The sequence below is a fragment of the Myxine glutinosa genome, chromosome 7, assembly GCF_964187855.1.
Source record: "Myxine glutinosa chromosome 7, kmMyxGlut1.1, whole genome shotgun sequence".
In the NCBI taxonomy this organism is placed as follows: Eukaryota; Metazoa; Chordata; class Myxini; order Myxiniformes; family Myxinidae; genus Myxine; species Myxine glutinosa.
Window position 1 is genome coordinate 36,109,144 of NC_136267.1, and position 72,089 is coordinate 36,181,232.

Here is a 72,089-nt window from a genome sequence, read left to right on the forward strand (position 1 = left end):
GCCAATTGATTATGAAAATATTTTGTGATAATCTTTTATTGATTTAAATTATACAAGTAATCAATCAATTAGTGTACACCTCTCCCTCCCAATGCAGCCTCAATGAGCTGCACTGCGGTATTGCCGGGCGCCGGAGGCGTCCCGGCAATGCCGCGCTGCAGCATATTTAATTATTTGGCATGGCGCGGTGTACTTTGAATGTATGTGTACTTGTTTCTTTCTTGTTTTCTTTCTTGCTTGTTTGTCCGGACGATATCTCAGCCATCCTTTAAGCTAGGAAGCTGAAATTTTGGCACAATAGTGAGCAGGTCCTTTGTCAAAAACGTTATTTTTTGTTTTTTGATTAATCAATTAATTGATGAGTTATTTAATTATTAGCGATTAATTAAGTACTTATTTAATTAATTAAATTTCATTTCTCTTCTGACCATTAACTCAGGCACCTTTTGAGTTAGGAAGCTGATATTTGGACATGCCAATGACCAGGTGATTTGGCTGCAAATGCTATTTTTGATTTATTAATTAATCAATTAATCAATTAATCGATTAATTATTTAATTATTTGATTAATGACAAATTTTTTTTTTTTTAAAGTTACAGATTCTGATGAAATGGTGGTGGTTTATGTGTTCTCTGACCGAATTGATTAATAATTTAATTTTTTAATGATTATTATTTTATTTTTTTCATTATTAATCATTTATTTATCTTCTTTCTCATTTGGCCAATATCTCAGGCACCTTTTGAGCTCAGAAGCTAATATTTGGACATGAGTGACCAGGTTATGTGGCTATCAAGGATATTTTTGATTTATTAATTAATCAATTAATCAATGTATCGATTAATTATTTAATTATTCGATTAATTACGAAAAAAAAAATTTTTCCCCCAGTTACAGATTCTGATGAAATGGTGGTGGTTTTTGTGTTCTGTGACCGAATTGATTGATAATTTAATTTTTTAATGATTATTATTTATTTATCTTCATTATTAATCATTCAATTATTTTCTTTCTCATTTGGCCAATATCTCAGGCACCTTTTGAGCTGGGAAGCTAATATTTGGACATGACAGTGACCAAGTGATGTGGCTATCAAGGATATTTTTTTTTTGATTAATTGATTAATCATTTCATCGATTCATTATTTATTGATTAATCGATGAATTACTTATTGATTAATCAATTAATTATTTAGTTTTTTATTAATGACTTATTTGATTAAATTTCTGAAAGATACATCTTCGGATGAAGCACAAGTGGTTTTGTTATGGTATTAGCCAATTGATTAAGAAAATATTTTGTGATAATCTTTTATTGATTTTAATTATACAATTAATCAATCAATTCGATGTACATCTCTCCCTCCCAATGCAGCCTCTATGAGCTCCACTGCGGTATTGCCGGGTGCCGGAGGCGCCCCGGCAATGCCGCGCTGTAGGATATTTAATTATTTGGCATGGGGGCGGTGTACTTTGAATGTATGTGTACTTGTATACTTCTTTTCCCTCAGTTTGCTTTGAATTCTGGTCCAGACATCTGCCAAACACACGTTTTCTACAGATGTTGTCGAGGAAACTACATTGTCATATACTTCTGCTGCTATGGTCAAGTCGGTTGTGTCAGAATGTTGTTCGACATCATCACCTGTCATCACTTCATCAGGGTCCTCTGCTTTCATTTTGGATGGCACTGGTGCATTGTATGCGCTGGACAAAAGGATGGTGTTCAGTGCAGCATCTACTAGCATGTGACCATGGACTGCTCTGGACACAGCCTTGCAAGTCAACATGTGGCTCACAGTGTTACTAGCGTACACAACCTCAAGGACTTCTTCCAATCCGGAACCTGCCATCAGATGCCCGATGCTACCCAGGAAACTCATTTCCATGTGAAACCCTCCCAGTTTGAGGACCATTCGCCGGAGATGACTGTCAACTGGTTGAGATCGAACAATTGATAATGCTTTCCAATACAAGGGTTGATCGAATGTGAGGACAGGAGTAACACCATGTCACCTGGCCTGAGCTGACACAAACTTTAGTGTGGAATAGATACAATTTGGATCACTAGGATTGAGATCAATCATTGGAAGGAATATCACAGAAGACTGTCCTGGATATTGGCCATGATGGAACATTTGCATCATACCAGACCATGCTGGTCTTGGAGAGCGAAGAAGTAGGGAGGTTTTCCATAGAATGTCAAGTTGAGATGTCAGATCATCCGCTGCCGTTGTGTACAAGTGGCAGATAGGTGAGTGGTGGCATCATTGCAGGGATACGGAAGTACTCGATGTTTATACTGCAGCAATGTCCGAAGCTGTAACAGACACTTTGGGGAGAGGTCTTGAGGTCTTTATTTGTGGTGCAACAGTAGCTATGATGCGCATGCCATGAAATGTCCCGGTGCCATCTAATGTTGCTACGTTATGGTCAACATTGTCCGCAATATACTGGATGCATTGTTCTTGAGTAAAGGGTATATCTGTGCCTTGTACAACTGCCGCACTTTGTTCAAAAATTTTCACCTCGGCATAGGAGCATGAGAATCAATGTTCATGAAGTGTGTCTATCAGGAACCGTGACGGAAAATGATGGTGCATCTGTACCCCAAGACCAAGTTGAAGTGGTGCAAGTATGGATCTTGGGCGAATTGCCTGCATGATTGACTGCCCAATCGATGCAACTTTAGACATATTTCCCATGTTGGGATTGCTTGGGCCTTTTAGTATGTTGTTCTGGGGACCTTGTAGAAATGCATTGTGGCAAAAAAAATTCTGTTGCAATTTGTTCCAAGTTGAGTGAAAAAATGGGCTACATTGCCTGGACTATGGAGCGGAAAAGCCACTTTGAAGGTGCCATGCTTCGTCTCGTGGTGCCGTTTAATGTTATATTCCTTGCAAGCAGCGACAACTTCGTTGTAGATAAGACCCAACGGCTTAGCGTTGACGAAACTAGGTAGGATGAACGCATAGCTCTCTTTCCATTCTTCTTTGAATGTCCTGTTTTCACTGTCAACTTTCCTCTTTAGACTTTTGGATAACGACATTTTGTCAGGAAAAATTCAAGGAAGTCAATAAATCAATAAACAAACAGAAAACCACAGCAGTAAATGTAAATCCGTAATCCAAAACTCAGAGCCGGGGCACAGTCAAAGTTCTATCGCCAGCAAACGGGGCCCAAATCAGTAGGCAATAGAATAATCCAGAGACAGGCAGAGTTCGGAAATCCAGGCGGCAAGCAAACGTAATCCAGAAACAAACAGGGTTAAACACGGGCACAGGTAATGTAGCAGAGCAAGCAGAAACGTAGTCGAAAAACAGGTACGGGTTATCAACAGGAGAATCAATACGGGAAAAAACACTGGAACGGCTCGGTGGAAACACAGGCACGATCTGGCAAGGAACAGACAGAATGAGGGCGCATAAATAGCTGAGACCAAACAATTAACAAATGAGAGACAGACGTGTGATTGGACATGGAATGCACGGGGGAGATTGAAAAGAATGTGGGAGTCGCCAACCTGCAATGACAGGAGAAACAGAGTTAGGTGGAGCCAAGACGCACATGGTGAGAGAAACATAAACAAACACACGTGGTCACACCACACTCACACCTCACCAGACAGAACAACGAACACATATAAAAGCGATCAGACAGAAGTCCTGACACATTTTTCTTTTGCGAGCTACCAGGTTAAATGTTTAGCTAACTTCACACTCAATGTCGGCTGCAGACAACATAATAGCGTACCCTCAGCACGCAAACAATCAACCAAGGCTGCAGGCTCCACCATCAGCAGTGTGTACAATTCTGGAGCCTAGGCCTCCCTCCACCATCACCAGCACAAGCCGATTTGAACATAATCAGTCAAAGTCGTAAATTATCTTTTATTTATAAATACAAATCTCTTTTAATCGTAAATAAATCCCTTTTATTCCTAAATTTTATTTTAAAAGTGATTCGATTTTGTTCAGCAATGTTTCCAAATTGTTTGCGTCGTTGCCATGGTTTCCATCGTTGCCATGGTTTCCGTTGTCCTTGTGCTCCACTTTTCATTCCATCGCGACCAGCATGGCGTTCACACGTGCAATTTTCGTGCTGGTCTTCATCATCTCGATTCACATCCTGTTTGATTCATTTTACCACGAAGAATCTACATTGTTCCAAAGGGTGAGTGAACGGCGAGTTTGTGTGATTCCCATGACGTTATCATCTTACTGTAAGCACAGCTACACCGATCAAACTCGGACAACAACAATCTTAGATACTTACAATCCCACGAACCTTGAACGAATCCTTGAACTTACAATCCCACAAGATATGCGGAAAGGACGACCCAAAACCAAAATAAACATCATTAAACATCATTCGTATGTAAACATCATTAAAAGTAAATAATGACCTCGGCCAAAGTCAAACGACATTTAATCTCTTCATGTGAGAATTCCACGTAGCTATTTGGACGGTGTATAAGTCAACAGATCGCTGTCTCCATCGATCTTGCCAAGGCCGGAACAGCTATCGGCTCAAAATCCTTTTAACTGTTGATTTGGAGGTTTTTACAATGAAGGAAACATTAACAATGTTGTTAAAAGTTTATTTTGTGATTAATTGGAGTTATGTTGTTTGGAATGAAAAAAGACATTGGGCCTATCGAGTTCAAGTTAAAGACGACATGCCGTGATGGTTTCCACTTTCTAAACGTGAACTTCGCGGATCGCCATATGCAGATTCGCCACGGTCCCCGGATCGATGTTTCGAAACGTGAACGTACCCGTTTGCTGGCTAACGGGTACGTTTTTCATGGAAGTCCTTCACGAACTTGCTGTCCGTGTCTGACGTGCGACTGAAGGTGCTACTTACTAGGCCAGTGCCGTATATTAACAGGCACTGTACTAGGCCATCAGACGTCATGGGTTTTCTTCTTCTTTCGTGCAACAACCCTTGGAATTACGTGCTACCTTCACAATGAGTCCTAAATAACATTATTATTCAGAACATCAATGTTCCCAACGTAAAAACCTGCACAGAAATTAAAAAAGTGAAATTTAAAAACCGAAAAATACTCATGATAAAAAGTTCGTTGACCTCGGTAGTGTAATAAAAATCAGCCAATCAGTGAGGCCATAACGCCGCAACCCTCGTGGTATTGACCAATCACGTGGTCTGTTATTGAACGGTGTACCGGGAGAAAGCAACATGGCTGCACCCAGGCCTATTCCCTCGGATTCGAAGCCTGTTGAGTTTTCTTCAAAACTTTGCGTTATGCATGTCGTTCCATCAACTAAAAGTAGATTTATATCATGTACAAGTAATTCTTGGATGAAGTTTGTGAGCTTTGCAGCTGAATGGAGAAAGTTTGACTGCAAGGAAGGCAATGTAGTCGAAGACATTTCGAATAAACTAGGTCTCGACTTCGTCAATGTCCAATCTTGTATACTGTATAGACACTGTACCGAGTAGTAGTAATGTGGGCTATCATTACGAGTGCTACAGAAGATTTTGCGATGTCAGCAAAGTCAAAAGCAAAGAGAAGTCATGCTCAAACAAAACCAAAGAAGAAGGTGAGTGACATGAACAATCATAACGACATAAGGTCTTTAAATATTTATCAAAACTAGCTGATGTCTAACGGTCAGTGTTAGTCATTTTTAATTTATTTAGTAATAGTTTAGTATTATTTATCTGTAACGTTTGGTTGACAATGACATGAAAGATCCCTTTTTTTACGGAGATGGGCGAATATCCATCCCACAAATTTTGTGTACCCTTGCCAACTCATGCTCTGATATCTTCCCCGTACAATGTACATGATTGAAAGATATTTTACCCATAGAAAGGAAATACATCTCACCTCAATGTACATGCATGCTCAGGGGCTCATATCCTGACAAGCTTTGCTTCTTCATGGGGCCCCTCCGCGACAGCGGTGCGCCATTTGACTGGATCTGCTAAGTTGATCGGGATACTAAATGGATTGGGGCATGGTATTTCACACTCCACACTTATGGAACACAATACTGCCCTAGCACAACGTCAAATCGACTTGGGTGAAGACGCTCTTCCACAGGGAATTCAGCCTCACACTTTGACCACATTCGTGTGGGATAACATTGACTTTGGAGAGGAAACACTATCTGGGAAGGGTACGACCCACAGCACAAATGGCATCATGATTCAGACGAGAGCGGCTCAACCTTCAGTGGATCTTCTTGCAAGCAGTCATCCAATGAAACGAACAAGGGAAAAACACCATCCACGACCCACTAATATCCAAACGTTTATGGGCCATGGAAAGAAGAAGGGACCCAATTCCATCGGCATTGCAGTAGATATGACGAGAAATATCCATGAAAAGGCAGAGCATAAAGCCAGAAAGATGGACTTGGCATACAATATGCTTAGATATAAGCATACCGGCGTTCCTGGTTGGACAGGATTTAACACAGTGTTATGGAAGGTGTATCCACGAATGACCACTGTATCATACTTGCCGGTATTAAATGCAAGTCCAACAGATATGGACACAGTTCAGACAATCTTAACTCGAAGTGTCAAGTATGCTGATGCATTAGCACAGGAAGTCATTGTCGTCGTATTTGACCAGGCAATTTATGCTAAGGCCCAACAGATCTGCTGGAGAACTCAGGAATTCAAGGAAAGACTGGTTGTACGCCTCGGTATGTTTCATACCAAGATGGCATACCTAGCCTGCATTGGTAAAAGATATCGAGATGCTGGGTTTACTGACATTGATTGAATCTGGTGTAATTGCCCACGGATCCCTGAATGGAGTTTTAACTGGGCATCACGACAACAGAAGTATGCGAGCTCATAAAATTATGCATGATGCCTTGCGCTACCTGCAGTGGGAAGCATACATGGCTAGTCTGGAAGATGGAAAAGGTACAGTAATTGATGTTATGGAGAATTTACATACCGGATTCAACCAGGAAAATCTTACTGAAGAGTTAAAGAGCCAAGCATTCCTAGATGTAACATCATCGTTTGCTGAATTCTTACAGAAGAGGAGCAAAGAAAGTGCCACCTTCAAGTTTTGGTCAATGTATGTTGACATGATTGAGAATGTCATGCTTCTAACCAGGGCTACAAGAACAGGCAATTGGGAACTGCATCTGTCAGAGAATTCTACCTTGGTTATTTGCATATGACAGACCAAATTACTTCCGCTACCTGTCGGCTTACTACCTTGAAATGTGTGACCTACCCGAAAAAATATGCCCCCAAATCATGAAAAACTGTAAGATCAAATAAAAGGTAACCATGGCAATACTTGACCCCATCCCCAAATAATATTTAAGAAAAGTCACCAAGTTTGGTGGTGATCGAATGCAGCATTAAAACGTTGCGGGCAAAAACATGGTGAAGGCATGTTTTATGTATGCTTAGATGCAGTGCCCCCGCCCCCCCCCCTCCACATCACAAAATAATAATGAGTTCCAATTGCAAGAAACTTTGACCCAAGTGGAGGCCTTTCGGCTCATCAAAAGCAGCGCTATTATTACCAACCTATGGTTGTTTGTCCGTGCTCTGTCCTTTTTAAATGCTCAGTGTCAAGTGAGGAAGTAGCACGTCCCATTTTTAAAGATGTCTCGACCGAGGTTCCAACAACCAACCTCGCAGACTGAGCATACCCTAAACCATCACACCGCCGACGTACGTTTGTTAAGGGATACACGTCTGGTTTCCATAGATACCAGGAGTAGCAACATGGCGCATCCCCGAAATTGCTGGTCACTTGGGTCATGGGCGCCATTTTGTGTTCATCAAAAGCTCGTGAAATGATCACAGGATACCTTTCCAGTGACAATATTTTTCAAATGACAGGATGCAATTGGATGCACCAATCGATCAGAGAATGGTTTGAAAATGTGAAGATATTTCTCAATGTGAAGGAACGTGGGCCTTCACAAAATGTGGAGGTTTCAATGTGAAGGAACCTGGGCCTTCACAAAATGTGAAGATTTTTCTCAATGTGAAGGTTTCAATGTGAAGGAACGTGGGCCTTCACAAAATGTGGAGGTTTCAATGTGAAGGAACGTGGGCCTTCACAAAATGTGGAGGTTTCAATGTGAAGGAACCTGGGCCTTCACAAAATGTGAAGATTTTTCTCAATGTGAAGGTTTCAATGTGAAGGAACGTGGGCCTTCACAAAATGTGGAGGTTTCAATGTGAAGGAACCTGGGCCTTCACAAAATGTGGAGGTTTCAATGTGAAGGAACGTGGGCCTTCACAAAATGTGAAGGTTTCAATGTGAAGGAACGTGGGCCTTCACAAAATGTGGAGGTTTCAATGTGAAGGAACGTGGGCCTTCACAAAAATGTGAAGGTTCCAATGTGAAGGAACCTGGGCCTTCACAAAATGTGGAGGTTTCAATGTGAAGGAACGTGGGCCTTCACAAAATGTGAAGGTTTCAATGTGAAGGAACGTGGGCCTTCACAAAATGTGGAGGTTTCAATGTGAAGGAACCTGGGCCTTCACAAAATGTGAAGATTTTTCTCAATGTGAAGGTTTCAATGTGAAGGAACCTGGGCCTTCACAAAATGTGAAGGTTTCAATGTGAAGGAACCTGGGCCTACACAAAAATGTGAAGGAACCTGGGCCTACACAAAAATGTGAAGGAACCTGGGCCTTCAAAAAATGTGAAGGTTTCAATGTGAAGGAACCTGGGCCTTCACAAAAATGTGAAGGTTTCAATGTGAAGGAACCTGGGCCTTCACAAAAATGTGAAGGTTTCAATGTGAAGGAACCTGGGCCTTCACAAAATGTGAAGGTTTCAATGTGAAGGAACCTGGGCCTTCACAAAAATGTGGAGGTTTCAATGTGAAGGAACCTGGGCCTTCACAAAAATGTGAAGGTTTCAATGTGAAGGAACCTGGGCCTTCACAAAAATGTGGAGGTTTCAATGTGAAGGAACCTGGGCCTTCACAAAAATGTGGAGGTTTCAATGTGAAGGAACCTGGGCCTTCACAAGAATGTGAAGGTTTCAATGTGAAGGAACCTGGGCCTTCACAAAAATGTGGAGGTTTCAATGTGAAGGAACCTGGGCCTTCACAAAAATGTGGAGGTTTCAATGTGAAGGAACCTGGGCCTTCACAAGAATGTGAAGGCCCAGGCTCCTCCTAAGATTTTGAACCTCCACTTGGTTCAAAATAATTCGAGATCCATTTGCCTTCGGCCTCACCTGGAAGTAAACCCGTATATTGTCTGGAGAAACGGTGAAGAGAGTACATTGGGTATATTAACGAACTGTGGGAAAAGGTAAACCATGTAAGATGAGAGATTAAATATAAAAGAATGAAGGATTACATGACATGCACGTTCTCAGTGATACTGTACTTGTTAAATAAATGAAGAATTGGAAAATTAAATAACTCCTTCATTCATCACTATTCTCCTTTTCAAGAAATGCATCTCTCTTTTATTCCTTCTTTGTTCTTCAGAAATTTCTTCTTTCCTGTTCCGTTTGATTGCAAAGAAAAACTTACCTTCTCAATTGGCACTGGCATGATGGCCTAGACCGAGAGGTACACACACTAGTCCCTCAGAGCTATCCAGCCTGGGTTTGAATCCCCACCCAGCTATAATCTGTCATCCTGGTGTTTCACAGGCAGGGCGAGGCATCAATGATTGTGCCGTCACGAGGATGGACGTTAAGCCGGGTGTCCCATCTGCTATCATATGACAGCATGTTAAATATCCCACAGCGTCCTTCACCGAGAGAGGCGAGTTATCACCGGCATCTTGGGCAAATTATAAATTTCTGCCCTGATTAATTGCTGGGAAGGCAAGCAAACTCGGAAAAACAAAAAATGTGGAAATTCAAAAAGGATAACCAAGCAGTTTTCCTTACAGTTGTTTTAATACATTTTTTTGAAAAGTTTGAATGAGCGATTCATTGCTTAGCAAGTGGAGTATGAAAACATTTGAAAGGTTGTGGGACCATTGTTTACCTAAATGCTGCTGTACCTGAAGGCCTGATCATGATTAATTATCCGAGCGGGCATCCCGGCCCTTTGGAAAGGATAACCCTTCTCAGTTTGCCGGAGCTCGGGCCATAGAATGTGCACCAGAGGTAGGTTAAAGTACGTGCTTGTCTGCTGGCCATAGGGGGTCCATAAGGGTCCAAAAGGTATGTTCCAATTGTTGTTTGGGTCGAAAGGGTTCAAGGTCTCAATGAGTCGATGGGGTCCAAAATATCTGGAGGGGTTCAAAGGTCGAAATGTTCAAGGTGTCTGGATTGTCAAAAGGGTCTGAAAGGATCTCAAGGTTTAAAAGGTCCTTTCCAATAGTACTGTCAAGTCTGAGGCCGATGAAAAGCAGCCTTGGACGGGTAGCCGAACAGTTAAGTCCGAGGCAGCAGTTCAAAACTTGGTGGTACTTTTTTTTTGGCGTGTTTCTTGGGAATAAGACCAGGGTGCTTACCTGAGACGGCCGGCACAGGGTTTGTTAGTCGAACCCACAAACACAGAAATGAGACGAGGAAAATCAACAATACGACAATGAAAAATGCCACAATAAGAAATTTAATGAAATAAAGGCAAGATAATAAAATGAATGTTGAGGTAAAATTATATCCTCATATCTAATTTGAGATCTCTATCAGTCACAAATACAACACACGGGCGAAAGATAAACTTAAAAAATGTTCCCTTTTTATAGTGCCGGCACTTAGCTTTGCGTCCCAAAAATGCGCCTGGGAGCTTGATGGTCGTGGCAGTCCATGCAGCCACCCGTGCAGGAAAACGCTCCAGCAATGGTGCCCAAACGGCGCGTTGAAAACGCCCAGGCACGAAGCAAGCAGCAAGCAAGCAGCCTCCTCGCTTCCATCGCCAAGCTCGATGCGGCTCTCTCCTCACGAGAAAAGCACCAGTTCGAACAACACCTCCTCCCTCAACATGGCAAAGGCTCCACCAAGCTCCAAAATGTTACCCCCACGTTGCACGAGAGAGAGAGAGAGAGAGAGAGAGAGAGAGAGAGAGAGAGAGAGAGAGAGAGAGAGAGAGAGAGAGAGAGACAAAGACAAAGAGACAGACAAAGAGACAGACAAAGAGACAGACAAAGAGACAGACAAAGAGACAGACAAAGAGACAGACAGAGATGCAGATTCTTCCTCTTCGGTATCCAAACTGCTCTCTCTATCTCACATAGAGGAAAAACTAGCTCCTTCCCGGACGGAGCGCATGAACCAACCGAGCGCACGAGAGTCTGCCAAGTTCTCCCTCTTCTCCCCACGATCGCACACGGGCCAGGAACAGCCAAGCCAGGGACAAAAGGCATCAAGCCAGCACCAGAGAGAGAGAAAACGGATTCTTCCTCTTTACTCCTCCTCGAACCTTCTCCAGCTCTGACGTCACACTCTGTCCAATCATGCACTTCAGGGGCAGGGCTTCATGGTCTTCTCGACCGCCGGTTTTCAGTGAAATAACTAATTGTCAATTATTGCTGTTCTTGTGTTTCTCACGCAGAATCCAGTCATTCAGGAACCACAAGGATTTTTTGGGTCTCAATGGGCAAGTATATCCAACACCCTTCCGACCTCTTTCCTCAAGGTATTTTCGCACGCTTCATTCCAGCAACATTAACAAGCATTTTACCACCATTTCTCTTTTTTCCAGTGGGTTGTTTCACTCCTGATGAACACGTGCTTTGGTCTTCTGAGATGTAACTGCACACGAGGACATAACTACGCATATGCCGCCCCATTAAAGCATACACCCAAACATGTCCACATTATACACATAAGGCCGACACACCTTCATGCAAACCAGGCACCTCTTCCTCCTGTCCCTTTAATCAGCCCACCACAAGCGTACATCCTCAACTCTTGAAGGACAAACCACGCACAGTAATTGTAGCTCGGGGTACAGAGGTGCCTGAACATCCGAGGGGGGCTCAGCTCCACAACAATTAAAAAATGACCCACATTCATGTTTGGTTGAGTTGTTGGGCTTTGTGTGCTTTCATGGCGAAGTAATTAGGGTCAAAGCTTGTCCAGAAGCTGGCATATGTTAACATATTGGACACTTTGGCTGGGGAGCGATGTTATAACAATGCAGGTTATCGGCAAAACAGACGTGTATAAATTGTCGAATACAGCAAAGTAAGTAAAGAAAATAATAAGTCGAATAGGTAAAGAAATTCCCGCTTTTGACCGATTTATGTTTTTTATTTTTGTTTTGCTTTTGCGATGGTCTGGAGTACTGAAAAGTAATCCCTGCTTCGACAATCTGCTGATCAGACCAGGTAGGCTCTCATATGTAGCCGAAGCAACTTTTCGGAGAAGATTCTCCAACATTAGTTTTGTATGTTGCGGATAAGACTGACAGTTTTTGTGCCATCCCTACATATAGAGTACCAGCGCACTCTCTGGTACACAAAATGTTTCCAAAACAGATCAACAAAAAATCAAATGGACATGTACAAAACGCGACGAAAAGACAAATTCCCCCCTCCAAAAAAAAAAATCCTCTATGAATCAGGAACCGCCGGGAACCTACAACGTACCTCCCTTTTCCCCCATTGAAACAATGCCACGAAATACATTCACGGTATTTTTATCGACCTTCGTGGATTATCGTCAACATTCGCGGGATTTGCTTCACCATCCATGGATATTGCCGTGCCATTCGCGGTTTCGTCCTCTCTATTCGCGGATTTTCGCGACTCGGGAACCTATCCTCCCTTTTCCATTGAAACAATGCCCTGCTGTTCGCCGTTTTTCAATTGGCGGGATTTTCCAGGAACGTATCTCCCGCGAATAGCGGGGCCCCACGGTATATGATATGGTGATGAACATGTTTTCAGTCAATGTCTGATGGGCTCGCTCAAATTTATCATATTCTTATGTTTGCTATAATTGGATTTGTGACAATATACGAGTATAATTCTGCAATCAACACAATCTTATCTTTAATCAATTCCTCATACCTGGAAACCTATTTAGATACAGAAACCATATTTCTATGTCCTTTACTTCAATAGTTTCAAGAGATATTCATCGGGTGTATCGTATGGCAGCCATATTGGATTTAAACTCATGAGGGATGCTCCAATAGCAAAAGTATTGCCTAATTAAATTCCCCATACCTGAAAACCAATATTACGACACACAAATCATCATCCCAATTCTACATGGTTGGTAGTTATAAAAACATCTCCTGCATCAGTGGGTTTGTGGGCGGCTTTGTTGGATTTATGCAAATAAGGAGTGCCCCATTTGGCAAGATTTTTGTTCCAATCAATTCCCGCACCCAAAAACATGCATTTAGACACCACATTCATCCTTCGATGTCCATTCGTTTAGAAGTTTATCAGGCATTCCCCATATCGGGTAATCAGTTTTGTAGCCTAATTACATTAAACGTAGATGTAGTTACATTAAACGTAGATGTAGTTGCATTGAATGAATGAATGAATGATCGTTTTTTTGTTTAAAAGGCCATTTTTCCCCGCTAGAGTGGGGGTTAGCCTTGCGGGCCCCATAACAATCATGGTTCCCTGTTTTGAGGCAATGTTTTTATGGCCGGATGCCCTTCCTGACGCCAACCCTTGGTCGCCTCTTACGATGCGCCGGGATACAGTGCACCTATTCTAAACCGGGGTACACACCGGGATCATTCATCCCAGCAAGCTGGTACTCAATTTGCCGACCTCGGAAGGATGACAGGCTGAGTCAACCCCCCTGGCGTTAATTCAGCGATCGACTGGGATTCGAACCCAGGATCCTAGGATCCCAAGCCGGCACCCTAACCGCTAAGCCAACACCAGGCTCCACCAGGCACCAGGCCAGTTACATTAAACGCCTAATTAAGGTACTTTAATTAAATGTCTAATAAAATAACAAAACGCATTTGTAAATTGGACAGCGTCCAATTCCATATTTTACATATCCTCCAGTACCCAAATCAACAGAGAAATTGAAATTATCAGCAAAGTCGAGCCAGAAATATTTTGGGTGCCGGCTTCGTATCCTGGGTTCGAATCCCAGTTGATCGCTTAATTAACTTCAGGGGCCCATCATCGACACCAGGGGCCAAGCTGGACTCAGCCTGTCATCCCCAAGGTCGGCAAATTGAGTCCCAGTCCCAGTTCCAGTTCACTGGTAATTCCCTGTGTGTGTTGCAAGAGGCAACTAACAGGGTTGGCGGCAGGAAGGGCATCCGACCATGAAACATTGCTTCAAAAAGGGGACCACAGTGCCCAAAAAAGGCCAACCCCCACCCTGCAGGGAAAAATGGCCTCTGAAGGCAGTTCCAAACCTCTCTATTATGTGGACTCATGACAAGACATATCCCCCTCCCTCCTTTAATTATCCCTCCACCCTGCCCCAACTTTTATGGTCGAAAAACAAAAAATTGTGCATCTTCACAAAGGTTTTTTATGATGCATTTCATGAAAAGATTGATTGAGTGATTATTTGCTCAGCAAGTGGAATATGATAAGACTAAAGACCCACCTGTTCAACGCTGCATTCAACATTCAACCCACAGCATTTAACCCCTGACTATCTCTTCTCCTTCTCCCTCCTTTTGCTTTAAATATTTCCCTATTGATTCTTGTCTTGTCTTTTTGATTCTTGTCTTATATATATGCCGTATATCGCTGCTGTTTGTTTTCTTGATTCTTGTCTTTTTGCAATTGTTGTTTTCATGTATTGTTATGCATTATGTTTTCCACTCTGTCAAAGCGCCTTTGGGCTTCTGGAAAAGCGCTATACAAAATAAATGAATTATTATTATTATTATTATTCAAAACGTTTTGGAACCATTGTCTACCTGAATGTCGTACGGCTTGAACATAATTAATTATCCTTGGGAGCACCCACGCCTTTCGGGAGGGATGACCCTTCTCAGTTTGTCAGAGCTCAGGCCGGAGTATGTGCACCAGAGTAAGGCTAAAGTTCGTGCTTGTCTACTGTCCTTAGGCGGCCACTTATGGCCAATAATAGAGTTGTTGGTGTTGTTGTTATCAGCCAAGGCCGAAAAAAACCCCTTGGAAGGGGAGGTGGAGGGGGGTGGAAGTCGTTACCACCTCCATCTTGTGACCCTTAGTCTTCCTCTCAAGTTTGGTTGAGATTGGAAAAATAACGACCCAATGTATTTCCGTGTTTAGTGTAATATTATTCAATAATTCCGTGGGTTTGGTGTGTAATCATTTTGAATGGTGTTTGTGTGTTTGATATACAACAACAACAACAGGCATTTTAAGGTCATTTTCCCTGCAAGAGCGGGGGTTAGCCTTGCGGTCTCCATGACAATGTTCTCCATTTTGCCCTATTTTCTGCATCTCCCCTTGTTAACCCCTTGCCCGCATTTCTTCTTCGACCATCTTTAGCCAAGTCTTTCTCGGTCTTCCCCGTCCTCTACTTCCTTCTACATTCATTCCCATCACTCTTTTCAACCAGTCACTTTCATCCTTCCTCAACACATGATGAAACCATCTCAACCTGTTTCTCTTCACAGCATCCATCACAGGCTCTATTCCCATCATCTTTCGCAATTCATCATTTGTCTTCCTCTCTCTCAACGATACTCCACACATCCACCAAACCATTCGCATTTCCACCCTTTCCAGCCTTCGTTGCTGCTCTACGTTCATTACCCATGTCTGACTCCCATAAATCATAACACTTCTCACACATGCAGCATACACCTTTCCCTTCAGCTTCAATGACACTCCCCTCCTCGTCAGCACGCCGCTCAGTTCCCGAAACTTCTTCCATGCACACCTCACTCGAGCAACCGTTGCCGAGTCTGATCCACCTTCTCCATTCAGCATGTCTCCAAGGTAACAAAATGTTTTCACACGTTCCAGCTTCACGCCATCTCCAAGATCCAACTCAACATTTCCTCCATCTGCAGCTCTCTCTGTGCACACCTTACACTTGAATGTAGCTGCCACACTGGTTAATGACCCTCTCAAACCACTACATTTTTGATGAACCCACTCAGCGCACATTGTACATTGAATGGAATTCACTCCGACACCCTTCCTGCACACAGCACACGGCCACTTCCCAGTTCTTTCCACCTCACCACATGCTTTACCACTTGCCATCACCTTCGTTTTTCCGATATTCACCTTCAGACCTTTTGTCTCCATACATTCCTTCCACTTGTTCATCTTCTCCTTCAGTCCATCCATACTTTCTGCAATCAACACCAGATCATCTGCATACAACAACTCCCACGGTAGACCCTCCTTTACGTTCTGAGCCAGCACCTCCATCACAGCTACAAATAGTAGTGGACTTAGTACCGACCCTTGATGCACTCCCACCTTCACCTCAAACTCACCACTGTTCCCGTCCTTTGTCCTTACAGCTGTGCGCGCTCTTTTGTACATTGCCATCACGACTCTGATCAACCATTCCTCCACTCCTAACTTCCTCATTGCCCATGTCACTACTTCACGTGGAACCCTATCGAATGCTTTCTCCAGATCTACAAACCCAAGAAACAACTTCTTCCTCTTCTCCATATACTTCTCCTGCAACTGCCTCACAATAAAAAGCGCATCTGTCGTTCCTCTTCCTGGCATAAATCCAAACTGCATTTCGTCAATCTTCACTTTCTTCCTTATCCTCCTCTCCAACACCCTTTCCAATACCTTCATTCCATGCTCCAATAACTTTATCGCTCGATACGAGCCACAGTCCAGAGGGTCACCTTTCCCCTTGTATAGAGGGACGAGGGTACTCAGTTCCCAATTCACAGGAATGCGGCCTTCTTTCACCACCAGATTGCAGATCTCTGTCATTCTCTTCACACCCCAATTTCCCACTGCCTTCAACATATCTCCTCTCCAGGAGCTTAGCTCCACAACAATTAAAAAATAACCCACATTCATGTTTGGTTGAGTTGATGGGCTTTGTGTGCTTTCATGGCGAAGTAATTAGGGTCAAAGCTTGTCCAGAAGCTGGCATATGTTAACATATTGGACACTTTGTCTGGGGAGCAATGTTATGTTTGATATGAAGTAATTTAAACAGGTGATGTGTTTCTTTCTCTCCTGCAGAAATTCTGGGAGTCCAGCTGTTATCTGCTTCGAGAAATCTCGAACAGACTTCCGGCCCCACTCCGTTTTATGAAGGTATACAACAACAACAACAACATGCATTTTAAGGCAATTTTCCCTGCTAGAGCGGGGGTTAGCCTTGCGGTCCCCATGACAATCTTCTCCATTTTGCCCTATTTTCTGCATCTCTCCTTGTTAACCCCCTTGCCCGCATTTCTTCTTCCACCATCTTTAGCCAAGTCTTTCTCGGTCTTCCCCGTCCTCTACTTCCTTCTACATTAACTTCCATCACTCTTCTCAACCAGTCACTTTCATCCTTCCTCAATACATGACCAAACCATCTCAACCTGTCCCTCTTCACAGCATCAATCACAGGCAATATTCCCATCATCTTTCGCAATTCATCATTTGTCCTCCTCTCTCTCAACGATACTCCGCACATCCATCGAACCATTCGCATTTCCACCCTTTCCAGCCTTCGTTGCTGCTCTACGTTCATTACCCATGTCTCGCTCCCATAAATCATAACACTTCTCACACATGCAGCATACACCTTTCCCTTCAGCTTCAGCGACACTCTCCTCCTCATCAGCACGCCAGTCAGTTCCCGAAACTTCTTCCATGCACATCTCACTCGAGCAACCGTTGCCGAGTCTGATCCACCTTCTCCATTCAGCATGTCTCCGAGGTAGCAAAATGTTTTCACACCTTCCAGCTTCACGCCATCTCCAAGATCCAACTCAACATTTCCTCCATCTGCACCTCCCTCTGCGCACACCTTACATTTGAATGTAGCTGCCATTTATGAAGGTATGGAAACATTAATTCCTCCACAAACAAACCTTACTGAGAATGAAGAAACATCTGTTCTTGTTGGACTGTTTTACGTTATCCTCTGCACCTGTGGTGTTTGTTGTTGGGATCCCAGATTCAAATCCTTGACATGACATTGTCACCAAATATTTCCTTTTCCTTGCGTTGGAGTCTCGTAAAATGCCACTCGTGAAAAGAGAAGACAATCCCACTAAAGGTGCCACTAATCTGGCACACAATTCTCTCCATGGACCACCTCACCCTCTGTCATCTGTCATTTCAGTGAAATAACTAATTGTCAATTATTGCTGTTCTTGTGTCTCATGCAGAATCCAGTCCTTCAGGAACCACAAGGATTTTTCGGGTCTCTATGGGCATGTATATCCAACACCCTTTCGACCTCATTCCTCAAGGTATTTTCGCACGCTTCATTCCAGCAACAATAACAAGCATTTTACCACCATTTCTCTTTTTTCCAGTGGGTTGTTTCACTCCTGAGGAACACGTGCTTTAGTCTTCTGAGATGTAACTGCACACGAGGACATAACTACGCACATGCCGCCCCATTAAAGCATACACCCAAACATGTCCACATTATACACATATGGCCGACACAACTTCATGCAAACCAGGCACCTCTTCCTCCTGCCCCTCAAATCAGCCCACCACAAGCGCACATCCTCAACTCTTGAAGGACAAACCACGCACAGTCGTTGTAGCTCGGGGTACAGAGGTGCCTAAACATCCGAGGGGGGCTTAGCTCCACAACAATTAAAAAAGAACCCACATTCATGTTTGTTTGAGTTGTTGGGCTTTGCGTGCTTTCATGGTGAAGTAATTAAGGTCAAAGCTTGTCCAGAAGCTGGCATATGTTAACATATTGGACACCTTCTCTGGGGAGCAATGTTATAACAATGCAGGTTATCGGCAAAACAGGCGTCTATAAATTGCCGAATACAGGAAAGTCCAGGATGAAAGAAATTCCCAGTTTCGACCGATTTCTGTTTTTTTATTTTTGTTTTGCTTTTGCGATGGTCTGGAGTACTGAAAAGTAATCCCTGCCTCGACAATCTGCTGATCGGACCAGGTAGGCTCTCATATGTAGCCGAAGCAACTTTTCGGAGAAGATTCTCCATCTTTAGTTTTGTATGTGGCGGATAAGACCAACAGTTTTTGTGCCATCCCTACATATAGAGTACTAGTGCACTCTCTGGTACACAAAATGTTTCCAAAACAGATCAACAAAAAATCAAATGGACATGTACAAAATGCGACGAAAAGACAAATTTCCCCCTCCAAAAAAAAAAATCCTGTATGAATCAGGAACCGCCGGGAACCTATAACGTACCCTCCTTTTCCCCCGTTGAAACAATGCCGCGGAATACATTCACGGTATTTTTATCGACCTCCGTGGATTATCGTCAACATTCGCGGGATTTGCCTCACCATCCGTGGATATTGCCTCGCCATTCGCGGTTTCGTCCTCTCTATTCGCGGATTTTTGCGACTCGGTAACCTATCCCCCCTTTTCCATTGAAACAATGCCCTGCTGTTCGCCGTTTTTCAATTGGCGGGATTTTCCAGGAACGTATCCCCCGCGAATAGCGGGGTCCCACGGTATATGATATGGTGATGAACATGTTTTCAGTCAATGTCTGATGGTCTCGCTCAAATTTATCATATTCTTATGTTGGCTATAATTGGATTTGTGACAATATCTGAGTATAATTTTGCAATCAACACAATCTTATCTTTAAACAATTCCTCATACCTGGAAACCTATTTAGATACAGAAACCATATTTCTATGTCCTTTACTTCAATAGTTACAAGAGATATTCATCGGGTGTATCGTATGGCAGCCATATTGGATTTAAACTCATGAGGGATGCTCCAATAGCAAAAAGTATTGCCTAATTAAATTCCCCATACCTGAAACATATGTTGTGTGCAAGAGACGAGATGGAAGGAAAGTGGTGTGAGAATGGTGAAGGGTAGGCAGGGACAGAAATACAAGTTTGTGTGGCAAGGGTGCCCGGAAGGCTTGAATGGTGTTGGTGTTCTGTTTTCTGAGGAGTTTGTAGACAGTGTGGTGAGTGTGACTAGAGTGAGTAATAGGTTGATGATGGTGAAAATGATGATTGGAAAGCTCTTGGTGAACGTCATCTCGGGATATGCTCCGCAGGTTGGTCGAAGCGATGAAGAGAAGGACAAGTTCTGGTGTGCGATAGAGAAGCTGATGGAAAACGTGAAAGATGATGAAGTTGTTGTGGTGGGAGGAGACCTGAATGGACATGTGGGAAGGAGTATGGATGGTTTTGAGGGAGTTCATGGGGGTTACGGATATGGTGTGAGAAATGGAGAAGGTGAAAGGATTTTGGAGTGTGCTGATGGAGCTGATTTGTTGATTTGTAATACTCAGTTCCAGAAAGAGGACAATAAGCTTGTTACATACACGTCAGGTGGGTCGACGACAACCGTTGACTACCTGATGGTGCGTCGGCGAGATAGGGAGCACCTCCGGGACACAAAGGTGATCCCGGGGGAGGAGGCTGTTTCACAGCACCACTTGGTTGTCTGCGATATAAGGGTGAAAGGTGCGAGGAGAGCTCGGCGGGTGAAGTACCAACCGAGAATGAAGGTGTGGAGGTTGAAAGACGTGACAGTAAGGGAGGCATTGAAAGAGAGGCTGAGTAGGGTAGAGGATGATGTGGTTGAGCTTGAAAGTGGTTGGATGTCAATGAAAGCTAGTCTGTTGGGAGCCGTTGGTGAGGTATGTGGATGGACAAAAGGACCACCGAGGCACTCGGAAACATGGTGTTGGGATGTTGAGGTTGGAAAGAGGATTGACGAGAAGAGGAAGAAGTTCAAAGAGTGGCAGAAGGCGAAGGGTACGGGAGCAGAAACAGCAGAGCATGAAAGTTATAAGGCAGCCAGGAAGGCTGCAAAGAAAGAGGTAGCAAAGGCGCAGGAGGCATGTAGGAAAATGTTCGGAGAACGCTTGGATTCGGAAGAGGGTCAGAAAGCATTATTCAGGATTGCAAAGCACATGGCGAAAGAGAGGTGTGATGTGATGGGGGTGAGTTGCTTGAAGGATGAAGTGGGACAAATCGTTGTCAACCCAGATGGAATTAAAGGAAGATGGAAAAGATATATGGAAATGCTGTTGAATACAGAGAATGAATGGGATGGCAACATTGAGAGTAACCCAGTTTTAGGACCGGCAGAGAAGATAACTGAGAAGGAAGTTGAGGAAGCGATAAAACCAATGAAGAGTGGAAAAGCGGGAGGGCCGACGGGAGTTGTGGGAGATATGTTGAAGGCAGCAGGAAGTTGGGGTGTGAAGAGAATGACAGAGATCTGTTATCTGGTGGTGAAAGAAGGCCGCATTCCAGTGGATTGGGAACTGAGTACCCTCGTCCCTCTACACAAGGGGAAAGGTGACCCTCTGGACTGTGGCTCGTACCGAGCGATAAAGTTATTGGAGCATGGAATGAAGGTATTGGAAAGGGTGTTGGAGAGGAGGATAAGGAAGAAAGTGAAGATCGACGAAATGCAGTTTGGATTTATGCCAGGAAGAGGAACGACAGATGCGCTTTTCATTGTGAGGCAGTTGCAGGAGAAGTACATGGATAAGAGGAAGAAGTTGTTTTTTGGGTTTGTTGATCTGGAGAAAGCATTCGATAGGGTTCCACGCAAAGTATTGACATGGGCATTGAGGAAGTTAGGAGTGGAGGAATGGTTGATCAGAGTAGTGATGGCAATGTACAAAAGAGCACGCACAGCTGTAAGGACGAAGGACGGGAACAGTGGTGAGTTTGAGGTGAAGGTGGGAGTGCATCAGGGGTCGGTACTAAGTCCACTACTATTTGTAGCTGTAATGGAGGTGCTGGCTCAGACCGTAAAGGCGGGTTTACCGTGGGAGTTGTATGCAGATGATCTGGTGTTGATTGCGGAAAGTATGGATGGACTGAAGGAAAAGATGAACAAGTGGAAGGAATGTATGGAGACAAAAGGTCTGAAGGTGAATATCGGAAAGACAAAGGTGATGGCAAGTGGTAAAGCATGTGGTGAGGTGGAAAGAACTGGGAAGTGGCTGTTGGATCTTGGAGACGGCGTGAAGCTGGGAGGTGTGAAAACATTTTGCTGCCTCGGAGACATGCTGAATGGAGAAGGTGGATCAGACTCGGCAACGGTTGCTCGAGTAAGATGTGCATGGAAGAAGTTTCGGGAACTGAGTGGCGTGCTGATGAGGAGGAGAGTGTCGCTGAAGCTGAAGGGAAAGGTGTATGCTGCATGTGTGAGAAGTGTTATGATTTATGGGAGTGAGACATGGGTAATGAACGTAGAGCAGCAACGAAGGCTGGAAAGGGTGGAAATGTGAATGGTTCGATGGATGTGCGGAGTATCGTTGAGAGAAAGGAAGACAAATGATGAATTGCGAAAGATGATGGGAATATTGCCTGTGATTTATGCTGTGAAGAGGAACAGGTTGAGATGGTTTGGTCATGTGTTGAGGAAGGATGAAAGTGACTGGTTGAGAAGAGTGATGGAATTTAATGTAGAAGGAAGTAGAGGACGGGGAAGACCGATAAAGACTTGGCTAAAGATGGTGGAAGAAGAAATGCGGGCAAGGGGGTTAACAAGGAGAGATGCAGAAAATAGGGCAAAATGGAGAAGATTGTCATGGGGACCGCAAGGCTAACCCCCGCTCTAGCAGGGAACATGGCCTTAAAATGCATGTTGTTGAAAACCAATATTAGGACACACAAATCATCATTCCATTTCAACAAGGTTGGAAGTTATAAAAACATCCTGTATCAGGGGGTTTGTGGGCAGCTATGTTTGATTTATGCAAATAAGGAGTGCCCCAATTGGCAAGATTTTTGTTCCAATCAATTCCCGCACCCAAAAACCTGCATTTAGACACCACATTCATCCTTCGATGTCCATTCGTTTAGAAGTTCATCAGGCATTCCCCATATCGGGTAATCAGTTTTGTAGCCTAATTACATTAAACGTAGATGTAGTTGCATTAAACGCCTAATTAAGGTACTTTAATTAAATGTCTAATAAAATAACAAAACTCATTTGAAAATTGGACAGCGTCCAATTCCATATTTTACATATCCTCAAGTACCCAAATCAACAGAGAAATTAAAATTATCAGCAAAGTCGAGCCAGAAATATTTTGGGTGCCGGCTTCGTATCCTGGGTTCGAATCCCGGTTGATCGCTGAATTAACTCCAGGAGCCCGTCATCGACACCAGGGGCCATGCTGGACTCAGCCTGTCACCCCCAAGGTCGGCAAATTGAGTCGCAGTTCCAGTTCACTGGTAATTCCCTGTGTGTGTTGCAAGAGGCAACTAACAGGGTTGGCGGCAGGAAGGGCATCCGACCATGAAACATTGCTTCAAAAAGGGGACCACAGTGCCCAAAAAAGGCCAACCCCCACCCTGCAGGGAAAAATGGCCTCTGAAGGCGGTTCCAAACCTCTCTATTATGTGGACTCATGACAAGACATATCCCCCTCCCTCCTAGAATTATCCCTCCACCCTGGCCCCAACTTTTTTGGTCGAAAAACAAAAAATTGTGCATCTTCATAAAGGTTTTTTATGATGCATTTTATGAAAAGATTGATTGAGTGATTATTTGCTCAGCAAGTGGAATATGAAAAGATTCAAAACGTTTTGGAACCATTGTCTACCTGAATGTCGTACGGCTTGAACATAATTAATTATCCTTGGGAGCACCCACGCCTTTCGGGAGGGATGACCCTTCTCAGTTTGTCAGAGCTCAGGCCGTAGTATGTGCACCAGAGTAAGGCTGAAGTTCGTGCTTGTCTGCTGTCCTGATGCGGCCACTGATGGCCAGTAATAGAGTTGATGGTGTTGTTGTTATCAGCCAAGGCCGAAAAAAAACCCTTGGAAGGGGAGGTGGAGGGGGGTGGAAGTCGTTACCACCTCCATCTTGTGACCCTTAGTCTTCCTCTCAAGTTTGGTTGAGATTGGAAAAATAACGACCTAATGTATTTCCGTGTTTGGTGTAAAATTATTCAATAATTCCGTGGGTTTGGTGTGTAATCATTTTGAATGGTGTTTGTGTGTTTGATATGAATGTAATTTAAACATCTGATGTGTTTCTTTCTCTCCTGCAGAAATTCTGGGAGTCCAGCTGTTATCTGCTTCGAGAAATCTCGAACAGACTTCCGGCCCCACTCCGTTTTATGAAGGTCTGGAAACATTCATTCCTCCACAAACAAACCTTACTGAGAATGAAGAAACATCTGTTCTTGTTGGACTGTTTTACGTTATCCTCTGCACCTGTGGTGTTTGTTGTTGGGATCCCAGATTCAAATCCTTGACATGACATTGTCACCAAATATTTCCTTTTCCTTGCGTTGGAGTCTCGTAAAATGCCACTCGTGAAAAGCGAAGACAATCCCACTGAAGGCGCCACTAATCTGGCACACAATTCTCTCCATGGACCACCTCATCCTCTGTCATCTGTCATTTCAGTGGAATAACTAATTGTCAATTATTGCTGTTCTTGTGTCTCACGCAGAATCCAGTCCTACAGGAACCACAAGGATTTTTCGGGTCTCTATGGGCAAGTATATCCAACACCCTTCCGACCTCTTTCCTCAAGGTATTTTCGCACGCTTCATTCCAGCAACAATAACAAGCATTTTACCATCATTTCTCTTTTTTCCAGTGGGTTGTTTCACTCCTGAGGAACACGTGCTTTAGTCTTCTGAGATGTAACTGCACACGAGGACATAACTACGCACATGCCGCCCCATTAAAGCATACACCCAAACATGTCCACATTACACACATAAGGCCGACACACCTTCATGCAAACCAGGCACCTCTTCCTCCTGCCCCTCAAATCAGCCCACCACAAGTGCACATCCTCAACTCTTGAAGGACAAACCACGCACAGTAGTTGTAGCTCGGGGTGCAGAGGTGCCTGAACATCCGAGGGGGGCTTAGCTCCACAACAATTAAAAAATAACCCACATTCATGTTTGGTTGAGTTGTTGGGCTTTGTGTGCTTTCATGGCGAAGTAATTAAGGTCAAAGCTTGTCCAGAAGCTGGCATATGTTAACATATTGGACACATTGTCTGGGGAGCAATGTTATAACAATGCAGGTTATCGGCAAAACAGGCGTCTATAAATTGCCGAATACAGGAAAGTCCAGGATGAAAGAAATTCCCAGTTTCGACCGATTTCTGTTTTTTTATTTTTGTTTTGCTTTTGCGATGGTCTGGAGTACTGAAAAGTAATCCCTGCCTCGACAATCTGCTGATCGGACCAGGTAGGCTCTCATATGTAGCCGAAGCAACTTTTCGGAGAAGATTCTCCAACTTTAGTTTTGTATGTGGCGGATAAGACCAACAGTTTTTGTGCCATCCCTACGTATAGAGTACTAGTGCACTCTCTGGTACACAAAATGTTTCCAAAACAGATCAACAAAAAAATCAAATGGACATGTACAAAATGGAACGAAAAGACAAATTTCCCCCTCCAAAAAAAAAAATCCTGTATGAATCAGGAACCGCCGGGAACCTATAACGTACCCTCCTTTTCCCCCATTGAAACAATGCCGCGGAATACAATCACGGTATTTTTATCGACCTTCGTGGATTATCGTCAACATTCACGGGATTTGCCTCACCATCCGTGGATATTGCCTCGCCATTCGCGGTTTCGTCCACTCTATTCGCGGACTTTCGCGACTCGGTAACCTATCCCCCCTTTTCCATTGAAACAATGCCCTGCTGTTCGCCGTTTTTCAATTGGCGGGATTTTCCAGGAACGTATCCCCCGTGAATAGCGGGGTCCCACGGTATATGATATGGTGATGAACATGTTTTCAGTCAATGTCTGATGGTCTCGCTCAAATTTATCATATGCTTATGTTGGCTATAATTGGATTTGTGACAATATACGAGTATAATTTTGCAATCAACACAATCTTATCTTTAAACAATTCCTCATACCTGGAAACCTATTTAGATACAGAAACCATATTTCTATGTCCTTCACTTCAATAGTTACAAGAGATATTCATCGGGTGTATCGTATGGCAGCCATATTGGATTTAAACTCATGAGGGGTGCTCCAATAGCAAAAAGTATTGCCTAATTAAATTCCCCATACCTGAAGACCAATATTAGGACACACAAATCATCATTCCATTTCAACAAGGTTGGAGGTTATAAAAACATCTCCTGTATCAGGGGGTTTGTGGGCAGCTATGTTGGATTTATGCAAATAAGGAGTGCCCCAATTGGCAAGATTTTTGTTCCAATCAATTCCCGCACCCAAAAACCTGCATTTAGACACCACATTCGTCCTTCGATGTCCATTCGTTTAGAAGTTCATCAGGCATTCCCCATATCGGGTAATCAGTTTTGTAGCCTAATTACATTAAACGTAGATGTAGTTACATTAAACGCCTAATTAAGGTACTTTAATTAAATGTCTAATAAAATAACAAAACTCATTTGAAAATTGGACAGCGTCCAATTCCATATTTTACATATCCTCAAGTAACCAAATCAACAGAGAAATTAAAATTATCAGCAAAGTCGAGCCAGAAATATTTTGGGTGCCGGCTTCGTATCCTGGGTTCGAATCCCGGTTGATCGCTGAATTAACTCCAGGGGCCCGTCATCGACACCAGGGGCCATGCTGGACTCAGCCTGTCACCCCCAAGGTCGGCAAATTGAGTCGCAGTTCCAGTTCACTGGTAATTCCCTGTGTGTGTTGCAAGAGGCAACTAACAGGGTTGGCGGCAGGAAGGGCATCCGACCATGAAACATTGCTTCAAAAAGGGGACCACAGTGCCCAAAAAAGGCCAACCCCCACCCTGCAGGGAAAAATGGCCTCTGAAGGCGGTTCCAAACCTCTCTATTATGTGGACTCATGACAAGACATATCCCCCTCCCTCCTTGAATTATCCCTCCACCCTGCCCCCAACTTTTTTGGTCGAAAAACAAAAAATTGTGCATCTTCACAAAGGTTTTTTATGATGCATTTTATGAAAAGATTGATTGAGTGATTATTTGCTCAGCAAGTGGAATATGAAAAGATTCAAAACGTTTTGGAACCATTGTCTACCTGAATGTCGTACGGCTTGAACATAATTAATTATCCTTGGGAGCACCCACGCCTTTCGGGAGGGATGACCCTTCTCAGTTTGTCAGAGCTCAGGCCGTAGTATGTGCACCAGAGTAAGGCTGAAGTTCGTGCTTCTCTACTGTCCTTAGGCGGCCACTTATGGCCAGTAATAGAGTTGATGGTGTTGTTGTTATCAGCCAAGGCCGAAAAAAAACCCTTGGAACGAGAGGTGGAGGGGGGTGGAAGTCGTTCCACCTCCATCTTGTGACCCTTAGTCTTCCTCTCAAGTTTGGTTGAGATTGGAAAAATAACGACCCAATGTATTTCCGTGTTTGGTGTAAAATTATTCAATAATTCCGTGGGTTTGGTGTGTAATCATTTTGAATGGTGTTTGTGTGTTTGATAAGAATGTCATTTAAACAGCTGATGTGTTTCTTTCTCTCCTGCAGAAATTCTGGGAGTCCAGCTGTTATCTGCTTAGAGAAATCTCGAACAGACTTCCGGCCCCACTCCGTTTTATGAAGGTATGGAAACATTCATTGCTCCACAAACAAACCTGACTGAGAATGAAGAAACATCTGTTCTTGTTGGACTGTTTTACGTTATCCTCTGCACCTGTGGTGTTTGTTGTTGGGATCCCAGATTCAAATCCTTCACAGCACCACTTGGTTGTCTGCGACATAAGGGTGAAAGGTGCGAGGAGAGCTCGGCGGGTGAAGTACCAACCGAGAATGAAAGTGTGGAGGTTGAAAGAGGTGACAGTGAGGGAGGTATTAAAAGAGAGGCTGAGTAGGGTGGAGGATGATGTGGTTGAGCTTGAAAGTGGTTGGATGTCAATGAAAGTTAGTCTGTTGGGAGCCGTTGGTGAGGTATGTGGATGGACAAAAGGACCACTGAGGCACTCGGAAACATGTTGGTGGGATGATGAAGTTGGAAAGAAGATTGACGTAAAGAGGAAGAAGTTCAAGGAGTGGCAGAAGGCGAAGGGTACGGGAGCAGAAAAGGCAGAGCATGAAAGTTATAAGGCTGCAAAGAAAGAGGTAGAAAAGGCACAGTAGGCATGTAGGAAAATGTTCGGAGAACGCTTGGATTTGGAAGAGGGTCAGAGAGCGGTATTCAGGATTGCAAAGCAGATAGCGAAAGAGAGGTGTGATGTGATGGGGGTGAGTTGCTTGAAGGATGAAGTGGGACAAATCGTTGTGGACCCAGATGGAATTAAAGGAAGATGGAAGAGATATATGGAAATACTGTTGAATGCAGAGAATGAATGGGATGGCAACATCGAGAGTAACCCAGTTTTAGGACCGTCAGAGAAGATAACCGAGAAGGAAGTTGAGGAAGCGATAAAAGCAAATGAAGAGTAGAAAAGCGGGAGGGCCGACGGGAGTTGTGGGAAATATGTTGAAGGCAGCGGGAAATTGGGGTGTGAAAAGAATGACAGAGATCTGCAATCTGGTGGTGAAAGAATGCCGCATTCCAGTGGATTGGGAACTGAGTACCCTCGTCCCTCTATACAAGGGGAAAGGTGACCCTCTGGACTATGGCTCGTATCGAGCGATAAAGTTATTGGAGCATGGAATGAAGGTATTGGAAAGGGTGTTGGAGAGGAGGATAAGGAAGAAAGTGAAGATTGACGAAATGCAGTTTAGATTTATGCCAGGAAGAGGAACGACAGACGCGCTTTTTATTGTGAGGCAGTTGCAGGAGAAGTATATGGAGAAGAGGAAGAAGTTGTTTCTTGGGTTTGTTGATCTGGAGAAAGCATTCAATAGGGTTCCACGTGAAGTAGTGACATGGGCATTGAGGAAGTTAGGAGTGGAGGAATGGTTGATCAGAGTAGTGATGGCAATGTACAAAAGAGCGCGCACAGCTGTTAGGACGAAGGACGGGAACAGTGGTGAGTTTGAGGTGAAGGTAGGAGTGCATCAGGGGTCGGTACTAAGTCCACTACTATTTCTAGCTGTGATGGAGGTGCTGGCTCAGAACGTAAAGGAGGGTTTACCGTGGGAGTTGTTGTATGCAGATGATCTGGTGTTGATTGCAGGAAGTATGGATGGACTGAAGGAGAAGATGAACAAGTGGAAGGAATGTATGGAGACAAAAGGTCTGAAGGTGAATATCGGAAAAACGAAGGGGACGGCAAGTGGTAAAGCATGTGGTGAGGTGGAAAGAACTGGGAAGTGGCCGTGTGCTGTGTGCAGGAAGGGTGTCGTAGTGAATTCCATTCAATGTACAATGTGCGCTGAGTGGGTTCATCAAAAATGTAGTGGTTTGAGAGGGTCATTAACCAGTGTGGCAGCTACATTCAAGTGTAAGGTGTGCACAGAGGGAGCTGCAGATGGAGGAAATGTTGAGTTGGATCTTGGAGATGGCGTGAAGCTGGAAGGTGTGAAAACATTTTGTTTCCTCGGAGACATGCTGAATGGAGAAGGTGGATCAGACTCGGCAACGGTTGCTCGAGTGAGGTGTGCATGGAAGAAGTTTCGGAAACTGAGCGGCGTGCTGACGAGGAGGGGAGTGTCATTGAAGCTGAAGGGAAAGGTGTATGCTGCATGTGTGAGAAGTGTTATGATTTATGGGAGTGAGACATGGGTAATGAACGTAGAGCAGCAACGAAGGCTGGAAAGGGTGGAAATGCGAATGGTTCGGTGGATGTGTGGAGTATCGTTGAGAGAGAGAGGACGACGAATGATGAATTGCGAAAGATGATGGGAATAGAGCCTGTGATGGATGCTGTGAAGAGACACAGGTTTTTTTTTTGTTTGTTTTTTTTTTCACACAAGATCGAGGTTCGTGAAAGAGCGAACATTAATCACACAGAAAGACAAACCGACACATAAAACAAATGACATCGGGAGCGGTAGACAAGATGGGGAGAGAGGGGGAAGGACACAAACACAACATTTGAGAGCAGGGACCGAGAGACATGGAGACATCGAGAGATCTGTGGGAGGGAGAGGGCTTTGGGGGGGGGAGGCATGGGAAGGGGGGGGGTGGGAGAGGTATAAAACATATGGACACTGCCAGGACTTCCAGGAAAGAAGTTGGAATTTCAAACAAGGTGGATCTGGGGTGAATTAGTCGGGGTAGAAAAGATCAAGGTTTTGGATGGGGGAAGATAAGAGATGGTGGTGAACAGCTGTTTTAAAGACCTGGAGGGAGGAGTGGGATTGAAGAGAGTGTGGGAGTTTGTTCCAGAGGCAGAGAAAAGAGGAATGAAAGAGTGAAGGTGAGCAGAGAGCCGAGGTTTCGGCAGTTTAACCATCAGAGGGTTGCTGGCAGATCTTGTGCGACCTGTAGGAATATTTGGGGGACAGAGCACAGAGAGAGCTGGGGGAGCAAGGCCGGAGAGGAGTCGGTCGAAGACAGAAAGACCACCTCCCTGCCTGCGGTGAGTGAGTGAAAGGCCCTCAGCGATAGCTTCATCGCGGGAGATTCCAATGATTCTGAAAGCTTTGGTTTCAACAGCGTGAAGCCGAGCAATGTGTGAGGCAGGAGCACCAGCCTATAGGGGAGAACTGTATTCCATTGAGCTGTGGATGAAAGCTTTGTATGTGGTGAGGAGCTCAGGTGTGCCTAGGAAGGACTTCGCACGACGGAGGATGCCCAGTCGGCGACTGGCTTTGGAGGCCAGCTTGGAAATGTGGTTTTCCCAAGAGAGATCATGGCAGATAGTGAGACCCAAAAGCTTGAGCGACAGAACTTCTTGGAGAGGATTGTTGAGAAAGTAGATGGGAGGGTTGTCCAGTCGATCTTTTCGGAGAGACATAGTAAGAGTGTGAGATTTGTCAGGATTGAAAGACATGTGCCACTTGTTTGACCAGTCTGTGATTTTGTCCAGGTCTTCAGAGAGTGAGGAGGCTGCAGACTGCCGATCTGAGGGAAGAGGAATGGAGCGGCAGAGAGTGGAGTCATCAGCAAAGAGATAGAGAGGATTTTCCAGAGAGTCGGAGAGATCATTGATAAAGACCACAAAAAGCACAGGGCCCAGCAACACTGCCTTGGGGAACTCCAGTCTGAACAGGAAGGGGAGATGAGAGAAATCCATTCAGGGCCACACGTTGACTACGACCAGAGAGGAAGTCCACAAGCCATGCATGGAGATTTGCATGGATACCATAGGAGGAGAGTTTGGTGAGCCAGACCGTATCGAAGGCACGTGATATGTCAAGGGAGACAGCTCTGATTTCCTGTTTGGCATTGAGGACCTCCATCCATTGTTGAGACAGCAGAAGCAGCATGTCCAGAGTAGAGTGACCTGGTCTGAAACCAAATTGATGATCAGAGATCAAGCCATTGGAGAAGAGGAAAGATTTCATATCCGAAGCAATGATGGATTCCATGACTTTGCTGATAATTGGGAGCAGGCTGATTGGTCTGTAGTTGCAAGGATCTGTTTTTGCACCTTTTTTGTGTAAAGCGGTCATGTTTGCTGATTTCCAGGATGCTGGCAGATGACCTTGAGCAAAAGATAGGGTGAAAAGAACAGAGAGAGGGTGAGATAGAGTGGCAGAGCAGGATTTTAGGACCCGTGGGCTGATGCCGTCTGGTCCAGTTGCAGAATCAGAGTCGAGGTTAGACAAAAACTCCTCCACCTTGACAGGAGAGAAGGACACAGAGTCCAGGACCAGTTGGGTTCGACTGGGAAAGGTGGGAACAGAGAGAGATGGGTTTGGGACTAAAGATTTTGAGGCAAACACAGAGTTGACGCATTCGGCTTTGTCACGTGCGATGTCATCTGTGTGGCCATTTGAGGTAAGGGAGGGGATGGAGGGGGAACAAACACCAGAAACGGATTTGACCAGACGACACCAGGATTTGGAGGAAGGAGACAGGTTTGAGAGTTCATTCTTGAGTGAGGAGAGATAGTGCTTCCTGGCACTCCTGAGGGTAGACACACACTTGTTCCGAGCTTGGTGGAAGGAACTGAGATTGCCTTCAGTTGGATTTGCCTTCCAAGAGGCAAAGGCAAGTTGTTTCAGGGCAACTGCCTCACCACAAGATTCAGTGTACCATGGACGGGAGGAAGGGTGAGACAACTGAAGACGAGATGGGATAAATCTGTGCATGAGAGAGAGCAGTTTGCTTTAGAAGAATTCCCAGGAAGAATTGATGTCAGAGGCAGTGGAGATGGGAGACCAATCCAGATGATTGATGGCTGCTGGAAGACCGTCCCAGTCGGCCTGAGTGAAATGCCAGACTCGTCGAAGCTGAGGAGGCTCTCTGAGAATGGCCAGAGAGATGTCCACTTTGACAAGCACATGATCAGAAGAACCGATTGGAGCAGAAGTAGAGCAGCAGACATTAGCAGGGAAGTTTGTCATAACCAAGTCGAGAAGAGAAGATACTCCATTGGCTGAGATCCGGGTCGGGAAATTGACAGATTGTGTCAATCCCAATGAGTCACAGAAGTCCTTTGCTGAGGTGCCATGACTGGTGAGAGAGGAACCCACACCCAACCAGGTGGCATGATGACAGTTGAAGTCACCACATATGAGGAAGGGAGAGTTGGGATGAGTGGATAGAAGTTGGTCCAAGTTGTCAGACAGTGAAATGTAAATGGAGTCATCACTGTTTGGGGGACGGTACAGAACATATATGAACAAAAGGTGGGAGCGGAGAGGAAGCCGTAGCCAGAGGTACTCCTGGGGGTGAGGAGGAGAGAGGGCAGTGCAAGGAGAGTGAGGAAGAGAGTTTTTGATAAAGATAGCCACCCCACCACCAGGACGAGGCTCAGGTCTATCATACCGGAGGAGGGAGTAACCAGGAAGAGATATTAAGGAATCAGAGACATCTTGAAGGAGGAAAGTCTCTGTTAAGCAGATCAAGTCTGGATTGTCAGAAGCAACCTGTATGGAGAGATCATTCAGGTTTGAGCGAAGGCCCCGGATGTTTGAGGTCCATACCGTTGATGAAGAGAGAGGGGGAGCATCGGGTACAGGACAGGGGAGGGGAGGAGTAGGGTAAGATGAAGGATGAGAGGGGGAGGTAGGGAGAGTAGTTGATAGTGTGTCAGAGATTCCAGAAGAGTTCCAAGAAAGGGAAGGATGAGGAGGATGAAAGGTTTGATAGTGAAGGGATGAGGCACAGTGAGGGGTTGTTTGAGGGGGGGGCAGAGGAAAGTAGAAGGTTGGGGGGGGGTGGAGGTATGAGATAGAAGGGAGACGAAGTGGGGAGGAGGCAACTTTGAGGAGGAGGGGGGAGGAGGGAGAATTGGAGAGGAATGGTATGGGGGGAGATTTGAATGGGAGGGGTTGGGGGGGAGTTTTGAAGGGGAGGAGTGAGGGGGGAGTTTAGGAGGGGAGGGGCAAGGGGGGAGTTTAGGAGGGGAGGGGCAAGGGGGGAGTTTAGGAGTGGAGGGGCAAGGGGGGAGCTTAGGAGTGTAGGGGCAGGGGGGGGGGATTTGGAGGGGAGGGGCAAGAGGGGAGTTTAGGAGGGGAAGGGCAAGGGGGGAGTTCAGGAGTGGAGGGGCAAGGGGGGGATTTGGAGGGGAGGGGCAAGGGGGGGGAGTTTAGGAGGGGAAGGGCAAGGGGGGAGTTCAGGAGTGGAGGGGCAAGGGGGGAGTTTAGGAGTGGAGGGGCAAGGGGGGAGTTTAGGAGTGTAGGTGCAAGGGGGGGGGGGATTTGGAGGGGATGGGCAAGAGGGGAGTTTAGAAAGTGGATGATTAATGAAAGGCGAACATTGATAACAAATTGGGTTTGTTGTGATTTTCAAGTTAGCAATCCGATTCAGAACGATGGAGGAGGGGTGGAATGAATGTGAATTTAGACCATGCAGTGAGGGAGACGTATAAGAGATTGAATTTCTTTTTTTTGACGTGGAATGAGTTGATGAGGAAATTGAGAAAAGCCTTTTAAATAGGAAGAAAAACAGCGTGTTGTAATATACCACTGAATAAAACACTGAAGGGGAAAGGTTAAATATATTTAAATAATATTGAAACAGAACAGTAAACAATCTTATATGCACAAAATACCAACGGGGGGAGAGCCGAGAGGGACCACCACGAGTTGCGTGAACAGGGCAAAAGGTGGATGGCAAGGAGATAATGGGGGCGGGGCGAACAGCACACCTGGACAGAAAGTACAGGATGAGACAACAGCACACGTGGAGAAAGGAAAATAAATGTTTTTGCTTATTTTTAAAAATATTTTTTTCGGGGGGGGGGGGGGGTGGGGGAGGGTGGATTTAAAACGTTAGACAAAGAGTATTATGTTCGGGGTAGAAAGGAAAAAACTAAGAGCCAAGCAAAACACGATGTAGGGGACTTAAGTTAACAAACACCGACGGGGGTACAAGGCCGCACACGAGGAGCACAACACGATTAATTAATTACGAGTTACAGGAAATTCAAACCAAAACTAACGATAAACAAACAATAACGCATGGACGATAAAATAACGAGTTGAAATTTGACAAACACACGAATGAAAAAATAACCGCTTTGGATGCCCGGAGAGAACTAAGCCCCAAGATCGGAAGCTTCAACAACGTGGCCGCGTGGCACGAAATACTCGACTATTTTTTACAGGTATGAAAGATTAACACCGATAAATCTCCCGAGGGACACGCAAAAGGTACACACACGTAAGATAAATACAGTTTCGACAAAAATACAAATGTGACAATTACTTAACTTCGAGCGTGCGTGAAGATCGTGGAACAGCTTCGAAAAACCGTGACCGCCCCGACCAATGGTTTGAGATGGTTTGGTCATGTGTTGAGGAAAGATTAAAGTGACTGGTTGAAAAGAGTGATGCAAATGAATGTAGAAGGAAGTAGAGGATGGGGAAGACCGAGAAAGACTTGGCTAAAGATGGTCGAAGAAGAAATGCGGGCAAGGGGGTTAACAAGGGGAGATGCAGAAAATAGGGCAAAATGGAGAACATTGTCATGGGGACCGCAAGGCTAACCCCCGCTCTTGCAGGGAAAATGGCCTTAAAATGCCTGTTGTTGTTGTTGTTGTTGTTGTTGTTGTTGTTGTTGTTGTGTGTTTGATATGAAGTAATTTAAACATGTGATGTGTTTCTTTCTCTCCTGCAGAAATTCTGGGAGTCCAGCTGTTATCTGCTTCGAGAAATCTCGAACAGACTTCCGGCCCCACTCCGTTTTATGAAGGTATGGAAACATTCGTTCCTCCACAAACAAACCTTACTGAGAATGAAGAAACATCTGTTCTTGTTGGACTGTTTTACGTTATCCTCTGAACCTGTGGTGTTTTTTGTTGGGATCCCAGATTCAAATCCTTGACATGACATTGTCACCAAATATTTCCTTTTCCTTGCGTTGGAGTCTCGTAAAATGCCACTCGTGAAAAGAGAAGACAATCCCACTTGAGACGCCACTAATCTGGCACACAATTCTCTCCATGGACCACCTCACCCTCTGTCATCTGTCATTTCAGTGAAATAACTAATTGTCAATTATTGCTGTCCTTGTGTCTCTCACGCAGAGTCCAGTCCTTCAGGAACCACAAGGATTTTTCGGGTCTCTATGGGCAAGTATATCCAACACCCTTCCGACCTCTTTCCTCAAGGTATTTTCGCACGCTTCATTCCAGCAACAATAACAAGCATTTTACCACCATTTCTCTTTTTTCCAGTGGGTTGTTTCACTCCTGATGAACACGTGCTTTGGTCTTCTGAGATGTAACTGCACACGAGGACATAACTACGCACATGCCGCCCCATTAAAGCATACACCCAGACATGTCCACATTACACACATAAGGCCGACACACCTTCATGCAAACCAGGCACCTTTTCCTCCTGCCCCTCAAATCAGCCCACCACAAGCGCACATCCTCAACTCTTGAAGGATAAACCACGCACAGTAGTTGTAGCTCGGGGTGCAGAGGTGCCTGAACATCTGAGGGGGGCTTAGCTCCACAACAATTAAAAAATAACCCACATTCATGTTTGGTTGAGTTGTTGGGCTTTGTGTGCTTTCATGGCGAAGTAATTAGGGTCAAAGCTTGTCCAGAAGCTGGCATATGTTGACATATTGGACACTTTGTCTGGGGAGCGATGTTATAACAATGCAGGTTATCGGCAAAACAGACGTGTATAAATTGTCGAATACAGGAAAGTCCAGAAGTAAAGAAATTCCCGCTTTTGACCGATTTCTGTTTTTTTATTTTTGTTTTGCTTTTGCGATGGTCTGCAGTACTGAAAAGTAATCCCTGCCTCGACAATCTGCGGATCGGACCATGACGGCTCTCATGTAGCTGAAGCAACTTTTCGGAGAAGATTCTCCAACTTTAGTTTTTTATGTTGCGGATAAGACCGACAGTTTTTGTACCATCCCTACATATAGAGTACTAGCGCACTCTCTGGTACACAAAATGTTTCCAAAACAGATCAACAAAAAATCAAATGGACATGCACAAAACGCGACGAAAAGACAAATTTCCCCCTCCAAAAAAAAAATCTGCTATGAATCAGGAACCGCCGGGAACCTATAACGTACCCTCCTTTTCCCCCATTGAAACAATGCCACGGAATACATTCACGGTATTTTCATCGACCTTCGCGGATTATCGTCAACATTCACGGGATTTGCCTCACCATCCGTGGATATTGCCTCGCCATTCGCGGTTTCGTCTTCTCTATTCGCGGATTTTCACAACTCGGTAACCTATCCCCCCTTTTCCATTGAAACAATGCCCTGCTGTTCGCCGTTTTTCAATTCGCGGGATTTTCCAGAAACGTATCCCCCGTGAATAGCGGGGTTCCACGGTATATGATATGGTGATGAACATGTTTTCAGTCAATGTCTGATGGTCTCGCTCAAATTTATCATATTCTTATGTCAGCTAAAACTGGATTTGTGACAAATACGAGTATAATTCTGCAATCAACACAATCTTATCTTTAATCAATTCCTCATACCTGGAAACCTATTTAGATACCGAAACATATTTCTATGTCCTTTACTTCAATAGTTACAAGAGATATTCATCGGGTGTGTCGTATGGCAGCCATATTGGATTTACACTCATGAGGGATGCTCCAATCGCAAAAAGTATTGCCTAATTAAATTCCCCATACCTGAAAACCAATATTAGGACACACAAATCATCATTGGTTTGTGGGCGGCTATGTTGGATTTATGCAAATAAGGAGTGCTCCAATTGGCAAGATTTTTGTTCCAATCAATTCCCGCATCCAAAAACCTGCATTTAGACACCACATTCATCCTTCGATGTCCATTCGTTTAGAAGTTTATCAGGCAATCCCCATATCGGGTAATCAGTTTTGGAGCCGAATTACATTAAACGTAGATACAGCAAACAACAACATAGGCATTTTAAGGCCATTTTCCCTGCAAGAGCGGGGGTTAGCCTTGCGGTCCCCATGACGATGTTCTCCATTTTGCACTATTTTCTGCATCTCCCCTTGTTGACCCCCTTGCCCGCATTTCTTCTTCGACCATCTTTAGCCAAGTCTTTCTCAGTCTTCCCCGTCCTCTACTTCCTTCTACATTCATTTCCATCACTTCTCAACCAGTCACTTTCATCCTTCCTCAACACATGACCAAACCATCTCAACCTGTTCCTCTTCACAGCATCCATCACAGGCTCTATTCACATCATCTTTCGCAATTCATCATTTGTCTTCCTCTCTCTCAACGATACTCCACACATCCACCGAACCATTCGCATTTCCACCCTTTCCAGCTTTCGTTGCTGCTCTACGTTCATTACCCATGTCTCACTTCCATAAATCGTAACACTTCTCACACATGCAGCATACACCTTTCCTTTCAGCTTCAGCGACACTCCCCTCCTCGTCAGCACGCCACTCAGTTCCCGAAACTTCTTCCATGCACATCTCACTCGAGCAACCGTTGCCGAGTCTGATCCACCTTCTCCATTCAGCATGTCTCCGAGGTAACAAAATGTTTTCACACCCTCCAGCTTCACGCCATCTCCAAGATCCAACTCAATATTTCCTCCATCTGCAGCTCCCTCTGTGCACACCTTACGCTTGAATGCAGCTGCCACACTGGTTAATGACCCTCTCAAATCACTACATTTTTGATGAACCCACTCAGCGCACATTGTACATTGAATGGAATTCACTCCGACACCCTTCCTGCACACAGCACACGGCCACTTCCCAGTTATTCCCACCTCACCACATGCTTTACCACTTGCCATCACCTTCGTTTTTCCGATAATCATCTTCAGACCTTTTGTCTCCATACATTCCTTCCACTTGTTCATCTTCTTCTTCAGTCCATCCATACTTTCTGCAATCAACACCAGATCATCTGCATACAACATCTCCCACGGTAAACCCTCCTTTACGTTCTGAGCCAGCACCTCCATCACAGTTACAAATAGTAGTGGACTTGGTACCGACCCCTGATGCACTCCCACCTTCACCTCAAACTAACCACTGTTCCCGTCCTTCGTCCTTACAGCTGTGCGCGCTCTTTTGTACATTGCCATCACCACTCTGATCAACCATTCCTCCACTCCTAACTTCCTCAATGCCCATGTCACTACTTCACGTGGAACCCCATCGGATGCTTTCTCCAGATCAACAAACCCAAGAAACAACTTCTTCCTCTTCTCCATATACTTCTCCTGCAACTGCCTCACAATAAAAAGCGCGTCTGTCGTTCCTCTTCCTGGCATAAATCCAAACTGCATTTCGTCAATCTTCACTTTCTTCCTTATCCTGCTCTCCAACACCCTTTCCAGTACCTTCATTCCATGCTCCAATAACTTTATCGCTCGATACGAGCCACACTACAGAGTGTCACCTTTCCCCTTGTATAGAGGGACTAGGGTACTCAGTTCCCAAGCCACTGGAATGCGGCCTTCTTTCACCACCAGATTGCAGATGTCTGTCATTCTCTTCACACCCCAATTTCCCGCTGCCTTCAACATATCTCCCACAACTCCCGTCGGCCCTCCCGCTTTTCTACTCTTCATTGCTTTTATCGCTTCCTCAACTTCCTTCTCGGTTATCTTCTCTGCCGGTCCTAAAACTGGGTTACTCTCTATGTTGCCATCCCATTCATTCTCTGCATTCAACAGTATTTCCATATATCTCTTCCATCTTCCTTTAATTCCATCTGGGTCCACAGCGATTTGTCCCACTTCATCCTTCAAGCATCTCACCCCCATCACATCACACCTCTCTTTCGCTATCTGCTTTGCAATCCTGAATACCGCTCTCTGACCCTCTTCCAAATCCAAGCGTTCTCCGAACATTTTCCTACATGCCTCCTGTGCCTTTTCTACCTCTTTCTTTGCAGCCGTATAACTTTCATGCTCTGCCTTTTCTGCCCCCGTACCCTTCGCCTTCTGCCACTCCTTGAACTTCTTCCTCTTTTCATCAATCTTCTTTCCAACTTCATCATCCCACCACCATGTTTCCGAGTGCCTCAGTGGTCCTTTTGTCCATCCACATACCTCACCAACGGCTCCCAACAGACTATCTTTCATTGACATCCAACCACTTTCAAGCTCAACCACATCATCCTCCACCCGACTCAGCCTCTCTTTTAATGCCTCCCTCACTGTCACCTCTTTCAACCTCCACACTTTCATTCTCGGTTGGTACTTCACCCGCCGAGCTCTCCTCGCACCTTTCACCCTTATGTCGCAGACAACCAAGTGGTGCTGTGAAACAGCCTCCTCCCCCGGGATCACCTTTGTATCCCGGAGGTGCCCCCTATCTCGCCTACACACCAGCAGGTAGTCAACGGTTGTCGTCGACCTACCTGACGTGTATGTAACAAGCTTATTATCCTCTTTCTGGAACTGAGTATTACAAATCAACAAATCAGCTCCATCAGCAAACTCCAAAATCCTTTCACCTTCTCCATTTCTCACACCATATCCGTAACCCCCATGAACTCCCTCAAAACCATCCATACTCCTTCCCACATGTCCATTTAGGTCTCCTCCTACCACAACAACTTCCTCATCTTTCACGTTTTCCATCAGCTTCTCTATCGCACACCAAAACTTGTCCTTCTCTTCATCGTTCCGACCGACCTGCGGAGCATATCCCAAGATGACGTTCACCAAGAGCTTTCCAATCATCATTTTCACGATCATCAACCTCTCACTCACTCTAGTCACACTCACCACACTGTCTACAAACTCCTCAGAAAACAGGACACCAACACCATGCACGCCCCCCGGGCACCCTTGCATTAAATAATTAATTACATTAAACGCCTAATTAAGGTACTTTAATTAAATGTCTAATAAAATAACAAAACACATTTGTAAATTGGACAGCGTGCAAATCCATATTTTACATATCCTCAAGTACCCAAATCAACAGAAATTAAAATTATCAGCAAAGTCGAGCCAGAAATATTTTGGGTGCCAGCTTGGTATCCTGGGTTCGAATCCCGGTTGATCGCTGAATTAACGCCAGGGGCCCGTCATCGACACCAGGGGCCATGTTGGACTCAGCCTGTCATCCTTCCAAGGTCGGAAAATTGAGTCCCAGTTCCAGTTCACTGGTAATTTCCTGTGTGTGTTGCAAGAGGCGACTAACAGGGTTGGCGGCAGGAAGGACATCCGACCATGAAACATTGCTTCAAAAAGGGGACCACAGTGCCCAAAAAAGGCCAACCCCCACCCTGCATGGAAAAATGGCCTCGAAAGGCGGTTCCAAATCTCTCTAATATGTGGACTCATGACAAGACATATCCCTCCTCCCTCCTTTAATTATTTCTTTAATTAAAGCCCCCAACTTTTTTGGTCGAAAAACAAAAAATTGTGCATCTTCACAAAGGTTTTTTTTGATGCATTTTTTGAAAAGATTGATTGAGTGATTATTTGCTAAGCAAGTGGAATATGAAAAGATTCAAAACGTTTTGGAACCATTATCTACCTGAATGTCGTACGGCTTGAACATAATTAATTATCCTTGGGAGCACCCACGCCTTTCGGGAGGGATGACCCTTCTCAGTTTGTCAGAGCTCAGGCTAAAGTTCGCTCAGGCGCTACGCTCAGGCGTAGTATGTGCACCAGAGTAAGGCTAAAGTTCGTGCTTGTCTACTGTCCTCAGGCGGCCACTTATGGCCAGTAATAGAGTTGTTGGTGTTGTTATCAGCTAAGGCGGGAAAAAAACCCTTGGAAGGGGAGGTGGACGGAGTGGAAGTCGTTACCACCTCCATCTTGTGACCCTTAGTCCTCTCAGGTTTGGTTGAGATTGGAAAAATAACGACCCAATGTATTTCCGTGTTTGGTGTAAAATTATTCAATAATTCCGTGGGTTTGGTGTGTAATCATTTTGAATGGTGTTTGTGTGTTTGATATGAATGTAATTTAAACAGCTGATGTGTTTCTTTCTCTCCTGCAGAAATTCTGGGAGTCCAACTTTTATCTGCTTCGAGAAATCTCGAACAGACTTCCGGCCCCACTCCGTTTTATGAAAGTATGGAAACATTCATTGCTCCACAAACAAACCTTACTGAGAATGAAGAAACATCTGTTCTTGTTGGACTGTTTTACGTTATCCTCTGCACCTGTGGTGTTTGTTGTTGGGATCCCAGATTCAAATCCTTGATATGACATTGTCACCAAATATTTCCTTTTCCTTGCGTTGGAGTCTCGTAAAATGCCACTCGTGAAAAGAGAAGACAATCCCACTGAAGACGCCACTAATCTGGCACACAATTTTCTCCATGGACCACCTCACCCTCTGTCATCTGTCATTTCAGTGAAATAACTAATTGTCAATTATTGCTGTTCTTCTGTCTCTCACACAGAATCCCGTCCTTCAGGAACCTGTTCTTGTGACTCTCACGCAGAATCCAGTCCTTCAGGAACCACAAGGATTTTTCGGGTCGCTATGGGCAAGCATATCCAACACCCTTCGCATCTCTTTCCTCAAGGTATTTTCGCACACTTCATTCCAGCAACAATAACGAGCATTTTACCACCATTTCTCTTTTTTCCAGTGGGTTGTTTCACTCCTGAAATGCACGTACTTTCAGCTCCTGAGACTTAACTGCACACGAGGACATATATAAGCACAAGCTGCACAACTCAAACATACATCCAAACATGTCCACACGACCTATCAGGCCTACACATCCACTTACGATAACAAGCCACCATCTCTTCTTCCTGCCCTTTCACCCCATCCCCCCCAAGCACGCATCCTCAACTGTTTAGAGACAAACGACCCACAGTGGTTGTCGCTCGGGGTGTATCGGTGCCAGAGCATCAAAGGTGGAGTTTAGCTCCGCAACAACAAAAAAAAAAAACCACATTCACGATTATCTGAAGCTTTGTGTGTTTTCATGGCCAAATAAGCGGGGTCAAAGCTTGTCCCAGATCTGGCATATCTCCAGACATTGGACACTTTGCCTCGGGAGCCATATTATAACAATACATGTTATAGGCAACACTAACTCGTATGAATTGCCGAATACAGCAATGTCCAGACGCAGGATGAATTTTCCAAACATTTTATGTCCAGACTTAGTGAATTATCTTGTGTTTACAAAAAGTATTTACACCCTGGAGGATGTGAAGGCAGAGACAATTTTAGATTCCTTCAACTAGTTGAAGTCTGGGTGGATATCAGTGATTTGGTTGTTCAATGTGGAAGCTCGATGCAATAGTTCATCATCTTTTTAGCAGAAAAGCAGGATGTTCTTTCTGTTTCCGTGGGGATTGTTTGAGTGGAACGGGTCTTTCGGGGGCTCTCTGATAGAACTGCTCTCTGTCTGTTCCCCTTGCATCTTCATGTTGCTGACTTTATGACAGAATGGCTTAGCGGTTAGGGTGCCTGCTTGGGATACCACGATCCTGGGTTTGAATCCCGGTCGATCACTGAATTAACCCCAGGGGGGTTGACTCGGCCAGTCATCCTTCCGAGGTCGGCAAATGGAGTACCAGTTCACTGGTAATTCCCTGTGTGTCGCAAGAGACGATGAACAGGGTTGGCGGCAGGAAGGGCATCCGGCCATAAAACATTGCTTCAAAAAGGGCCCAAGGTGCCCATAAAAGGCCAACCCCCGCTCTGTGGGGTAAGATGGCCTCTGAAGGTGGTTTTTCTAGACTTTCCTTCTCCTTCGTCCAGCCTTGACACGTTCATGCCAGGTGGTATATGCAACCCAGATCCTGAGAGCTCAGTAGATTTTTAGCAAATGTTGCATACCTTAAACTGTAACTTTGTCTTGTATTTCTTGCTGGACAAATAAGCTTTTGTCGTCTTCACACAAAGCTCAGATATATCCGTTTGTAGGGCGACCCTTTTTGCTGCTTTCTCGGCTTGTACTGGGCTCCGGGAACGTCTGCCTATTCATTTGACAGGGTTCTGAGGACACATGGCATGGCTTGCCCCCTTGACTGGTCCTGGGTTCTGGGTTACTTGGTCCAAGCATCGTCCTAGTTATTGTCTCTATGGACATTCTACTAACGGTCTTAGAGTTTATAGCTGTATACCAACACCACAGTTCTGTCTATAAATGTGCGATACCACATGCAATAGATGCCTCCCTCCACCCCTTCTTTCTAAAAGTAAAGCAAACTAGAGGGCAGCTGATGGCATGCCTTTGCGTATTCTCATGCTTACCACCGATCGCAAAGTTGAAAGATGGCAAAAAGTTCCACTGGGAATGAATGACCTAATATCAAATTTTAAGTTTAAATTTTTTTTGGTTTTGTCCCTGTGACCCTGAGTCCCCACCCCTGGAGTATGAATCGGGTGGTCAAATCCAATAAATCGTTACATATTTAATGTGTCCCTCAATTTTGATCGCACGTACAACGTTTCATTTAAAGATATTTTTAAATGTGCCCACAATTGCATTTTTTGGTATTTGACCCTGCTCAAGAGGGTGGTGCCAAAATGAGAGCTCTCTCACCTTCATGCCATGTGGTGATCACAACTACCAAGTTTGGTGAATTTCTTCCCAACCGTTTAGAAGGAGATAGGCGTGCCAGATGGACAAAACGGACAAGAGATAAGGTGCCGATTGCAATATGCTCACGTTTTTTTCAAAAAGCCGAGAGATGATTTATCAATCATTAAAAATCCATCTGTGCATATTATTCGTACATTACAAGTAATCGCACGAGCATTGAACAACAGATAGTAGCTCCAGCAAAGTCAATTTATACACAAAGAATTAAGTTAAGCACCCCCCCCCCCCCCCCCGTTTTTTTACAACCTCGCACATTACAAGTTTGTTGTCGTCAAAACAGTGTAATATACCCATGATATTGCTATATTTTCTGGAGAAGTGATATTATGGTCACATAAAAACATAACAATCATGCCGTTTTCAATATTTTATTCTGCATAATTTAAGGTGAAATTTTTTGGGAATTTTAGGCATATTTTCACCTCAATTTAAGTATGGAGCTATAGGTCCATCACGGACAGTGTGGATGACGTTTATGTTTTCTAACGTACAGTCATTGTTCTGAGAAGACCTCTAGCGATCTTTGCGTCAATAACGTCAATAACGTCAATAACGTCAATAACGTGTAATGTCAATAACGTGTAAGTGATGTCAATAACGTCAATAACGTCAATAACTAATGTCATACCAATCATTATTTGATCTCACATACCTTAGAATATATGCCAATGTATACATATACACAAAGAATATATATTAGGGGGTGCTTACCTTAATTCGTTGTGTAGGGGTGCTTAACTTAATTCTTTGTGTATATATCCACCCAGAATTGTCTGATTTTTGGCTCGACTACAACGAGCTGGGGAAGAGCTGTTAAAGCATTAACGATTTTGTCGGTCGAGATTTGTCCGTCCTTTCTTATGTGTGTCCATTGAATTTAGTTCCTCGCCCGAGGCGACTCATTGGATCGGTTTGAAACTCGGCGTGATGATTCATGACGTCCATGCACAAAACTAGAAGAGCCCTTTTTATTTCCATCCAGGTGGTGAGATAATTAGCTAATTAACACAAAATCTATGTTTGTATGTCCATCACATATCGCGAGATGAGAGATTCCATCATCTCACGAGATGTTTAGTTGTTTCATATAAACCTTAATGTAACCTCTTGATTTAATTTGATTTTAATCGTAATTTAATTTGACCTCTTGATTAATTTTAACCCATGAATATTTAATCTATATAAAATGGAGCAGAGTATGTCCTGCCACCAACCCACGTGACGATGTCTCTTAATTATCCGGTGGACAGAGGTTATGTTTTCACCCCTGTCTGTCTGTTTGTTAGGATTGTCTGTCTGTCTGTGTCTGCCTGTGAGCAGGATATCTCAAAAAGTTGTGGACAGATTCGGACAAAAGTTGGTGGACAGAATGGTTGTGTGACTAGGACGGATTGATTTGGTTTTGGTTGAAGTCCGGATGCAGATCTCCGGATAGGAGAATTTTTTAAATTTCCCAAGTGATTCTTCACCATCAAGAGATGGGGCCAAACACGATCTATCGCATGGTATTTCAAAAGGTTGTGGAATGATTAGGACAAAGTGTGTGTGCCTTGGTGAATGCGTTGGGTGGGTGACAATGGCAAGCTGATTAGATTTTGATAAAGGTCCGAATGTCGTTCAGTTACCCTGTGCTCGCGAACCGAAAAACCGGGTTCGGTATTCGGTTGTGTCCGTACGTACGTGTGTACGTGCGTGTCTGCATTTAAAAAAATTATTTTCTCGGCAAGCATTGGTCCGATTGACATGAAATTTTACCATAGGAGCTCGTGTTGCCTGTCTCATTTTTTTTATTCAGAATTATGACGTTATAGGTCATGTGGTATGGACGCCATCTTGGAAAAACGTTGTACCTCTATATCCTCGAAACAGCTAAATGCCAAAAAATTAAATAAGCCTCATTGTGAAGTACTCCACATGGGGAATAAGATATGTTTATGATGATGTCATCGGTGCCTTAGTTATGACGTCGTCATTCGACAAGTCCGTCAAAATTTTCTCTGCAACTGTTGGTCTGATGGACATGAAATTTTTACCAGAGGCGCGCCTCCTCCTGTAGAATATTTTAATGACAATTATGATATAGTAGGTCACATGGTACAGGCGCCATCTTGGAAAAAACAAAAAATGATGCACCTCTCTGTCTCCAAAACCACTCAATGGAAAAAATTGGAACATGGCTCATTGTAAAGAACTCTGCATGGGGAATAAGTGTTGTTAACAATGACGTCATTGGTGCTTTAATTATGACGTCATAATTCGACAGGGACAACGCTTAGTCTGATCAGTTTTCTAATGTATTGAGCATGATCTACGCAACAATTGTGTTGGAGAATATACATTTATGATGTAATTGGCAGCCATATTGGATCAAAGAAAAAAAACCTTCAAAAACAAGAGTTGGCTCACACCAAGTTGACTGCGCAGGGTAAGTATTCTTTGAATGCCATCTAGTTTTGGTCATGTGACCAAATATTTTCGGTGACGTCTGGGCATGCAAGGCAAGCAGGATGGCCTCGAGGTATACACACTCCTCTGTAAGCTGTATGGCCTGGGTTTGATTCTTGACCCAGCTATAAATTGTCATCCTCGTGTTTCATAAGCATAATGATTCATCAGTGTGTGTGCCTGTGTGCCATCCCTCGGCTGGGCATTAAAGTGGGTGTTCCGTCTGCCAGCCTTAGTTGGCAGATGTTAAACATCGCACAATGTCCTTTGCGAAGAGTAGGTGAGTTATTACCGGCAGCCTTGCAAAATTCCAAATTCCGAGTATTTAAAAATCCAGGAAATTGTAACTGAAAATGGCTCGTCACGTAACTTGAACAAAGACAATGGGATATTGGGATATTGCAGGAAAATTTGGGGAGTATAGAAAAAATCTCTACAAGATCAATGCTCATGGGACGGCAAGGTGACAGAGGGCACGAAGTATCTGAGGCAGTGGGGCAATATTTGCACACAATATGTAAGGGAATGAATGCACAGGAAAAGAGGAGAGAGAAGGAAACAGTAACTTGCAGGTAAGAGGGTTGGGTCATGCGGTCAACGTGGGTAAAAAAACAAAACATTTGAGGTAAGAATTAGCAAATTATGATGAATGGTGATGATTGGTAGGAATGGGAATTGACATGAGATGGTGTATCATCTGCTTTGAAGCCTTGAAGGGAAGAGTGGGATGGAAGATTCTCAGAGAGGTGTTTCCACAAACAGGAGAAAAGACGAACTGAGCGTTGATTGTGTGCTCGACTGATATATTACCTGCAATGAGCCTGAAGTTCCATTCATTCCTCACCAAATCCATTCATTCCAAAAAAAGTTCCATCTCATATCGTGCATCTTTCATTCATTCCCTAAACTCTCCAGCACTCCATCCTCCCTCCAGTGTCCTCAAACGTATTTTTGACTCGAATGTCTCAACAAACTCATTTTGCAATAAATGTTCGTTTCCCATTAATCGTACATTTTTCAAAATCCCATCACCCCAAAATCCCATTTCCGATCAACCCTCCCCTCGAAAATCTACCCCCTTGCCCCTCCCCTCCAAATCATCCCCATCACCCATCTCTTTCAAATCTTCCCCCTTGCCCCTCCCCTCCAAATCTTCCCAATCACCCATTCCTTTCAAATCTCCCCCCACACCCCTCCCCTCCGAGACTCTCCCTCGCTCCTCCCCTCCTAGACTCCCCTCTCACCCCTCCCCCTCAAAGCGTCCTCCCCGCTTCTTCCCCCTTCCAACTTTCACCTTCATCTCCCTCAACCTTCTGCCTCGCTCTTCCCCCTCGTCAAATAACACGTCACTGCGCCTCTCCCAATCACCATCAAACCTTTTGTCTGCCCCATTCTTCCCTTTCTCCAAGCTATTCTGTTATCTCCGACACACCTTCAACAGCTCTCCCTACCTCTTCCTCCTCTTCCACATCTTACCCTACCGCTCCCCCCCCCCCCTGTTCTGTATCCGATGCTCCCCCTTCCACTTCCTTAACAGTATGGACCTCAAACATCCGGGGCCTTCGCTCAAACTTGTCTGATCTCTCCATACAGGTTGCTTCTGACAAACCAATATCATATTCATATATATATACATATCAAATATCAGCGAATCAGAAAATCAAGACTCTCTGCTCACCTTCACTCCTTAATTCCTCTTTTCTCCCACCTCTGGAACAAACTCCCTCATTCTCTTCAATCCCACTCCACCCTCCAGGTCTTTAAAACAGCTGTTCACCACCATCTCTTATCTTCCCCCATCCAAAACCTTGATCTTTTCTACCCCCCGCTAATTTCACCCCAATTCCACTTTTTTGAAATACCAACTTCTGTCCTGGAAGTCCTTGGTGTCCTTGTGTTTTATACTTCTCCCTCCACCCCCCCCCCCCCTACCCACGCCTCCTCCCCCCAAGCCCTCTCCCTTCCACACATCTCCCTGCTCTCAAATGTTGTGTTTGTGTGCTTCCCCTTCTCTCCCCATCTTGTTTTCCGCTCCCTCTTTTTGTGTGTTTTGTTTGTCTGGTTGATTTGTTTGTGAAATAAATGTTAGCTCTTTCACGAGCCTCGATTCAGTATACAAAAAAGAAAGAAAAAAAAGTTGCTTTTTCTTTGTCACATTTGATAATTCACTGTTTGTATCAAAATGAACGAAAGTTTATACATTTACTTCTTGTTTTGATCAACTTAAAACTTTTACTTGTGGATAGATGAGTGAAAATCTGAGACTGTTTCATTTCTTTTTCAGTCCCTGAATGAAGTGACTTCAATTCTAAAGAAATGTAAGTGACCTTTCTAATTTCCTCATCTGAAATATGAAGCTCTTTCTAACGAATGACTCACTCACTCATTCATTCACTGATATATATATATATATATGTTTAGTACCTTCCAGTTGTGGTAGAAAGCTGAAATATTGGATATTGATGCAACCTGGAGCCAAGGTCAAAGGAAAAATTACAAAACAGTCGGAAATTTTTCATAAAGAAAAATATCAGCGAATAAGGGTTGACTGGTGCAGACTCGTTCTGACCACAGAGAGTCACGTGACCCAAGACAATGGACTACTTTGCAGAATAATGCAATGGCAACAATTGATATTGTAACGGTCGTCTGGTTTGTTTTGTGTTGCCTGGTATGAATCCGGCGAGTCTTGTTAAAACAACCACGACAGTCACCCGCTTCAAAGGCCACCTGCTGGATTTATGCCTGAAGATCTGTGCATGACTTGAAGATTTCTGTCCATCAACACTGTCCATGCAACTTGACTGCACTTGGACAGTTTTGTGCAGAATAATGGGAAAATATTTCCCAATCAAGGTGTGCAAAGTGGGTAGTGACCTACCCCAACAGACTCACAGCTGTAATTGCTGTAAAAGGTGCTTCCACCAAGTATTAACTCAGGGGGGTGGGGTGGGTGGACATTTATCCGACCAAGATAATCTAGTTTTGTATTTTCAATTAACTTTCTGAAATTTGCAGAATTCTTTTTTCACTTGGAAGTTGTGGGTTATGATGTGTAAATAAAGGTGGAAAAAGTCTCATTTAATGCAATTTAATTCCAGGCTACAAGGCAACAAAAGGTGAAAATTTGAAAGGGGGTGTAGACTTTCTATAGGTACAGGATGCAGTAGTTTACTGCGTGGTACAAACTCCTTGGTGGATGAGTTGAGATGAACCATACAAATGTTCTCTTTTGCAGGTATCTTGGAATTTTATGAAGGTCGTTTGTGGACGATCATCATCTCCTCACTATGTTTGCATTTGATCGTGGTAAGCATCTTTATGGTATGGATTGAATTTATACTGCTGTGAAAAAGTCTCAGCCATTTTGCATTTTTCTTCTGATGCAGATAGGCCATGGGCTACTATAGCTGCTAGTGTACCCCCCCTCCCCCTCTCCTCTTCCCCCCAAAAACTTCTGACACTATATTTTTCTGATGCCCGAGAGTAAGTATCCTGAATATGAAATCAAATGTTGACATTGCATAAGTTGGGTCGAACTTGTCATTTTGGATAAATATTTAGAGGTGAAACATTTAAATATAATAAATATTTGGAGGTGAAGCCGCTTGCGGTCCGCTCGAGCAAGGGGGCTTGCTTCGATCTCTCCACAGCATCGAAGTCCTTTCCCAGGGTGTGGTGCTGACCGGGCCGCCGTGGTGTTCGTATTACAGCCCGACTGAATATCGTCGCTTCGTGGCTGCTTTCCGACGCCGAAATCCAGCGCGGCTTGGGCGATTCTGCCCCTGTTTGGAGAACACCCAGCGAGGCCTTCATCGGGGCCGAGCGAGCAAGGCTTCCGCTGCCGAAATCCAGTGCGGCTTGGGCGATTTTGCCCCTGTTTGGAGAACACCCAGCGAGGCCTTCATCGGGGCCAAGCGAGCAAGGGCGTGTCGGGACCTGGTTCGCGCCATTGATCGAGTGGTTCGCACCAACCGGAGCTGTTTTCGGATGACGTGCTGATGTCCTTGGACTTCGCGCCAGGCTCAGGGCCGACCGGGCCGACGTGGTGTGTGGTGCTGATATTTTGAGAGGCTTGATTTAATACCCCAACCTCTCAACCCCACCTCCTTTTCTGCTACCCCGCCGTTATTATTTGCTAGTATTTTTAGTGATAGCCCACAATATATTATATCCTTATGTATGTATATGTGCACATTATATATATGTGCTTATATATATGGACTTCTGCTTCCGGTCCGCTCGAGCAAGGAGGCTTGCTTCGATCTCTCCACAGCATCGAAGTCCTTTCCAAGGGTGTGGTGCTGACCGGGCCGCCGTGGTGCTGACCGGGCCGCCGTGGTGCTGACCGGGCCGCCGTGGTGCTGACCGGGCCACCGTGGTGCTGACCTGGCAGACTTGGTGTGGTGCTGACTGGGCTGACGTGGTGTGGTGCTGACCGGGCCGCCGTGGTGTGGTGCTGACCGGGCTGACGTGGCGTGGTGCTGACCGGGCCGCCGTGGCGTGGTGCTGACCAGGCCGCCGTGGTGTGGTGCTGACCGGGCCACCGTGGTGTGGTGCTGACCGGGCCACCGTGGTGTGGTGCTGACCGGGCCGCTGTGGTGTGGTGCTGACCGGGCCGCTGTGGTGTGGTGCTGACCCGGCCGCCATGGTGTGGTGCTGACCAGGCTGACGTGGTGTGGTGCTGACCGGGCCGACGTGGTGTGGTGCTGACCTGGCCGACGTGGTGTGGTGCTGACCGGGCCGACGTGGTGTGGTGCTGACCGGGCTGACGTGGTGTGGTGCTGATGGGGCCCCCGTGGCCGTGATGCCCCGACGGGGCCCCCGCGGCCGTGATGCCCCCCACCCCCCCAACCCCTCCTCTTCCCCCCCAGAATTTCCATGTTTTCAACGTTTCCCAGTGTGTACCATGGATTAGAATAGGTACACCGTATCCCTGCGTGTCGTAAGAGACGACTAAGAGGGTTGGTGTCAGGAAGGGCATCCGGCCATAAAAAAAATACATTGCCTCAAAAAGAGAACCATGACAATTACAACTACATATGTGCAGGGTACAGCCCGAAGTGGAGATCGGTTTCTGAGGTTTGGGACATGGAATGTAGGGACAATGACAGGGAGATCAGGAGAAGTAGTGGAGGTATTGGTCAGAAGAAGAGTGGACATATGTTGTGTGCAAGAGACGAGATGGAAGGGAAGTGGTTTGAGAATGGTGAAGGGTAGGCAGGGACAGAAATACAAGTTTGTGTGGCAAGGGTGCCTGGAGGGCATGAATGTTGTTGGTGTCCTGTTTTCTGAGGAGTTTGTGGACAGTGTGGTGAGTGTGGATAGAGTGAGTGATAGGTTGTTGATGGTGAAAATGATGATTGGAAAGCTCTTGGTGAACGTCATCTTGGGATATGCTCCGCAGGTTGGTCAGAGCGATGAAGAGAAGGACAAGTTCTGGTGTGCGATAGAGAAGCTGATGGAAAACGTGAAAGATGAGGAAGTTGTTGTGGTTGGAGGAGACCGAAATGGACATGTGGGAAGGAGTATGGATGGTTTTGAGGGAGTTCATGGGGGTTATGGATATGGTGTGAGAAATGGAGAAGGTGAAAGGGTTTTGGAGTTTGCTGATGGAGCTGATTTGTTGATTTGTAATACTCAGTTCCAGAAAGAGGATAATAAGCTTGTTACATACACGTCAGGTGGGTCGACGACAACCGTTGACTACCTGATGGTGCGTAGGTGAGATAGGGGGCACCTCCGGGACACAAAGGTGATCCTGGGGGAGGAGGCTGTTTCACAGCACCACTTGGTTGTCTGCGACATAAGGGTGAAAGGTGCGAGGAGAGCTCGGCGGGTGAAATACCAACCGAGAATGAACGTGTGGAGGTTGAAAGAGGGGACAGTAAGGGAGGCATAAGTGGTTGGATGTCAATGAAAGCTAGTCTGTTGGGAGCCGTTGGTGAGGTATGTGGGTGGACAAAAGGACCACCGAAGCACTCGGAAACATGGTGGTGGGATGATGAAGTTGGAAAGAGGATTGACGAGAAGAGGAAGACGTTCAAGGAGTGGCAGAAGGCGAAGGGTACGGGAGCAGAAACAGCAGAGCATGAAAGTTATAAGGCAGCCAAGAAGGCTGCAAAGAAAGAGGTAGCAAAGGCGCAGGAGGCATGTAGGAAAATGTTCGGAGAACGCTTGGTTTCGGAAGAGGGTCAGAGAGCAGTATTCAGGATTGCAAAGCAGATAGCGAAAGAGAGGTGTGATGTGATGGAGGTCAGTTGCTTGAAGGATGAAGTGGGACAAATCGTTGTGGACCCAGATGGAATTAAAGGAAGATGGAAAAGATATATGGAAATGCTGTTGAATACAGAGAATGAATGGGATGGCAACATAGAGAGTAACCCAGTTTTAGGACCGGCAGAGAAGAGAACTGAGAAGGAAGTTGAGGAAGCGATAAAAGCAATGAAGAGTAGAAAAGCGGGAGGGCCGACGGGAGTTGTGAGAGATATGATGAAGGCAGCAGGAAGTTGGGGTGTGAAGAGAATGACAGATCTGTAATCTGGCGGTGAAAGAAGGCCGCATTCCAGTGGATTGGGAACTGAGTACCCTCGCCCCTCTATACAAGGGGAAAGGTGACCCTCTAGAGTGTGGCTCGTACCGAGCGATAAAGTTATTGGAGCATGGAATGAAGGTATTGGAAAGGGTGTTGGAGAGGAGGATAAGGAAGAAAGTGAAGATCGACGAAATGCAGTTTGGATTTATGCCAGGAAGAGGAACGACAGACGCCCTTTTTATTGTGAGGCAGTTGCAGGAGAAGTACATGGAGAAGAGGAAGAAGTTGTTTCTTGGGTTTATTGATCTGGAGAAAGCATTCGATAGGGTTCCACGCAAAGTATTGACATGGGCAATGAGGAAGTTTGGAGTGGAGGAATGGTTGATCAGAGTAGTGATTGCAATGAACAAAAGAGCGCTCACAGCTGTAAGAACGAAGGACGGGAACAGTGGTGAGTTTGAGGTGAAGGTGGGAGTGCATCAGGGGTCGGTACTAAGTCCACTACTATTTGTAGCTGTGATGGAGGTGCTGGCTCAGAACGTAAAGGAGGGTTTACTGTGGGAGTTGTTGTATGCAGATGATCTGGTGTTGATTGCGGAAAGTATGGATGGACTGAAGGAAAAGATGAACAAGTGGAAGGAATGTATGGAGACAAAAGGTCTGAAGGTGAATATCGGAAAGACGAAGGTGATGGCAAGTGGTAAAGCATGTCGTGAGGTGGAAAGAACTGGGAAGTGGCCCTGTGCTGTGTGTAGGAAGAGTGTTGGAGTGAACTCCATTCAATGTACAATGTGCGCTGAGTGGGTTCATCAAAAATGTAGTGGTCTGAGAGTGTCATGAACCAGTGTGGCAGTTACATTCAAATGTAAGGTGTGCACAGAGGGAGCTGCAGATGGAGGAAATGTTGAGTTGGATATTGGAGATGGCGTGAAGCTGGAAGGTGTGAAAACATTTTGCTACCTCGGAGACATGCTGAATGGAGAAGGTGGATCAGACTCGGCAACGGTTGCTAGAGTGAGATGTGCATGGAAGAAGTTTCGGGAACTGAGTGGCGTGCTGATGAGGAGGGGAGTGTTGTTGAAGCTGAAGGGAAAGGTGTACGCTGCATGTGTGAGAAGTGTTATGATTTATGGGAGCGAGACATGGGTAATGAACGAAGAGCAGCAACGAAGGTTGGAAAGGGCGGAAATGCGAATGGTTTGATGGATGGACGGAGTATCGTTGAGAGAGAGGAAGACAAATGATGAATTGCGAAAAATGATGGGAAAAGAGCCTGTGATTGATCCTGTGAAGAGGAACAGGTTGAGATGGTTTGGTCATGTGTTGAGGAAGGATGAAAGTGACTGGTTGAGAAGAGTGATGGAAATGAATGTAGAAGGAAGTAGAGGATGGGGAAGACCGAGAAAGACTTGGCTAAAGATGGTCGAAGAAGAAATGCGGGCAAGGGGGTTAACAAGGAGAGATGCAGAAAATAGGGCAAGATGGAGAAGATTGTCATGGGGACCGCAAGGCTAACCCCCACTCTAGCAGGGAAAATGGCCTTAAAATGCATGTTGTTGTTTGTTGTTGTATTTAGAGGAACCCTCAAAACGCGACTGGGTCGATTCGCATCACATTCAATTTCCATGTTTCATACTTTGGTAAGTTGTGCGGTCATTATAGCAGTAATGCACACAAATGAGGTGCCATTGAAAACTTAGCTTCTGCTGGTTCTTATAAAATCAATATTATCATGTTTCAGAAATATTTCATGTGAGTTATTGGACTACATATGCCTGCAACCCCGTGTAATGAAACAAATGAACACGCTACCCAGTATATCTTGCTTGGTGGTAGCTTGTTCATTTGTTCATGGGCATACATTCTGTGAGACTAGTTTCACCATTCATTATATTTGTAATCTTCATGACCATATTCTACATCATAGAATCATAAAATATAGAATTGGTACATGAGGTGTTCATGCATTCAATCCCATGAATGTACGCTCGCTGATTTGCTTTCTTCCATTAATGAGTGACACTTTTGAACTTGCCATAACTTTGTCAGTTTATATCATAAAATCATAGTTGTGGTATCAAATATTAAGTATATGGACACAGTTTATTTTAATATATAACGTGTATGAATAAAGTCTCACATATGCACTTCAAAAAAAAAAATGTAGAAATTTCATCATTTTTGTGATGCACCAGATATGTACAAGGGGGTTGCAGGCATATGTAGTCCAATAACTCGCATGAAATATTTCTGACGCATGATAATATTGATATCATAAGAACCAGCAGAAGGTCAGCTTTCATTTTGCACTTTAACTGTATGTATTACTGCTATAATGACCGCACAAATTGCCAAAGTATGAAACGTGTAAATTGACTGTGATGCGAATCGACCGCAGTCACATTTTGAGGGTTCCTCTAAATATTTATCCAAAATGAGAAGTTCGTCCCAACTTATGCAATGTTAACATTTGATTCCATGTTCAGGATACTCTAGGCCTCTCGGGCATCAGAGAAATATAGTGTCAGAGGTTAATGACGAAGTGGGAGGGGGAGGGAGGGGTACACCTGCAGCTACAGTAGCCCATGCCCGAAGAAGAAAACTAAAAGTTTGTGTTCAATGCAAATACACCTTCATGGGGAAAAAAATCTTATTCCTATTTCTAGATTTATACACAATATAACTTGATATAAAGTTAGAAACGAACAGTGATTAGGTTCATCCTTTTCTTTCAAAATTATAAGCCTGGTGTTGGCTTAGCGGTTCGGGTGCCGGCTTGGGATCCTTGGCTCAAATCCCCGGGCGAAAGCTGAATGAACGCCAGGGGGGTTGATTCAGCCTGTCATCCTTCCGAGGTCGGAAAATTGAGTCCCAGTTCAAGTTCACTGGTAATTCCCTGTGTGTGTTGCAAGAGGCGACTAACAGGGTTGGCGGCAGGAAGGGCATCCGGCCATAAAACATTGCTTCAAAAAAGGGGACCACGGTGCCCGAAAAAGAAAAACCCCTGCTCTGTGGGGAAAAATGGCCTCCAAAGGTGGTCTCTTTTCTTTCAAAATTACTTAAATTAATCTCGGTCTACTTTCAAATAAATTTGTTATAAACTCTTGTGAAATCGTCCTCCATGCTTCTCCCAAGACCTTCCAAAGATAATCTAAGTTGGTGCTGCTGAATCAGTTACAAGGCTACAATCCTGGAGTGGTCGGGTCGCCACTTCGACTGAGGAAGTTTGGGTTGGCATTTGAATTTGGCCATGATGCTGGCAAGAGCTTGCCTACTCTTCTTGAAGGATGCCGTGAGATATTTAACTTCCACCAGCAAATGCCAGTGACGGGACGCCCAGTTTAACGTCCATCCAAGGGACGGCACACATTGATGAATCACCCCGCCTTTGAAACGCTGGGATGACGATTTATAGTTGGGTTTTTATTTATTTTATTTTTGTATGCAAGATCGAGGCTCGTGTCAGAGCATAAAGATTGATGTAAGCTAAGCTAAGATTGATGTAAGAGCTAAAAGATGGACTGAGATTCGAATCTAAGCTAGACAGCTTAGAGGTGAGTGTACATACCTCTTGACCATCCTGCCAGCCTCATAGTCCCATACAGCTTCAATAATATTGAGAGCTGGGCTTTGAGGGTGCCATTATATGCATTCCAGTTCAAGACTCCAGCTTCAACTTTATTTTGCAAATAAGTTTTAATTATTCCAGCTGTGTTTTGGATCATTTTCTTGCTATAAGATTAAGTTTGGACCAATAAGTCTTGCAATGCTGGGGTAGAGAGAGAGCATGGTGGATGAAAATCTGTTGTGCCTTGTGCAGTCAATATACAGGGCGTCCATAAAGTCTTGTTCGAGTTTGGTTGTCATAAAATTATAAAATCGGAACAAGAATTTGTGGACACCCTGTACTGTTACAGCCACGGAATTCTAATCACCCCGACAAAACGCCAGGCCGGAAGGGAACAAATGGTCACCACATCCACCCGAAATTTGGTGCTTGTCGTCGGCATCTTAAGAACCATGTGCATTCATGTGCCCTGTTCAAGTTTGTTCCTGGAAATGATAAAAATCCTCTTTTTCCTTCAGGTGCGCAACTTTTGTCAGAAGTGGGAAAGAACACAATCGAAAGAACACAAAAGTATTCAAGGACAGCAGCCGGTATGTATGAGTTATGCTTTGTAACATAATCTCCATGCAAATGATGGAATATTTGTTTCTCGTTTATGTATTCTTTTTTATTACAGTGGTCTGCAAAAGTATTCTAACCTTACCAATAATGCCACATTTAGATGAATTTCAAATTATGCAGAAATAATTTTTCCAAATGAACTTTTTTTATTCATAACTGAAGAGATCAAACTAAACATTGTTATATTTGAAGGGGGTTACATGTCAGGAATTCCTGCAAAAAACATGTACAAATCAACATTCACTTGTTGCAATAGTATTCAACTCCTTAGGTCAATACTGGGTGGAGGCACATTTTGCATCAATGCCTGCTGTTAGTCTTTTTAGGTAGGTTTCTACCAGCTTTGCACAGTGAGATGGTGAAATCTTTCCCCAATCTTCACGTAAAAATTCCCCCAGTTCTGTCAAGTTTGATGGGGATCGTCGATGGACTGCAGTCATCAAGTCTCGCCATAAATGCTCAATTGGGTTCAAGTCAGCACTTTGACTGGGCCACTGAAGAACATTTTTTTTTCTTATTCGGCCACTCCAGTGTGGCTTTAACTTTGTGTGTCGGATCATTATCCTGCTGATATGTGAATCTCCTACCCAGTTTCAGATTCATGGCTCACTTAAGCAGGCTTTCATCAAGGATTCTCCTCTACTGTACAATGTCCATTGTCCCTTCTATCTTGCCATGCTTGGCAGTCCCTGCTGATGAAAATCAGCCCCATAACATGATGCTGCCACCACCATGCTGGCCAGTCGAGACGACGTTGACTGGGTGATGGGCAGTGTTCGGCTTGCTCCAGACCTAACACTTTGCATTTAGGCCAAAAAGTTCCATCTTTGTTTCGTCAGACCACAAAACCTTTTGCCACATGGCTTCAGAATCTCCGGAGTGGTTTTTTGTATACCTCAAATGGGCCTCAAGGTGGGCTTTTAGGGTAATGGCTTCCTTCTTGACACCCTACCGTACAGGCCAGACTTGTGGAGTGCTTGGGATATTGTTGTCACATGCACATAGTGACCAGTCTTTGCCATAAAGGCCTGCAGCTCTTTCACAGTTGCCATTGGCCTCTTGGTGGCCTATCGATCAGCCTCCTCCTTGCTTGGTCATCCAATTTGGAGGGATGGTCTGATCTAGGCAGGGTCTTGGTGGTGCCATACGCCTTCCACTTTTTTGTCCCCCGTCGCACCGCGGAGCGAAAGGGGGACTATGGTTTTCCCCTCCGTCCGTCCGTCCGTCCGTCCATGCGGGCGTGCGTGCGGGCGTGCGTACGTGCATTTGTGCGTGCGTCTGTAAGCGAAGGACCGCATTCGAATTTGGTGTGCGGGTGCAACCCACGTCAAAATCCAAGATGGCCACCACCATGTATGTCTGATGCAATGTATGTCTGAACCTTGTGAGCGGAATATCTTGTAAAACAAGCATTCTGAGTATTGCGCTGCAATACATGTCCCCTACCAAAGTTCAAAGTGCCATAACTTTGTCAAAAATGATCGAATATGCAAATTTATGCACGGTTGATGCTGGGTTTCCAAACTTGATCTGAGGTATGCTGAGACACGTGTGTCACGCCTCGCCTCGTTGATAAGCCCGCAAGGTCGGTCTGTGGAGTGGCCTGCACGTATTGCACTGTGTGAATTATATAATTACCAACTCACGGTCTGAGGTACAAGTGATTCAAGAGATATCCATTTTAAAAATATTTTCGTTTAATTAACGATATCTGCCAAACCACGTGCCCTATCGCAAATTCCAAAAGGACATTTTAGTAGAGTGACATGCTGAACAGATCTGTGAAGATTCCCCTCGATTGGATCAAAAATGAGGGAAGAGTTCGGTTTTAAATGTTCATGCTTAAAAACGTCATAACTCTGAAACCATGTGACGCATGACGTCGTGCTCACTGACTTTCTTGTTCGTCATGGGTATGTGAATCTGCCTGCCACGTTTGGCCTCGATCTGTTCAGCCGTTGCAGAGGAAAAGGGGTTTTCGTGTTTTCACGAAAAACAATGTGGCGGTCGAACCACGTGACCTGTGACGTCATAATTACCATTAAAATATTCTGCAGACCGAGTCCCCCCTTCGGTGAAAATTTGATCTCAATCGGTCCAATTATTGCAGCGAAAATCTTTTTTAAAGGAAATTAAAACTTAAAATGGCACTGAGTTAAGGATCATCAGAATTATCAGAATTCCCAAAGTTCAAAGTGCCATAACTTTGTCAAAAATGATCGAAACGTCGTGAAGTTCGAACTTGATCTGTAAATTATCATGAGGAAACCATGTGCCAAGTTTGAAATCATTGGCATTAAGCTTTTAGAAAAAAACGTCCGGAAAGCTGTTCTTTGCGTGACGGACTGATGGACGGAGGGACGGCGTGCTAACCTATAGTCCCCTCCGGTGTACACCGGTAGGGGACGAATAAGCGAAGTACCAACTTCTAATCTGGTGTGAGTGTATGGGTGTATCTAGGCATAAGGAAGAACCCTTTTGAAAATTGGGTCGCCACGTAAAAATCCAAGATGGCCACCGCCATGTATGTCTGATGCCATGTATGTCTGAATCTTGTGAGCGGAATGTCTTGAAAAACAAGCATTCTGAGTATTGCGCTGCAATACATGTCCCCTACCAAAGTTCAAAGTGCCATAACTTTGTCAAAAATGATCGAATATGCAAATTTATGTACGGTTGATGCTGGTTTTCAAACTTGATCTGAGGTATGCTGAGACACGTGTGTCACGCCTCGCCTCGTTGATAAGCCCGCAAGGTCGCTCCGTGGAGCGGCCTGCACGTATTGCACTGTGTGAATTATACAAATTATTCCCAACTCACGGTCTGAGGTACTCGCGATTCAAGAGATATCCATTAAAAATTTTTTTTTCCCGTTTCATTAACGATATCTGCCAAACCACGTGCCCTATCGCAAATTCCAAAAGGACATTTTAGTGCTGAACAGATCTGTGAAGTTTCCCCTCGATTGGATCAAAAATGAGGGAGGAGCTCGGTTTTAAAGGTTCATGCTTAAAAACGTCATAACTCTGAAACCATGTGACGCATGACGTCATGCTCACTGACTTTTTTGTTCGTCATGGGTATGCGATTCTGGCTGCAAAGTTTGGCCTCGATCTGTTCATCCGTTGCAGAGAAAAAGTGGGTTTTCATGTTTTCACGAAAAACAATATGGCGGCCGAACCACGTGACCTGTGACCTCATAATTACCATTGAAATATTCTACAGACCATGTCCCCCTACTGTGAAAATTTGTCCTCAATCGGTCCAATTATTGCAGAGAAATTGGTTTTTAAAGGAAATTAAAACTTTAAATGGCACTGAGTTAAGGATCATCAGAATTATCAGAATTCCCAAAGTTCAAAGTGCCATAACTTTGTCACAAATGATCGAAACGTCGTGAAGTTCGAACTTGATCTGTAACTTATCCTGAGGAAACCATCTACCAAGTTTGAAATCATTAGCATTAAGCGTTTAGAAAAAAAAGTCCGGAAAGCTGTTCTTTGCGTGACGGACTGACAGACGGAGGGACGGAGAGCAAACCTATAGTCCCCTCCGGTGTACACCGGTAGGGGACTAATAAGCGAAGTACCAAATTCTAATCTGGGGTGTGGGTGTATCTAGGCATAAGGAAGAACGCTATTGACAATTGGGTCGCCACGTCAAAATCCAAGATGGCCACCGCCATGTATGTCTGAACCTTGTGAGTGGAATATCTTGAAAAACAAGCGAAGTACCAACTTCTAATCTGGTGTGTGGGTGTATCTAGGCACAAGGAAGAACGCTGTTGAAAATTGGGTCTACACGTCAAAATCCAAGATGGCCGCCACCATATATATGTCTCAACCTTGTGAGCAAAATATCTTGAAAAATAAGCGAAGTACCAACTTCTAATCTGGTGTGTGGGTGTATGTGGGCATAAGGAAGAACCCTATTGAAAATTGGGTCGCCATGTCAAAATTCAAGATGGCCGCCGCCATGCATGTCTGTACCTTGTGAGTGGAATATCTTGAAAAATAATCGAAGTACCAACTTCTAATCTGGTGTGTGGTTGTATCTAGGCATAAGGAAGAACGCTATTGAAAATTGGGTCGCCACGTCAAAATCCAAGATGGCCGCCGCCATGTATGCCTGAACCTTGTGAGCGAAATATCATATCATAGCATGTTTTCTGCGTCTTCCACTTTGTCAACTCACATCACTTCCCCGACGGGGGACCGAGGCGTAACGCTTGTAATGATTGTCTTCACTGTGCTCCAAGGGATATTCAAGGCCTTTGAAATATTTTTATACTCATTGCCTGATTAGAAGTTGGTATTAAAAGCCTTTCCACAACTTTATCGCAGAGGTCTTTTGAAAGCTCCTTGGTGCACATGGTTGAGTCTTTGCTGTGAAATGCACTACCCAGCAGAGGAAACCTGCCTGAAATAATCAGAATCACTGCATTTAACATAACATAGCCCGGTGTGTACCCTGGTTAGAATAGGTACACTGTATCCCTGCGTGTCGTAAGAGGCGACTAAAGAGGGTTGGCGTCAGGAAGGGCATCCGGCCATAAAAAACATTGCCTCAAAAAGAGAACCATGACAATTACAACTACATATGGGCAGGGTACAGCCCGAAGTGGAGATCGGTTTCTGAGGTTTGGGACATGGAATGTCGGGACAATGACAGGGAGATCAGGAGAAATGGTGGAAGTATTGATCAGAAGAAGAGTGGACATATGTTGTGTGCAAGAGACGAGATGGAAGGGAAGTGGTGTGAGAATGGTAAAGGGTAGGTAGGGACAGAAATACAAGCTTGTGTGGCAAGGGTGCCTGGAGGGCGTGAATGGTGTTGGTGTCCTGTTTTCTGAGGAGTTTGTAGACAGTGTGGTCAGTGTGACTAGAGTAAGTGATAGGTTGATGATGGTGAAAATGATGATTGGAAAGCTCTTGGTGAACGTCATCTCGGGATATGCTCCGCAGGTTGGTCGGAGCGATGAAGAGAAGGACAAGTTCTGGTGTGCGATAGAGAAGCTGATGGAAAACGTGAAAGATGAGGAAGTTGTTGTGGTAGGAGGAGACCGAAGTGGACATGTGGGAAGGAGTATGGACGGTTTTGAGGGAGTTCATGGGGGTTACGCATGTGGTGTGAGAAATGGAGAAGGTGAAAGGATTTTGGAGTTTGCTGATGGAGCTGATTTGTTGATTTGTAATACTCAGTTCCAGAAAGAGGATAATAAGCTTGTTACATACACGTCAGGTGGGTCGACGACAACCGTGGACTACCTGATGGTGCGTAGGCGAGATAGGGGGCACCTCTGGGACACAAAGGTGATCCCGGGAGAGGAGGCTGTTTCACAGCACCACTTGGTTGTCTGCGACATAAGGGTGAAAGGTGCGAGGAGAGCTCGGCGGGTGAAGTACCAACCGAGAATGAAGGTGTGGAGGTTGAAAGAGGTGACAGTAAGGGAGGCATTAAAAGAGAGGCTGAGTCGGGTAGAGGATGATGTGGTTGAGCTTGAACGTGGTTGGATGTCAATGAAAGATAGTCTGTTGGGAGCCGTTGGTGAGGTATGTGGATGGACAAAAGGACCACCGAGGCACTCGGAAACATGGTGGTGGGATGAGGAAGTTGGAAAGAGGATTGACGAGAAGAGGAAGAAGTTCAAGGAGTGGCAGAAGGCGAAGGGTACGGGAGCAGAAAAAGCAGAGCATGAAAGTTATAAGGCAGCTAAGAAGGCTGCAAGAAAGAGGTAGCAAAGGCGCAGGCGGCATGTCGGAAAATGTTCGGAGAAAGCCTGGATTCGGAAGAGGGTCAGAGAGCGGTATTCAGGATTGCAAAGCAGATAGCGAAAGAGAGGTGTGATGTGATGGGGGTGAGTTGCTTGAAGGATGAAGTAGGACAAATCGTTGTGGACCCAGATGGAATTAAAGGAAGATGGAAAAGATATATGGAAATGCTGTTGAATACAGAGAATGAATGGGATGGCAACACAGAGAGTAACCCAGTTTTAGGACCGGCAGAGAAGATAACTGAGAAGGAAGTTGAGGAAGCCATAAAAGCAATGAAGAGTAGAAAAGCGGGATGGCCGGCGGGAGTTGTGGGAGATATGTTGAAGGCAGCAGGAAGTTGGGGTGTGAAGAGAATGACAGATCTGTAATCTGGTGGTGAAAGAAGGCCGCATTCCATTGGATTGGGACCTGAGTACCCTCGTCCCTCTATACAAGGGGAAAGGTGACCCTCTGTAGTGTGGCTCGTACCGAGCGATAAAGTTATTGGAGCGTGGAATGAAGGTATTGGAAAGGGTGTTGGAGAGGAGGATAAGGAAGAAGGTGAAGATCGACGAAATGCAGTTTGGATTTATGCCAGGAAGAGGAACGACAGACGCGCTCTTTATTGTGAGGCAGTTGCAGGAGAAGTACATGGAGAAGAGGAAGAAGTTGTTTCTTGGGTTTGTTGATCTGGAGAAAGCATTTGATAGGGTTCCACGCGAAGTATTGACATGGGCATTGAGGAAGTTGGGAGTGGAGGAATGGTTGATCAGAGTAGTGATGGCAATGTACAAAAGAGCGTGCACAGCTGTAAGGACGAAGGATGGGAACAGTGGTGAGTTTGAGGTGAAGGTGGTTGGATGTCAATGCTGTCTCCCTTGACATTTCACGTGCCTTCGATACGGTCTGGCACCCTGCTCTGCTCACCAAACTCTCCTCCTTTGGTATCCATGGAAATCTCCACGCATGGCTGGCGGACTTCCTCTCTGGTCGTAGTCAACGTGTGGCCCTGAATAGGTTTCTCTCATCTCCTCTTGCTGTTCAGGCTGGAGTTCCCCAAGGTAGTGTTCTGGGCCCTGTGCTTTTTCTGGTCTTCATCAATGATCTCTCTGACTCTCTTGAAAATCCTCTCTATCTCTTTGCTGACGACTCTACTCTCTGTCGCTCCATTCCTCATCCCTCAGATCGGCAGTCTGCAGCCTCCTCACTCTCTGCAGACCTGGACAAAATCACAGACTGGTCAAACAAGTGGAACATGTCTTTCAATCCTGACAGATCTCATACTCTTACAATGTCTCTCCGAAAGGACCGACTGGACAACCCTCCCATCTACTTTCTCAACAATCCTCTCCAAGAAGTTCTGTCGCTCAAGCTTTTGGGTCTCACTATCTGCCATGATCTTTCTTGGGAAAACCACATTTCCAAGATGGCCTCCAAAGCCAGTCACCGACTGGGCATCCTCCGTCGTGCGAAGTCCTTCCTTGGCACACCTGAGCTCCTCACCACATACAAGGCTTTCATCCGCAGCTCAATGGAATACTGTTCCCCCCTCTGGGCTGGTGCTCCTGCCTCTCACCTTGCTCGGCTTCACGCTGTTGAGGCCAAAGCTTTCAGAATCATTGGAATCTCCTGCGATGTAGTCAACACCGAGGGCCTTTCACTCACTCACCGCAGGCAGGTTGGTGGTCTTTCTGTCTACTACCGACTCCTCTCCGGCCTTGCTCCCCCAGCTCTCTCTGTGCTCTGTCCCCCAAATATTCCTGCAGGTCACACAAGATCTGCCTGCAACCCTCTTATGGTCAAACTGCCAAAATCAAGACTCTGCTCACCTTCACTCCTTCATTCCTCTTTTCTCCTGCCTCTGGAACAAACTCCCTCACTCTCTTCAATCCCACTCCTCCCTCCAGGTCTTTAAAACAGCTTTTCACCACCATCTCTTATCTTCCCCCATCGAAAACCTTGATCTTTTCTACCCCCGGTAATTCACCCCAGAGTCCTTGCAGTGTTCATATGTTTTATTCCTCTCCCACCTCCCCCCAAGTCCTCCCGATGTCCCTGCTCTCAAATGTTGTGTTTGTGTCCTTCCCCCTCTTCCCCCTCTCTTTTGTGTCCTTCCCCCTCTCTCCCCATCTTGTCTGCCGCTCCCCTTGTTTTTTGTGTTTTGTGTGTCGGTTTGCCTTTTTGTGTGATTAATGTTAGCTCTTTCACGAGCCTCGATCTTGTATACAAAAAAAAAAAAAAAAAGGGTGGGAGTGCATCAGGGGTCGGTACTAAGTCCAATACTATTTGTAGCTGTAATGGAGGTGCTGGCTCAGAACGTAAAGGAGGGTTTACCATGGGAGTTGTATGCAGATGATCTGGTGTTGATTGCGGAAAGTATGGATGGACTGAAGGAAAAGATGAACAAGTGGAAGGAATATATGGAGACAAAAGGTCTGAAGGTGAATATCGGAAAGACGAAGGTGATGGCAAGTGGTAAAGCATGTGGTGAGGTGGAAAGAACTGGGAAGTGGCCATGTGCTGTGTGCAGGAAGGGTGTCGGAGTGAACTCCATTCAATGTACAATGTGCGCTGAGTGGGTTCATCAAAAATGTAGTGGTCTGAGAGGATCATTAATCAGTGTGGCAGCTACATTCAAATGTAAGGTGTGCACAGAGGGAGCTGCAGATGGTGGAAATGTTGAGTTGGATCTTGGAGACGGCGTGAAGCTGAAAGGTGTGAAAACATTTTGCTACCTCGGAGACATGCTGAATGGAGAAGGTGGATCAGACTCGGCAACGGTTGCAAGAGTGAGATGTGCATGGAAGAAGTTTCGGGAACTGAGTGGCGTGCTGATGAGGAGGGAAGTGTCGTTGAAGCTGAAGGGAAAGGTGTATGCTGCATGTGTGAGAAGTCTTATGATTAATGGGAGCGAGACATGGGTAATGAACGTGGAGCAGCAACGAAGGCTGGAAAGGGTGGAAATGCGAATGGTTCGGTGGATGTGCGGAGTATCGTTGAGAGAGAGGAAGACAAATGATGAATTGCGAAAGATGATGGGAATAGAGCCTGTGATTGATGCTGTGAAGAGGAACAGGTTGAGATGGTTTGGTCATGTGTTGAGGAAGGACGAAAGTGACTGGTTGAGAAGAGTGATGGAAATGAATGTAGAAGGAAGTAGAGGACGGGGAAGACCGAGAAAGACTTGGCTAAAGATGGTCGAAGAAGAAATGCGGGCAAGGGGGTTAACAAGGAGAGATGCAGAAAATAGGGCAAAATGGAGAAGATTGTCAGGGGGACCGCAAGGGTAACCCCCGCTCTAGCAGGGAAAATGGCCTTAAAATGCATGTTGTTGTTGTCTGTACTGCATTTAACATAAGTTGAGGCCAATTATCTTTGTGTGTGATTTTGAAGGTGATTGGATGCACCTGGGCTAATTTACAATGTTGCTCTTATAAGAGGCGTGGGCACTTATCCAACCAAGATTAATCTAGTTTTGTATTTTTACTTAATTTTCAAAATTTGTTTTTCACTTGGAAGTTGTGGGGCGCGATATCCAAATAAAGGTAGAAAAAGTTCGATTTACTGCAATTGTATTCCAGTCGATGAGGCAAAAGTTGAAAATGTTGAAAGGGGTTGTACACTTTTTAGAGTGGAGATTTGTTTGATTTGTTTGTTTGATAAATGTTAGCTCTTTCACGAGCCTAGACTCTGGACACACAAAAAAAAAACCCCCCAAAAAACAACAACCTTAAAACAGTCTTATATTTTAACCCCGGACAAACAAACAGACTTACATGACAGGGAATGGCAGGAAGGAATGGCTGGAAGGAAAAGAAGGTCCAGGCAGACGGTAGGGCATTGAGGTCCGGCTCCAGGAGTGGGCTCGCGTCGCGGCGGGAAACCCTGGCAGGCAGCGAGCGCGTATCGTGGACCGTGAGCGGACGTTGCATATATCGGGGAAACTGGGATACGGCGTACGTAATATGTGGCTCTTGCCAACGCTCTCTCTCTCTCTCTCTCTCTCTCTCTCTCTCTCTCTGTCTCTCTCTCTGTCTCTCTCTCTCTCTCTCCCTCTCCCTCTTCCTCTCCCTCTCCCTCTCCCTCTCCCTCGCCCTCTCCGTCTCCCTCTCTCTCTCTCTCTCTCTCTCTCTCTCTCTCTCTCTCTCGGTTCGTATCATCAACGGTCCCCTGCGCAGTCTGTTACCATCAGTAGTTTGTGGCGCAGCTCGTACCAAAAGCAGTCCGTGGCGCACTCCCAGCTCATCGACCCGAACTCCTTCTCACCTCATTTGTTCAAGCAGTCGCTCGCAGCCGCTTTTGTTGTCCGTGTAGAAATCAAGCCGCCGGCTCCGATGACACGCCTACCGGTCGGCTCACCTCGGCGCTGGTTGGCCGGCAAGGGCTCGCTGGCTCCACCTCTGATGATGAGTCGACGTGCCACACCTTGTTCTTGTGGTTCCGCCCCCTTTTCCTCGACTTGAGACCGCGTGCGTAATGGCGGCTTGGTGCCAGCAAACAGCCCAAGGCAAACGGCAGCGAACGCTATCCTACTGTTACTGCACTTAACTTTGAAGAGCGGAGATGATTGGGGAATTTGAAAGGGGCCTATCTTATTTGATTAATGCAACGCAGATTCAACTATTGGGAACAGATCCTTAACTGAAACACATAATAATGAAATAACTACAGAGAGGTCCTATGGTTCTCGACGCGTTGTACATGGACTAACTAGGGTGCAATCTTTAATAAAGCCAATTGATTGGGGATATTTACAGGGGATCATTTATAAGGGAAACATTTACTAAAATTTACTCGTGAAGGTTCTAAAAACCGTAACAATATTTATATTTGTTATATATATATATTTATATGTATATATATATATATATGTTTTATATATATATATATATATATATATATATATATATATATATATATATATATATATATATATATATATGTTATATATATATATATATATATATGTTATATATATATATATATATATATATATATATATATATATATATATATATATATATATATATATATATATATATATATATATATATATATATATATATATATATATATATATATATATTCGTCCAGAGGGTTCGTATATATATATATACTAGACGACCCATGACCCGTTGGGTCAATGTTATTATTGTAGCGGTTACCGCTGGATGCACACAATCGCCTTGCACCGGCCAGAACACGGCCAGACGCGCCTCTCCCGGGCATGCCCGGACTCACTGTTCCCAGGAACGCCCGAACCTCCCGGGCACGCCCGGTCTCGTCTTTCCCGGGCATGCCCGCTCTCGCCTTTCCAGGGCTCGCCCAGAGCGTCCGGGCATGCCCGCTATCGCCTTTCCAGGGCTCGCCCAGAGCGTCCGGGCATGCCCGCTATCGCCTTTCCAGGGCTCGCCCAGAGCGTCCGGGCATGCCCGCTATCACCTTTCCAGTGCTCGTCCAGAGCGCCCGGGCACGCCCAGCCTCGACTTGCCAGGCCGCAGCCAAACACGCCCGGGCAGGTCCAGACTCGCCTTTCCAAGGCTCGCCCTTGATACCCGGGCATGCCCGGTATAGCTTTTGCCGGGCAAACTTCCCGACATAAATGTGTATATATATTGCTGCCCGATAAACGGGCTTGTCAGAATACCTGAGCTGTTTTGTTTCAATAAAGCAACTCGGACGAATTCCGTCTTTGGTCGCGTCAATTCTTTCGACTCTCGTTGGAGCGCAGTTCCTTCATTATATATAATTAAGGGGTTACCATGGTTACAGTGGGGGTCAAAGGTCAACCTATGGCGAAGATATATAATTTTCTCACACTTTCTAATAGAGAGGCAAAATGCCATAAAAAACTAAATTTACTGGTTCTAATTGCTTTTATTTATCAATCCTCACATAGAAGAGCAGTTTTTAGTAATGAGCAGTGAGGAGAAGACCCCTCAGCCAATGATGCCACCCCGCAGCCAATGATGTCGCCCCTCAGCCAATGATGTCACCCCTCAGCCAATGATGTCGCCCCTCAGCTAATGATGTCGCCCCTCAGCTAATGATGTCGCCCCTCAGCCAATGATGCCACCCCTCAGCCAATGATGTCACCCCTCAGCCAATGATGTCGCCCCTCAGCCAATGATGTCGCCCCTCAGCCAATGATGCCGCCCCTCAGCCAATGATGTCGCCCCTCAGCCAATGATGCCGCCCCTCGGCCAATGATGTCGCCCCTCAGCCAATGATGCCGCCCCTCAGCCAATGATGTCACCCCTCAGCCAATGATGTCACCCCTCAGCCAATGATGTCATCCCTCAGCCAATGATGCCGCCCCTCAGCCAATGATGTCGCCCCTCAGCCAATGATGTCGCCCCTCAGCCAATGATGTCGCCCCTCAGCCAATGATGTCGCCCTTCAGCCAATGATGTCGCCCCTCAGCCAATGATGCCGCCCCTCAGCCAATGATGCCACCCCTCAGCCAATGATGCCGCCCCTCAGCCAATGATGTGGCCCCTCAGCCAATGATTTCGCCCCTCAGCCAATGATGTCGCCCCTCAGCCAATGATGTCGCCCCTCAGCCAATGATGTCGCCCCTCAGCCAATGATGTCGCCCCTCAGCCAATGATGTCGCCCCTCAGCCAATGATGCCGCCCCTCAGCCAATGATGCCGCCCCTCAGCCAATGATGCCGCCCCTCAGCCAATGATGCCGCCCCTCAGCCAATGATGCCGCCCCTCAGCAATGATGTCGCCCCTCAGCCAATGATGTCGCCCCTCAGCCAATGATTTCGCCCCTCAGCCAATGATGTCGCCCCTCAGCCAATGATGTCGCCCCTCAGCCAATGATGTCGCCCCTCAGCCAATGATGTCGCCCCTCAGCCAATGATGCCGCCCCTCAGCCAATGATGTCGCCCCTCAGCTAATGATGTCGCCCCTCAGCCAATGATGTCACCCCTCAGCCAATGATGCTACACCTCAGCCAATGATGCTACCCCTCAGCCAATGATGCTACCCCTCAGCCAATGATGCTACCCCTCAGCCAATGATGCTACCCCTCAGCCAATGATGCTACCCCTCAGCCAATGATGCTACCCCTCAGCCAATGATGCTACCCCTCAGCCAATGATGCTACCCCTCAGCCAATGATGCTACACCTCAGCCAATGATGCTACCCCTCAGCCAATGATGCTACCCCTCAGCCAATGATGCTACCCCTCAGCCAATGATGCTACCCCTCAGCCAATGATGCTACCCCTCAGCCAATGATGCTACCCCTCAGCCAATGATGCTACCCCTCAGCCAATGATGCTACCCCTCAGCCAATGATGCTAACCCTCAGCCAATGATGCTACCCCTCAGCCAATGATGCTACGCCTCAGCCAATGATGCTACCCCTCAGCCAATGATGCTACCCCTCAGCCAATGATGCTACCCCTCAGCCAATGATGCTACCCCTCAGCCAATGATGCTACCCCTCAGCCAATGATGCTACCCCTCAGCCAATGATGATGATGATGCTACCCCTAGACGACCCATGACCCGTTGGGTCAATGTCAGTTTGAATAGATATGAGAATAGAACAAAAGCGAACGCTGGACATCATCAGGGAGATTATTTGGGCCAGCAAGCCATAAGGCTCACCTCTCCAGCGTTCTAAATCACTTACCTGTGACACGTGATTTCGGCCCTTATCTCCGATCACGTTGACGGAAATCACCACAGCATATCGTCAAGATCCCTCCAAAAGGCTCGTCTTTGTCACATACATCACGCAACGTGCGATCCACAGCCTCGAAACTCTCTCTCCTGATCATAGGACACTCATCCCACACGATGAGTTTTGTACTTCGAAAGAGGTCTGCGATAGTGGAATTTTTATCGATGTTGCATACGCCATCTTCCCTCGGTGTCAGAGGGATTTGGAACCTTGAGTGCGCTGTTCTTCCACCAGGCATGAGGGTAGCAGCTATGCCAGATGAGGCCACCGCAGGGGGCAACTTCTCCACTCGCTCTCACTTTAGAGAGAATCAGGTTCATAAGAAACGTCTTCCCTGTGCCTCCAGGCGCGTCAATGAAAATCATTGATGACTGATTCGTGCGGATGTTGCTATTCGCGTCCATAGACGTGAGGTGTGATTCGTTGTCCGCGTCCGTAGCGCCGTCGGAGGGTTGATACGACATTCTTCCTGCAAATAGTATTGTGTTTGTGCTATCGTTTTGCCGATCATCAAATGACAAATAAATTACATTGTGAAAATTAAAGATTTCAAATAAACCTATTTAAAGTGTATGCGCATATAAATAATAAAAAAATCGAAGAAATATCTCTCGGTAATTTCCTGAAACATATTTTACTTCCGGGTAATAATGTTGAATGAAATGACGAAGATATATACTGTATGCCTGTTATTTTAGGCGGTGTATTTTCGTATATCAACGTGGCGCGATGTTTAAAATATATCTCTGCAATTTCCCGTGTGTGCGTGAATGTTCTCAATTATTTCTTTTACCGAGTCTAAAACCATCGATAAAAATGAAATCAGATGGCGACTTAGATTGAAGATAAAGGCGTGAAACAGACTCAATGGCCTTGAAGATACAAGCCTTTAAGAATTCATTTCGTTCTATAAACGGAAACTTTCATCGGATTTTCTTCCCGTTTTTTTCAACCGAGTCTAAAACCATGTTAGCGACTGTGAAAAATGAAATGATATATCGAATTTGATTTGAAATAAAACTGAGAGAGAGAGAGCAAGACACCACGGGCCTACAAAACAGGCCTCAAAGCTATGCGAGTTAATAAAATGGTGGAAATTACTACTCTCTCAAAGGGGTAAGCCACGCCCCCGGACCGATCGAATGTTACATACAAACACGCAAGATTTCAATTTTATAATTATATAGATTATATATATATATATATATATATATATATATATATATATATATATATATATATATATATATATATATATATATATATATGTATGTATGTATGTATGTATGTATGTATGTATGTATATATATATATATATATGTATATATATATATATATATATATGTATATATATATATATATATATATATATATATATATATATATATATATATATATATATATATATATGTATGTATATATATGTATGTATGTATGTATATATATGTATGTATGTATGTATGTATATATATGTATATATATGTATGTATATATATATATATATATATATATATATATATATATATATATATATATATATATATATATAATATATATATATATAT